Consider the following 64,898-nt stretch of genomic DNA (forward strand, 5'->3'; position numbering starts at 1 on the left):
AGCATTTCCAGTGCCCTCTCAGTTCCATCAAACACATTTCATGATCTTCTTTGGATTAAAGTCCGGCTTGACTCTTGGCTTTGGTGTATCTCCTGCAGCCATACACTCCTTTCTTTACTAGTGCCTAACTATTTCTCATCTCCCGTGACGATTCGGTACAAAAGGCACTATTTATGACCGGTTTGCATTGCATTGCACGATGGCGGGCGAGATTCTGAGCAGCAATTTGAAAGCGAACTTCTTTGTTTTTTTCGTTGAGCACGTGAGGCAGCCAGACTCCCATTTTTTCGGTAAATCCCATGGAATTCCGAATGCCTGCCGCTGTGGGGCGTGTCATCGACGTCAAAGTCGCCTTTTTTGAACTTTGCAAACCATTTCGCCTATGACACCTTCTTCATACAAATCACAAATGTGCCGAGCTGCTTCGGCTTGGATGAAAAGCAAAGAAGAGCTGGTGTCGAAATTGTTGATTTGTGCCTCCTGGGTATTCCATTTCTAAGCCTCAAAACTAACCAACCCAACATTTATGGAAGATAAGTCAAGCAGAATGAATTTTTTCCAAGTGTTCTTTGGCCCACCGCGGCTTTTGCTTCCCTAGGGACCCCAATAAATGAAGTAAATAAATAATATATTAAATAAAATTATGGAGCAAAATAAATTAAAAAATAAAAGTAAATTTAAATTTACATGAAAAAAATAAAAAAAAAATAAATAAAATAAATTTGTATTTAAATTTAAATTAAGTTTAAAAAGAAATTAATGTTAAGATTTCTGCAAAATCATGATTTTTGTGGAAAATTACGGTCTAAAATGCTTTTAAAATTGAAAGAATGTAGGCTCTTTTAAACATTTTTGTGAGCATCTTGGTTTTAGTTCTAAATATTTGTATTAAAAAACAATATTTAAGAAAAAAATGTAATATATTTTTAAAAAATTTTGGAAAACCGAATGTTTTTGATCATTTTTGAAGCAACCCTCTTCAGATTTGTTTCTCGTTTTTCGCCATTAATAGCCAAGACTATCCTTAGTAATCTCTGCAAGTTTCATAATGGGATTCCCACAACTTTTCGAGTTATATAATAAGTGAATCAATGAAAAGTACCGTTATATGCGAGAGCATACAACTGCATGCATCTTGCTACTACTCTAGAGAAATAATCGTGCGATAGCTCTCTGGTATCGAAAATTCTGCTTGTTTCTGGCATCGGCGAAAATTATCGAGTAGGGAACAGATACCGATAAAAATAAAGGATTACATTTAAGTAAACATCGGCTAAGTTGACGAAGCAATGCATACCATGAGCAGAACGCACATATGCAGACCTCTAACGCACACAGATCCGACGATAAGAGAGCTTCTTGCTGAAGAAAAATTTAGTAAGAAGAGACTTGAACAAAAAACATAAACTGACCTTTCTTAATGCAATAATAAGAAATATATATATGTGCTTATCTAAATTATCATGGTGAATATTTTAAAAATGAATTACATTTTCCTAAATTATCCTGAACACAAATTGCTTTACAGCATCCCTTGACTTTCCAAGTATCTGTAAAACAGATTATATATATATAATTGGCGCGTACACCCTTTTTTCGGGTATTTAGCCGAGCTCCTCCTCCTACAGTTTCAAGCCGACTCCGGACGGCAGATATTTGTATGACGAGCTTTTTCATGGCAGAAATACACTCGGAGGTTTGCCATTGCCTGCCGAGGGGCGACCGCTATTAGAAAAATGTTTTTCGTAATTTTGGTGTTTCACCGGGATTCGAACCAACGTTCTCTCTGTGAATTCCGAATGGTAGTCACGCACCAACCCATTCGGCTGCGGCGGCCGTAAAACAAATTACTTACCATCATATAGACAAGTGTAATATTTTTTCGAAGAAATAAAAAAATAGATACATATATATTTAAGTCTCAAATAAAAAATTTAAATTATAAAAATCGGAATTTTTTTTTTTTTTGCTTTTATTGCAATAAAATTCAGATGGCAACACCAGATAAAAATATTTTATTTTTACAGCTGGTTTACACACTATGCACTATAATCTAAAACCGTTCCATTATTTTTGCGTCATATTCAAAATTTATTTAAAATAGATTGGTAAAAATATGAACACCCTTTTCTCTTGTAACTTATACAAAAGTTTTCATTTTCTGCAAGACTTTATTCTCTGCAAGACTGGTATAGACTAGTTGATGTAGAACTTCTACATACGCCTGCATTCCTTCGTGAGTTCAAGTTTACTTTTACTCTGGTCATCGGAAAATAATAACTACCTCTCCGCCCCCACCTTGCTGCATGCCTATGTGATCCTCTTATTCATTTCCTGGCACGTTTAAAGTAGGCATTTTTACTACACTCGATAAGTTTCTATTGCTATTGATATGTTGCTTTTTAACAGCATTTCATTATTTGTTTCCTTACTCCGGTCGTAAAGTTACCCATCGTTTAAAGAGGACCAAGCGGAGTAAGGATAGGATGTTTCCTGTGGTATCACAAAGGTCCTCTATTTGGCTTAGGTGCACCGTAAAACAGCCACTTTACCTAACCTACCTAACCACAGTTCGGTACATCTCCGATTAACTACTTACTAATTCAAATTAATTCCGCGCTTTTTAGCTGCCCACCGGTCATATGTTAATCACCTCTGTTAATTACATTTATTGCTGCCAAATTGTGTGAAGGAGGAGTATTCGTTTTTGCCTAGCTTTGTGGCACCTCATTTCTGATGGCAGCTCAGTATGAAACAACTACACATTCATATTGTACCTTACACTAACGAGTGCTATACACCTCTTTAACAAGCATTTGCCTATTTACTGTTGACATTCTCCCTAAAAGTATGCCAGGCTTTAGTTGGCTTGTTCAGTGCAAAAGTTCGTTGTACGGTATTAAGTGATTTTAGGCATTTGTGAGCGCAATGATCACAGTTGACATACATAGTTTTCTTTTTGCGGATGAGGAGATTTAAAATGCCTAATGCGTCGTCATTTGGAACCGTCGCCCATCCTACTTTCCATTACTTCAGAGTGGGGTTTCATCTTTTTCAATACAAAGGATTCTCTCCGCGAAACCAATGATGTCTCCCACGTTTCTTCGCTACCTACCATCTTGTCGATTTCATTTTCAGTGGTTATGTGTCCGACTCCAGCGACATACTCCAGCGTTCAACGTTCTCATTTCGACATACATATTTGGTTATAAATAAATGAAAGAATTAAGGTAGCCGGATAATTTGTACGTCGTTTTTACAACTTAAAGCCAATATCAAATTTCTATTTTATACAGTGCACATATCGCTATAGGCAATTACATGTTGTTGCGTGATTACATTTTTAAAATTTTTCAAGCAACAAGATGCAATTTATTGGGCCCCCTGGATGACTTTATATACTATAATAAGCGGGGAAAAACCGAAATTCCGATAAATTAAAAAAAAATGCGTATATCATTTGCAATGTTGCCACACATATAAAAATGCTTTGATGAAATTATGTAGAATAATTTTTAACTAAATATTACCATGCCTTTGAGGAAATATAAACAACAATGGTTTTGTAATAGCTGGCTGTATCCTCTTTCTTTTTCTTTCGAAATTAATATGAAAGGGCTAGTATAAGTATAAGTATAAGTATAAGTATAAGTATAAGTATAAGTATAAGTATAAGTATAAGTATAAGTATAAGTATAAGTATAAGTATAAGTATAAGTATAAGTATAAGTATAAGTATAAGTATAAGTATAAGTATAAGTATAAGTATAAGTATAAGTATAAGTATAAGTATAAGTATAAGTATAAGTATAAGTATAAGTATAAGTATAAGTATAAGTATAAGTATAAGTATAAGTATAAGTATAAGTATAAGTATAAGTATAAGTATAAGTATAAGTATAAGTATAAGTATAAGTATAAGTATAAGTATAAGTATAAGTATAAGTATAAGTATAAGTATAAGTATAAGTATAAGTATAAGTATAAAAATTAAATTGATAAGAAAATGAAAAGTTGAGAAGAATATAAGTATAAGTATATGTATAAGTATAAGTATAAGTATAAGTATAAGTATAAGTATATATAAGAAAATGAAAAGTTGAAAAGAATATAAGTATAAGTATAAGTATAAGTATAAGTATAAGTATAAGTATAAGTATAAGTATAAGTATAAGTATAAGTATAAGTATAAGTATAAGTATAAGTATAAGTATAAGTATAAGTATAAGTATAAGTATAAGTATAAGTATAAGTATAAGTATAAGTATAAGTATAAGTATAAGTATAAGTATAAGTATAAGTATAAGTATAAGTATAAGTATAAGTATAAGTATAAGTATAAGTATAAGTATAAGTATAAGTATAAGTATAAGTATAAGTATAAGTATAAGTATAAGTATAAGTATAAGTATAAGTATAAGTATAAGTATAAGTATAAGTATAAGTATAAGTATAAGTATAAGTATAAGTATAAGTATAAGTATAAGTATAAGTATAAGTATAAGTATAAGTATAAGTATAAGTATAAGTATAAGTATAAGTATAAGTATAAGTATAAGTATAAGTATAAGTATAAGTATAAGTATAAGTATAAGTATAAGTATAAGTATAAGTATAAGTATAAGTATAAGTATAAGTATAAGTATAAGTATAAGTATAAGTATAAGTATAAGTATAAGTATAAGTATAAGTATAAGTATAAGTATAAGTATAAGTATAAGTATAAGTATAAGTATAAGTATAAGTATAAGTATAAGTATAAGTATAAGTATAAGTATAAGTATAAGTATAAGTATAAGTATAAGTATAAGTATAAGTATAAGTATAAGTATAAAAATTAAATTGATAAGAAAATGAAAAGTTGAGAATGCAGCATTTCTATATGAAATCTATAGTTTCACACGCATATCAAAATTTTCCTCAAAAAACTTAAATGTCGCTCGGTTTCATGGAAGCATTAATAGAAAATTTTTCCACTAACAGTAATAAAGAATTTCAGTTTATAATTTTTTTTTCTCGTTTTTTTATTCATTTATTTATAAATAAAAACAATTTAAACGTTGACTTAGTTTAGGCGTTTAGCTATAAATTAGATAATTAAAATATTAGATGAAATGGAAGTTCGTGGAATGTTTACTTGCCATCCTAAATATGTACGAATGTATATTTGTACAACAATTGAATTAAATATGGATTTAAATAACAGAATATAATAAATATCAAGATAATACGAATTAAATGCACGTAGCATTAAACGAAATGAAAATGAAGCAAAACTGAATTAAGAAATAAAAAAAAACTCAACCTCTTCATTTTATTTAAGCAACTGAGAAAAGAGTTCTACAGCAAAATTGAAGCGGCAATGGCCAACGACAATGAAATTGCAGCAATCAGTTCGAAGTAAACGAGAAGCGACAACGACAATGGATGCAAAAAACCATATAAACCAAAACAACAACACCATTTAGCACTGAAGTGGCGGCAGAAGGTTGCTTATGTTTCAAAAAAGAGAAGCAAGTTAAGTGACCCAAACACGAACTGTATTAGAATTCAATTGGAAGTGCGTACTTTTAGAAAAGTGCGTACGTACTAGAAAAATACCTGAGTTTGGGCAACAACAATACAAGTTTGTTCAAAGATATATTTTTTTATAATATTTATGCTATTGTAATATACTTACGTATATGTAAGTATTTCTTTTATTTTTTTTATACTCAAAAGATCTATAAGCGGCAAAAGCAAAACTACACTAAATATTGATATTTTTTGACTATTTATTTCAAAGAAGAAAATTGTACGCGCTTTTTAAAAAGAGCTCTCAACCTAGCTTGGAAAATAAAGTGTTCATTTCCAAAGTAGTTCTTAAACCGATTTTGACTTATACTAACAACTCTGTGGAACAGCAAGCAATTCAAATATTGAAATAATCCAACTTTATCAATCGAATGCTCTGAGGCTCTTAGTAAGAGCTCCTTGGAATGTGAAAAATTATGAATTACCTAAGTATTCCAAGGAAGAGTTTCTAAATATTAGCAAACAAGTATATCAATAGGCCTAATAGCCACTCTAATACTTATGCAATAAGTCTACTTGTCAAACTACTTGAAGATTGAAACAATGTCAGTTAGTAGATTTAACAGGTAAAGAATTATGAAGCTCCTAATATCCCATATCTAGTCCCAGTAAGCCCACTTATCCTTGTAGAGAGCCGTACAAGCTAACTTATGTACCCAATATAACATCGATTGTAATGGCAAAGCGGTGGTTCCAACGATTTTATTCTGGTAATGAGCATGAACAACGAAGAAGAAATATGTTCCAAGCCTACTAGCATCATCGAAAGCATCGATAAAATACTAAAACACCAGATAAGTTTGAACGCCATGTGAGCTCACATTCCATAACTTAGTAGCCGAAGATTAGTCATAGAAAAAAAATTATCTACATCTTTTAGTTCTAACTTCATTAATTTCATCAAGGAAATAGAACGAAAAAATGCTGCAAATTTTTAACTTCACATAATATTTTCCTACATGCCTCCTTTCCAAAAACTTCAATAAAGATGTACCACAAAAAGTATTATTGCAAGTGGATTCCTCCGAAAGCAGTTAGCGTCATTGAAGCGTTTATTTCACGTCATTGCCAACCGTCGGCCTCCTGTCTCCCGCCTTTGCATGTGCACACATTTGTTTAATTTATTCGCCATAATTATTTACATTCCACTTTTGAAAGTTATACATATGCTTACATACATATCTACTTACATATGTATATGCCACGTATGTATGTATGTATGCCACATATGCATGCGGCAGCTACCAGTTTTCACATAGCAAAAGCAGAAGTAAAGTGCAAGTGCAAGTATACTCCATTAAGGCTGCCACAAAAGCGACGCAATAAGCTAACTCCTACCACACGCTTCAATTACAATTACGTACGTAAATGGGTAAATGGGAAGGAGTGCAGGTAAAAGTGATGCGCTGACCAATGTTGGCAGCCAACACCTACGTAGAGAAATGCATGCATACATAGTTACATATATATATGCCCTTGGTGAAAAGTCTAACAAATTAGCAAAGTATTTAGTGGTACAAATCGTACTAGTTCGAGAGTGGACTGAATTGTACTAGTTGCAAAGCGTCCAATTAGGAGTGTATGCAAGCGAAATATTTTTCTATGAATTTAACGTGTAAAATCACATTGGTGGCAAAAAATTGAAACAGTTAAGAGTATTTAGTTTTACGAAACCCGAGAGAACTTTTTCACTCCTCGTGAAGCAACTTTTCCAGCATACGTAGAAAAATGTACGCATACAGGTCTACATATGTACAACTGCATACTCTTTGCTGAAAAGTTTAACAAACTGATAAAAGTTCTCCGAAATGTAGTGGTATTTAGCGGTACAAATCATACTAGTTCGAGAGTGGTCTGAATTGTACTAGTTGCAAATGGACTAAATCGAGGTGTATGCATCGAAAATGTTTTTCTATGAGTTCAACGTATAAGATCACATTGATGGCAAGGGGATTAAACGGTTAAAAGTTTTTTTTACGAAACTCTTAGTCGAGAATTTTTTCCCTACTTTTGAAGCAATTTTTCTAGCACACTCCTACATATAGGCAGTGATAACTTGCAATAGTTATAGTTGGAGTTATAATAGGAGTGAAAGTTTCCAATAGTTTGATTTGGAAATTGGTGCACCTTTTTTTAATTTTGTGTGTACACAGAGTGAGGTAAGATATTTTCAAATGGTTTAATTAAACATTTTTATTAATTTTTTCAACTAACTTTATTAGCGAAAAACAAGAAAAAACAGCTATCCACTCCTTAATTAATTTATCAAGCTTAAAAAAAATCTCCCTTACTTATTTCAGATAAAAATTGTGATGCTTAATGACCCACCATGAAGGAATATGCTGGAAAAATTATTTCACTTAAAAAACCAATTCGCATCTATTAAAGATTGCAGCACTTGAGCCACAACAACAACATTTGCATTTATCTTGTTTGCATAAAAGTCCTTCTTAACGCCAAAATTTCTATGAGGATGTAAACAATCAAAGCAACAGCAAAGGAAAGGCCATCTCGTCCCCAAAACAGTCAGTTCTACGTAACCGGAACGACTCGGATTCAAATCCGGCCAAGGAATGTCACTTCAGCAGCATTCGCCGTATATGTATGAGGAATATGCTGTTGCAATAACAACAACTAAGGCCACTTGGACAATCCAGACCCACAAATGCAGAATCAGCTGTTCCAGTACCATCATTATTATCTTCACCATCCTTTCCTTTATCTCCCATTGGAGCATAGAACCTCATAGTGCCTTAAGAGATTCAAGGGATTCGCTTTGTAAAAACCTGTGTATCAACATTTTTGGCATTCAATAAATCTAAAAAATATTGAACATTTTCGCAAACATGTTTCAGTGGTGCTAATTATTAAAAAATTTACGACGACAAAATACTTGGAATTTTGTACTTCTTCGTCAGTAAGAAAAAAAATAGAACGATTAATGTTCGTGTAGATTTGCTATTTCAAAATATTTCTTCTTTTTTTTTGGAATGTATATTGAAGTTCGTTATATGTACTCAATACAAAAAAAATTTTTAAAAAATTCTACGGCCAATAATTTTGTTAAAAAAAAATTATTTGTTACCGTCTAATATTCATGCAGTCAGGGTGATCTTGCCACTTAAATAATGATTCAAACAAAATGAAAACTAAGTGAATAAAATGATCGTCAATGATCCAATAAGCTGGGTTTTGGACCATTATGAACCCATTCATTATCTGGTTCAACACTAATGCATGGATTTACTAGTTTGTGGTGCTGAGGCTTACTAGGCCGTTAACTGGTTGTAACGTATATATAAGCCAACAGCTGACATTTCGTAGGATGCTAAAAATGCAAGTTGCTAGTATTGAAAAGAGATAGAAGACGAACCACTACAGCTGGAAGGAAAACTCTTAGTTAGGTACCTCAGAACTAGTAGGTCTCGCTGTGGGGTAGTACTCAAACAAATATTACATGATTACATTGGAGTGTGTTATTTGTGGCTGTCGTTTGCGTTTCGTTTCATTTCGTTCACTTGTCGCTTCAGCGCTTCGTTGACTGCTGCAATTTTTTAAATTTTTCTTACGTGTGTATGCGCACTAGGGTGCATCACTCACCATAAGATTTTATGAATTTTATATGTTAAAACTTCCGCTAAAATATTTGTTTTTACGTGAACTGGACCGATTTGAGGTTATCTACAAAAATCGAAGTTTTCATAAAAAAAATTTTAATATTTTCTTCCAAGAATTCACCTCAGCTGATAGTTTATAGTCAAGTTTAAAAGTTGTGCATAAAAATGTTCAAAAAATTTCATCCACGGCATCAAAAAAACAGAGGTGTGCTGATATTTTCGAAAAATAAATTGGAGAATGAATATAATAATGAGAGAGATTATAAAATGAAAAAGTTTATAAAATACCTTTATTTGATATATTATAAGTATAAATCGGTTTTGATTTGGCCGGGAAATTCAAATTTTCGAAAAAAAAAATTTATTATCAAGGGACAAATTTGGAACTTTGATATAATAATTTTCGAAAAAATTCCAAGGCTATTAAAATGAAGTTTCTAAAGTTTCGAGTTTTCGAAAAAAATTTTATTCTCGAAAAAAAAAATTGGGAATGAATGTATTATTTTGCAAGAAATCGAATCAAATCGGTTATAGTTTAACTAAATAATTCAAAAAAAAAGAATTTAAACAGGAATGTAATATTTTTCCAATAAATTAAAAGGCGGATGATAATACAATTAAAATGATGTATTATAAGTCTAATTCGATTTTGATTTCACTGAGTAATTCAAGTTTAGGAAAAAAAATTATTTTCGGAAAAAAAATCGGGTCATGAATGTTATATAATATTTATCCAATAAATTTAAAGGCGGATCATATAAAAATAAAACGACTTGTTATAAGTCCAAATCGGTTATGGTTTAGCCGAGTAATTCAAGTTTTCGAAAACTAAATTTATTTTCGAAAAAAAATGGGACATGAATGCAATAATTTTAGACGAAATTTAAACGCTGATAATATACAAATGAAATGATATATTATAAGTTTAAATCGTTTATGCTTTTTTTAAGTTTTCGAAAAAAAAAATTATTTTCGAACATACAAAATTGGGTCATGAACGCAATAATTTTCGAGGAAATTAAAAGGCTGATAATATACAAATAAAATGATATATTATAAGTTTAAATCGTTTATGCTTTTTATAAGTTTTCGAAAAAAAAATTATTTTCGAACATACAAAATTGGGACATGAATATAATAATTTTGTAAAAAATTAAAAGGCTGACAATATACAAATAAAATCAGTTATCGTTCTGCTGAGTAATTCAAGTTTTCGAGAAAAAAATTATTTTCGAAGAAACAAAATTGGGAGATGAATGCAATAATTTTGAAAAAAATGAAAAGTCTAAATCGGTTATAGTTTGGCTGAGTAATTCAAAATTTTCCTAAGTCTATCTTACAAAAAGTGTCAAAAATAGCATGGAAAATCCTATTGATAAAATTGTTCAGCATTTTTATGCAGACCTTTTAAGAGTGAGGCTTTCAATCATCACTACTTCATTACCTCCTTTTTTTGAATTTTTTTTTGTGCAAAAGATATTTTCAAAAATTAATTTTATTTGAACAAAAAAATTCGATTTTTGGAGATACTTTCAAAGTTGGCCCAGGCATAGAATTTGTTGCTCAATACTTGGAATAAAATCTCAAAATATAATAGATTTCATAACTCTTTTGGAAAAACTTTAACTTTTCAGTTTTGGGTGAGTCACCCTAACATGCACACACACATGCATACATAAAGTGTAGCATTTGCTTGTCATGACAATTGCGTTGGCATGAAAATTAAAAACTTTGGCAAACATGCAAAGCACAAATGTGCCAAATGTGAAAAGGTATGATAATAAAAAGTAGAAACAAGTGAAATAAAGTAAAATGGAATGCAAAGCAAACAAAAAAAAAAGAACGTCGGAAAAAATGTCTGCACTCTGTCGAAACGGCAATGAGTAATGTGGGTGATATACTGATGTACGCTGACTTTGTTTGGTAAGTAATGCAAAGAAATGTATATATAAATATGTATATATGTACACGTTTTGTATTTCGCTCCATGATTGAGGTAGAAGCTCGCCCTGCTCCCACGCCAAAACGCTGCCAACTCCCAGCGCGTAGCTAGCTGGTACACTCACTGGAACTTCACACTGATTTTACAAAGCTTTGGTTTTACTTTTGTCTATGGTGACTTTGACTTAACGTGGTTGCGGTGGCGGCAATGGTCCAACGCCTGGACATGGCATCCGTTTGGCCAGGTGCCGACACAGTGGCACATCGCGCACTGCATCGCCAATGTAGAGTGAGAGGAGGTACCATTGTTTCATGCCGGTTGATTGAACTCTGTAGTTTCTGCAAAGGAAGCAAGCAAGAAAAAAGAAATAATTAAAAAAAGAGAATTAAATGCTAGCACCAAAACAAATGCATGCACACACCACCCACACACACACACAAACAAGAAGTACAATAACAAAGGAATATGACAATAGTCGAGCAATGAGCATAAAAGCAAATAAATGTTGAAACAAAAGGAAATTAAGCTTTGCATAGCTTTTTAAGTACACAAGCCAAATAAGGTATGTAAATATATATGTGTGTGTAGTTGCCTACTCGTACAGTGACGAGCATAACTGAGTGGATGGTGATTTTTAAAAGAGCTAAATTTTTTTTCTCATTTTTTAATGTATTTTCTTTTTAATATTTTTTATTCTTTATTCAAAACCCATATAAATCGAACTCTCAAATTTTATCATATAAAAAATTCATGAAAATTCAACAAATTTTTATCAAAATCTTCAACTTTTTTATCAGAATTTTTGGAAAATGTTTAATTATGCAGTAACGTAGCTCATGCGGAGAGACTCCAGTGTAACTTTTCCTTGAATGTAGCGCTGTAGCGCAGAGAAGGTTGAGACATCTCACTCAGTTGCGGAAAGAAGGAAGACATAAGCGCGCAGCCGAATCCAGCTCTATCTTAAATTTGATAAGCGAACTGGAGTTTTTTTCTTTTTTTTTTTTCTTTGGCGGTGAGGTTTGGTTTAAAATGCGGTGAGTCCACAAGCATGCCTCCTTGTCTCTATGATTTTTCCCTCAACCCCGGCACTGCTTCCGCATGACTTCAAGGTCGAGGTCCAAGACGACGTCCTAAGAAAGACAAATTCACTCTTCACTACTCTCCATGCGACGAAGGTCGCCTGTATTGAAAAACATAAGCTTAATGCTCTTCAGCATAAATTTCCATTTCACGCCTCCTTTTCCGCTTACTATCCTAAACGAAATTTGCGACGGCATTACATTATTCTTCGCCTATCATTATTTCCTCGATTATTTCTGCAGGTGTAAAGCTGTTCTCTCTGTGTTCAACTTCTCGCATTTGAAGAAGATCTGCTCGGCATCAGCATATTCGGTGTCTTCATAAATACAATTTGGTCGCTTCAGCTTTCCCCTTCCACCACAAATACATACATGCGCAGGACCCGTGCCCGGATAAAAACTGTGTGAGGTAATAGTTAACTTCCCCATACTTTCTTTCTACCCACTTTTTTAAATCGGATATTAGTCCCGCTATTCATATACCAAACTGTTCCATCCAGAGTTCCACCTTAATTGCCAAAGTGTGAGCGTTTGAGTTCTAAAGTCGGAGAAACATGTCGTGGTAAGTAGAGAGCACAAAAGAGCATAAGATCGAAGTGGAAATCTGAAAACTTTGGTAAAATTAGTGCAAGTTTTAAGCACCTAAAAAGAGTGCGGATTTATAAAAATTGTTTGAGTGATGGCTCTCACGGATTTTTTCATATAATAAGAGCAATTGAGAGGAATTTTCTATTCAAAAAATTTTCTTCTCTTGGATAATGGCTGCAAATATAGCCGGTTCGACTGAACCAATTTTGATCAAATAAAAATTAAATGATGCAAAAGTGATATGAAGTGAAGTATGATTTACGACCATTTGGAAAACAAAATTTTTGTTTTTTTTTTTGCGGACCATTAAAGCAAACAAAGGGACAAAAAACGGTTGTTCATCTTTGAACGTCCGCCATTTTGTCATATTTTATTTTTGTTTATAAATCGTAGTTCACAGGATAACGGCGTTCACACTGAACAAGAACCTTTTTGTCTTTTTGATTTCAGACACCTGTGAGAATCCGTGCCCCGGAATTCGTGTCGTCAGCAACATACCTTTTTTTGGAAGACCATTTTTTGAAGGCCGACAAGTTTTTGAAAGAACCTCGCATGGTCAAAAAAAATTTTGTTTTTAAGAATAAATCAAAAAATACAAATACTAGAAACAAAAATGAAAAATATTTTTTCGTTTTCGTTTTACACGCTTTTAAAGAAACACTCCAAAAACACCATTTCAAATAAGGCGAGGGTCATAACCAGTTAGAAATTTAGGTAAATTTTATTTCAAGTATTTTATGTTACTAAGTACCCAAAAATGTTCTACAAATTCTAATTAAAAAGTTCAAAACTTAAATAAAAGTTTGTTGAATTTTTTTACATTTTAAATAAAGCATAAAAATTTGATTTATATTTGGTTTACGAGTGAAAATTATTAGAAAAGAAATGTAACTATTGTAAAAAAAAATACCAGTCTAACGGTTAGACGCGATAGAAGTGAAACCTTCCGTAAAACAAACTGTGAGAGAATGAGACGAAAGCAGCATTAGGGGCGGGATAATTATAGGTTCATTATAATATTGCTATAAAGTTCATATTTTATTTTCTTCATTTTATTATTATTCATCCTCAATGTTTTCAATTTCAACAAATGATACGAGTGGCTTATGATAGCTAAAATATGATACAAATGCTTTGGTTTCGATGTTGTCAACATATCTTTGAAATACCGCGTCAATTGTTGTTTTTGATCGTGTTGTCGATTCAGTGCGATTGTTACACATTTTTAAATTGAATGTTGGATTGAGAAAGTCAATTAAAGGAACCGCTGTGTCCAATGCAATTTACGTTAAAATTGCCACTTAAAATCATTGGAACTTTATCGTAATCTTTTCTAAGTATCCGCGATACTTCTGGTGTATACTTTATTAAATTTTCGTGAATGAATTCCGTGATGCTATTTATTGATTTTTTTTTCTGTCGATACTCACGACACCTTTCTGTATTATTTTTCGGCATAATTGCGGTAAATATTTAAAACTGAAAATATTTACGAATATAAAAATACACACGCGGTTGCTATTATGAGCGCCCCCAGCAAAACCTACGTGACCGAAACTCTAACACAATTACACATATGCACTCGTATTTGTTTGAAAATCGACTTTTTTTTTTGGTTCTCCGTCACCTTTGGAAAATGTGTAAACAGTAAGCAAACTTTATTCATATATTTTTCCTCATTTTTGCATCAGTAAAATTAAACAAACGCCGTAGCCGAATGGGTTGGTGCGTGACTACTATTCAGAATTCACAGAGAGAACGTCAGTTCGAATCTCGGTGAAAACACCAAAATTAAGGAAAACTATTTTTCTAATAGCGCTCACCCCTCAGCAGGCAATGGCAAAACACCGAGTGTATTTCTGCCATGAAAAAAGCTCCTCATAAACATATCATAAAATAAAATAAAATAACTGTATAAAAAAATTTTTTTCTTGTGATTCGAACCAAGAATTTTGGATCGGAAGCTCACATTGCTAGCCGCTCGGCTATCGCGCCATGCTGTCGGCGCTGGCCTAAAAGTTATTTAGTTCGTCGCTACGTTTATATGTAATATTCGTAGCCAAGGGTGTCGCTTTTTTCGTTTCACTTTTTCTCAAATCACTCCCAACGATTCTAAAGAAGTTTTCACTTCAAAAATCTACTTCGAAAGTCCTTGTAAATATTAGAATTATATAAAAATATGAAGCTAATCGTGCACTCAGTTATGCTCACCACTGTACACAATTATGTAAAAAAAAACCTGGATACTCTACTTCCAAACGGTAAATATACACTCTGCAAACAAAGTGAAATGGCAATGAAAATTGCGCTGCGCTGATTCTGAAAGCACAAAAAAACCTGAGTAGATTAAAAAATAATAACTTCTGAGTAGCAGCTAAAGCAACAATAATAAAAATAATAAAAGAGTAACAAATACTCGCGTATCATATAATAGTTAAGTGACTGTGGGGAAAACATTATTGTTTTTTGTTATGGAATGAATGCGAAAAAATAGCAGTGACTCATAAAATGCCGCATAATACAAAGGCAGTGGCTTCGCAACCTAACGGCATAAAACCCAAAGCTACTGAAGTGGCTCTAGTATTTCAGCTACTTATGAGGATATTGGAAAAGAAGGAGTAGATGTAGAGTAACGGAAGCAGCAGATTAAGTAGTGCATTTCAATATACAGTATTCGCTTCTTAATCAATTAAATGCCAACTATTGCCAGGCTAAATAATTACCGAAAGTCGGCGTGCACATAAAATCAGGGTGTGTCCTGACAGCTAAGCAGCGTTAAAAGTTTTAAAAAGCGGACGCAAAGTCTTAAAAGCTTCATAAATAATCTAGTAATGTAAGTCGAGGCTGAACTGCTTTTCAAAGTGGAGTGAACTTGAAATTATGAACTCAAGGCAATGAACTGGCTAATACATAAAAGCTGCGGAGTACATAAAATCAGTATATTTAGTGACAGCCAAGCTGCTCTAAAGGCCGGAGAAACCATTCACACCTCTTCAATGATAGCCCAGAAATTTAAGCCAAGACTGACCTCTGTTGCGAAGTGGAATGAACTTGAACATATGTGGGTGTGTGGGCACTGCGGGACCTGCTCACGAAAACTATTGGTGCAATACTGACATGTGGAAAATAATCAAGAAGACCTGTGTGGTAGCAAAATTCATATTCAGAGAGTGGAAATGTGAGTTATGAGCCCTGATGGTACTAATTGCGTGGCAAACTCATTGGGAATAACAAATGATCCCCATAAGTTTCATCGATGATCCACTAGGTACATTCTATTTGGATAATTAGAAGAGCACAGAACATTTTTTCTGCCGCTCTGCGTCTTTCAGTAAACTTTGATTGGACATTTTGGGTTCGGATTTATTGAGAATAGTATCCTTAGGGAAATATTTTTTGTAAATTTTTTAAATTGATTTTTATTATAAATATTAAAAATACATTGTTTTTGACTCAACTAACTGCTCATAATCTTGTCTTTCTCAATCTTTTAAACCATCCCTCTTAAAACCAGTACTCGTACAATGGACAATATTGTTTGAGTGCTTAGAAATTTTTTGCGGTCCACAATACAATTCAACTCCCTTTTATGGCTAAAACTTTTAACTCCAACGACGAACTCAACTGATAGTTTGAAACAAATTCGGCTGAGGTCCGAAACTTGGCATGTCGGCTTTTAGATGTCAGCTTTTAAATGAGGTGAAGCATTTAAATAGTGGGGCTTGCGCTGCAAAGCGTTTCATTTTCAATCCACACATTCATATAATTGATTATTTCTACACTCAATGTACAATCTATTCCTGTGGCATTCAAAGCAAATCCTTCTTGTATTGACAGCTTCTGCAGAATTCGCGCAACTTTCACTATCATAGCTTCAAAGGACTATGATGCGCTTTTACACTTACGCAATGGATAGAAGGTCCTAGGAAACGACGGGAAAATATATGTATAATAGATAGAAGTTACACGGTGCAAAATCTCACAAAAAAGGCGGATGTCCTATCACAAAAAGAAAACAAAAAATAAAGGATGACCTGAGTTCATGACTGTTTTTTTAATTGGTATATTCTAACAGTGAAAACATTTTACCAATGAAATCCTACAGCTGTCAACACACATATTAAGTGAAGTTTGCCATTTCAGCGTGCATCTTTTGACGCCTGTTAGAATATGTGGAACTCAGCCCTTGAAAGGCGCAACAGTGCAGAAGTGCTTATATGTACTATTAAATTGCTCTACACAACATTTGTTCGTTCTAAAGTGGAATACACATCCTTCAATTGTAAACCTTATCATGCCTGTCGCGCAGCTCTAATTGAGCGTACCCAAAAATTTTTCATTGGCTTTGCTCATCGTGCCAGTACTTTTCATGACCCCATATACCCATTCTAGATGCCTACTCAACTTGAAATCTCTGCATTTATAGCGATATATTTTATGTTAATCTTTCATTAAACTTCTCAATCTTCTTCTTCTTGATTTGCGCGATAAGTTTAAAATGATTTTGGCTGATTTTTTGGCGCCAGCTAGACACACACAGTAAAGCCAAAGCCTTCTTCTTCCTCTGCTACCACAAGCAGGTACTGCATCGAATACTTTCAGAGCCGGCGTGTTTGTATCCCTTCGGACGACATAACCCAGCCAACGTAGCCACAGGATCTTTACTCGCTGCGCTATGTCTATGTAATCGTAAAGTTCATACAGCTCATCGTTCCATCGCCTACGATACTCGCCGTTGCCAACGTGCAAAGGTCCAAAAATCTTTCGCAGAATCTTTCTCTCAAACACTCCAAGGGACGCCTCATCGGATGTTGTCATCGTCCAAACTTCTGCGCCATACGTTAGGACGTGCATGATGAGAGCCTTGAAGTGTGTTAGTTTTGTTCGTCGAGAGAGGACTTTACAGGTACTTTACTGGACTACTCAATTGCCTACTTAGTCCGAAGTAGCACCTGTTGGCAAGAGAGACTCTCCGTTGGATTTCCAGGCTGACATTGTTATCGGTGTTAATGCTGGTTCCTAAATAAACGAAGTCTTTTACAACCTCGAAATTATAACTGTCCACAGTGGCGTGGGTGCCCATACACGAGTGCACCGATTGTTTGTTTGATGATAGAAGGTACTTCGTTTTGTCCTGGTTCCCTACCAGACCCATTCGCTTTGGTTATTTATTCCATGGTGTCAATACCATTGGCGTACTCCAACAATTGTACGCTCTTATAAAAAATTGTACCCGAACGATTAAGATCTACGGCTCGTACGATGCTCTCCAACATCAGGTTCAAGAAGTCACACGACAACGAGTCAAACCTCGTTTGGTATCAAACGGCTTGGAGTGGTCTTTGCCAATTCTGACGGTGCTGCTGATATTAAGCAAAGTCATTTTGCATAGCTGTACTAGTTTTGCGGGGATACCAAATTCAGAAATCGCGGCACATGGGCAACTCCATTTTGTACCGTAGAATGCAGCTTTAAAATTGACACACACCGATTTCCCTTTTATGGGCTTTTTCCAAGACTTTGCGTGCTAAAAATATTCGGTGGATGGTAGATTTTCCAAGTCTAAAGACACACTGATAAGCTCCTTCGTAGTTATGCCTATGAATAATTTGATTTGTTTGTTGTTTTGTTATATTTATTTTAGACAAATAAAAATAATGCAAGTGGCAAAAAAAATATAAAAAATATTGTCGTTATTTCGGCTCAGTTGTAAATAAGCAGTTCAAGATTTGGGACAAAAAATCATCTTCTCAAGCGAAGTTCAGCAGCATGCAAAATTGCCACTACTAGAGCGAACACACTCCACAAGTGCTCGTCCAAGCATCAATACATCCACAATAATTGACTATTTGTTGCAACTTGTGGCATGTACCTTTTCTTTCAAAATAAGGAAGAATGCACCATTATCGTCAAATATTCTCGGTATAGAGCGATGTTAATCAACTTTCTGTGTTCAGTGCTCGACAGCATTTCTATTTGCGTATCTGGTTCCAATGAAACGATGCTGCATGCCAGGTAAGGAATGCAATGCTCTTAGTTTTTAAAGAGAAAGTTAACAACTCCACCTAACCTTACAAATGGATTACTCACGGCGCGTATTCATCTATTGGTTATCGCAATCATACGACTGGGCATCACTGTATGATTTTCTTTGGGGCTCCATTCAATTCAAACTAAGGGCTATTTGTGCTAACAAAGCCATACACTCTGGGCAAACTCAATACCAACATTCGAGATGCTATTTGCGGAATAAAGCCGCACATATTGGACCAAGTTATCAAAAAATGTCACAGATATCGACTTGTATCTTATTGGAGCGGCATTGATGAACTTTTTCTAAGTCATGCGATAACTCATAGATTTTATTTATAAGTGCTTAGCTAGTAAGCATAATATTGTATTCCTTAGTTAAGTAAATAAATTAAATTGAATTTAAATTGAAAAAATAAAACGTTTTAATCAGCCGCTTAAACTACTGCTAGCATTACCGATACAGCCATTTGTGCTATCCCAAAGCTAATGGTATTCAAAATTATGCCAGAGCCAATTTCATATGTGACATAGATAAATTTTCTATTTAAATTTCGTTTCTTATCATTCTTCTATGGCCACCCTATAGTAAAGCAAAATATAATTTAAGGTTAAACTTAAGCGGTTATGTCTGTGGTAAAGATAAAAATATTTAGAAATGTAGCTTAGTTTTTTTTTTTTTTTTTGTTTTTGCAACTTAGTCTCCTGATGATCCCACAAATGCTCAAAAATATTCAGTTGCGCCGAGAAACAGAAAATTCTATATGATATCATAAAAAGTTAAAGAGTTTGCCAAAAGACACATTTTTATATTTAAATTTCCTCTTTTTTGAAATTTACATTAAAAGTGCAGCCACTTTCGACAGACGAAATTTATACTAATTATGATATTTTAAAAAAAATTGTATTTTTACTTATTTTGACTTCCTGCTTCATTAACAGGCGACTGCAACTGATTCACTCCGTCAAGGTCAAAAGGGTTACAATGGCGCGCAAATTGTTTTCCCCACAAAAAGTCCACATAGTGGACAAAACACATAAGCAGCAAAAATTACGTAAAAATGCAAAGTGAAATCATTAAACGCAGTGCACTGACGCAATCTCGCCACAAAAGTGTGCACAACTGCCATAAATTTGCGAAAAATAGCAACTGCACGCACATAAGCACATACACTTTTAGAAACACATACTTGGGCACATTCAGAGCTACATACAAATACACAGACACCGAGTAATGCTGCAGTTACTATGTAAATCTAGTTTTAATTCCATTCTATGAGCGAACTGCTTCAACAGATTTTTTGTCTGTTGTTTTAATTTCGTTGGTCAAATGGAATTTATTCGCTCAAACTTTTGCAATCACAAATTTGTTACAAAGAAATTATGCAAAAAGAGTTTGTATGTATGTGTGTGCGATTGTAAAGCAAGACAAATTGCAGAAGTTGAAGAGAAGTTATGCCAAATAAAATTTGTGAGTGACCAATTGTGTTGTCTAGTGGCGGGATATGCTTAAAGAGCTTGCTTTTGTGCATTTTCAGAATAATTTTTTCGCATTCAACTTATTTTTGTTTCTACCATTTCATTTTCATTTTTTATTTTTGCAAAGTTATTAAAACTCCCCGTACTCTCCGCTCAGTTCATATTCTTCTGTGCTTAAGTATATATAACTTTGCATGTACTGCCCTTAGTCACTGCTGTTCCGCTATTGTTTGGCTATTTCATTACGCCATTCGTTTGTTTATCGACTGGAAAAATCTCGAGGGAAAACTTACTAATTTATTCTGTACGCACGCACTGCACTGCACCACTACCGCACGTGTTGACAAAGGTCAGTGGCGTTGCTATTATTGTCTACAATGGTAGCATACTTTTAGGGTACCGAAGCAACAATAAGCGCACGGTGTACACAGAAGCGTTGGGACGACGACACGGCGTATGAGTAACGCACATTTCGTAAGCATTACGTCTGCCAAATTTTACGATCGCTGGCGTCATTAGTGCAACAGACAGCAAACGAGAACAAAAGAATAAAAAAAGAAATAGAAAAAAGCAAATGTAGGGATCTGATACGTATGAACAATAAAAAGAAAATCGACTTTCTTCACGAAATGTTTTCTTTTGCTAATTTTTACGTTTCGTACAAGCAATCACTTTTTTTTTTGTTTTTTGCTGCTGCAACAACTTATAACATTATGAAAAGTCATTCAGCTTTTCTTCGCCAGTTTTATTTGCGAATTTTCAATGACTTGAACTTGCTATTTTTAGCATTATTTGCTCTTTCACTCGCAAATGAATTGAATGAGTTGTAATGAAATACAGTAAAACTTCATTTTTACAGCGCGCACTTTTAGAAAAGTCAATTACCAGAAAGTTGAGATTTCGCGAAGCGCAGAGTTGCCAGGTGTAAAGTAAGCGTTATTGTACTGAGAAAGTGAGGTTCTTTGGAAGATAATATAAGAAAAAGGCGCCGCCGCAACAAAATGGGTTGGTGTGGGACTAACATTCGCTTCTGGAGGATAGTTCCATATGTAGAAGTCCACGCAAGTGGGGAAAGTTACTGATCGCCATTCACTTGGGTGTAGCCAGGACGATTCTTCTACATATGATTCAAGCAGCTCACAACGGGCGGGATTAGCTCAAGTATCCTCTGGGCAGCTTCTGAGCACCCGTTCGAGAGCGAGCCAACGTGAGTAACCGAAGCATCCCAACATAGATAGTTGTGCGCTGGGACCCGTCCACGTAAAAATCCTCCCGTATGAAAACAGCAACAAAGCCTCGGATGAGAACTTCCAGTACTGATGACGACCCCTACAAACGAATTAAGGAATATGATTTCAGGGCATGCACCTGGAATGCCCGGTCCCTTAATAAAGAAGGTTCCTCTGCCCGGCTGGTTGATGTCCTCGTAAGAGTAACGGCTGACATCACTGCCATTCAAGAGATGTGATGGATGGGGCAAGGCAAGAAAAACATAGGACCTTACGATGTCTGCTGTAGCTGCCATGTGAAGGAGCGCAAATTCGGAGTTGGTTTTGTTGTGGGAATGAAACTTCGTCGCCAAGTGCTGTAGTTCACTCCGGTGGATGAATATCTCGTCTTGAGCAAGCAACCCCAAGTGATAAATAATTTTTTTCTAGCAGTATAAAGTGATTTCTCGATACCTGTACTTGCAAGTAAACCCGAGATAATATTTTCCTGATGCGAGCATTTATTTTACTCGTTACTTTTTCGGTTTTGGTAGTTGATATCGAAACTTTTTGGCATAATTTACTATATGCAAGAGTTAAAATTGTTTCTCATCACAAATTCTTTCCATCATGTCCATTTAAGCCATGTAAATTTTACTTTGCCTTTATTATTTCGTATTAACTTTTCTTGTTACTTCTGCGTGCTGAGGTTTCGCAATGCCTCCAATATCTTACACTAAGAAAAACTGAACAGCTGATGGCCGCTGTATTAAAGGGTTAGGCGTAGTCAGAATTTTCTAAAAATTCAATTCCTTTTTTGCACTTTCTTAAAGTATAATACCTCAAAAATAATGTATGAAAATTTGAAGTCAATCTGATAAATACCTTTCGAGTTATTCAACAATTAACAAAGGGCGCTCGGGCGCTCCGAAATCGATAGCAAAACTTGAAATGCGTTTTTCTCAAAACTATGTTTTTTGAACTGGTAATCACTGTAACTTGGAAACCGCTTGGTCGATGTCAATAAAATGTATACTGCTTTTGAAAAACATAAAAAACTCGTACCTCACCGAAGGATTTTTTTTTCAAAAATTTCGCTTTTTTTTAAACAATTAAATGTCGGTTTTTTCTCGAAAATCTGAAAAATATTTGCTGAGGCCGCCATATTGTTAATTTTGAAAAAAAGCTACGATCAGGCACAAGATTATCTATTAATAAAACTAATTTTTCCTGTTCGATAGATTTTGGATGAATCTCAAAGGACGTGTGATGATCCCCGCAAGGGACTTCTGGAGAAATGGACTCCACTCAAACAGCGATAACTTTTACAATTATCAATTTTTTTTTTCAAATTTTGCAAAAGTAAAGTCGGAACATGATGTTTTAATGCTGTGCTAGCAAAAAAAAATTATTGAAAATCATAATTTTTCCGAGCCTTTGGCTACCTCTAACCCCTAACAAATTTCAATGATGGTATGAGGACTCATATTTCATCAGGATGCGTGAGAATACAAGGTGGCGCAAAATTAATCATCCAAGTTTGTTTTTGAACAACTTTTTTACTAAAAGAAAAAAAATGATTTTGAGTGAAGAAATTTTATGCGCTCTTTTACTGGTTTGTTTGTATATTGCACAAGTGGGAAATATGACTGACGTACGCCGCCATGTACAAAAATTATAAATCTTCCGATAGGGTGTATAATCATTTTCAAATTCAATGAATGAATGAATGAGTTTTAAATTGAATGATCTGATTATATACAGTTCCAGCCCACGAAAAAACTATACACAACACTATGCCACAATATTTTGAATAGTTTTGAAGGTGTTTTCTTGTTTTTGTTTCTGTATTCTCATTAATTTTTTGTAAATATGTGGTTAATTCCGCAACAGGTGCCATCTAAATTAAAGGGTCAAAGTTTATTAAAGACTTTAAAAAATTCGAAAATTGTTCATTCTTATTTCAAACTTTGTATCCAAAAAACGGGTATGCAGTTTTATAGTCCATTAAATTTTAGTTGGCTCAAATAATAGGCTCATATTTGAAGTGGCTCAAAATTCTCGATAATTTTTGATAATTTTTTTTTGCTGGCGGTCTTGTCCATATAACGAATACTCGACCTTTTTGGTTTTGGTTATACAGGGTTTGATTGAAAAGTAATGAGCCTTCCTGCGCGGAGCGTCTGCCAAGTGATCAACCGAATCGGCTGGTGGGGGAAAATGATCGTTGGAACTTCCCCTTCCACTAGAAACCGGTCCCAGTTCGCTGGCAACAGCGGTGCAGTCAACATCGCTCCGCGCGTGAAAGCTGTTTTAAAGGTGTGTTAGGATTTTGCAGTGGTGAAAATGCAGCGATCGTTGGAGCAACGTTACTCGTCCGGCATCGTCCGTAAGGAGTTTGTACCTCCAGGAAGCACTGTAAACGCGGCATTTTACAAAGAAGTGCTCCTTCGGCTGAAAAACCGCTTCGCCCGAGTTCGGCACGACCTCGTCAACAATTGGATCCTTCATCAGGACAATGCGCCGGCGTACACCGCTTTCCTCTGCACCTCTGCATTGGCCAAGATGAGGGTTCCGGTGCTTCCCCACTCTCCCTACAGACCAGACCTGCCCCCTCCGGACTTCTTCTTGTTCCCGCGCTTGAAAAAAAGCTGAAGGGGAGGCGTTTCGACTCCATCGAAGCGATCCAAAAAACTGTAACAGCCGAATTGAACGCGATTCCGGCGGATGAGTTTAAAAAATGTTTCCTGCAGTGGAAGGACCGCTACCAGCCATGTATTGACGCTCAAGGGTCCTATTTTGAAGAATATTAGTTGTATAAGCCAAAAGATTTAATAAAATTGCTTAAAGAAAATAAGGCTCATTACTTTTCAATCGAACCTTGTATGACAAAAACACCCAACGGCGTTAGCAAACGCGATTGCCAAAACCCAACGCGATTTTTCAGGCTACCTATGGCAATTTTTCTAACAATTCTGATTGAAAAGTTCGAAATTTCGAGGATAATGAGATGGTTAAAGTAATTAGTCACCGTTTGATCAGCATCCTCCTTCTTCTTACCCATCTGTTTTTTCCACTGTATGGCATCACAATGGACGAATTTGATGCTTTATCCAAGTGGACCCTCGGTTGGGGAGAGGTTTAACCTAACTTAGCCTAATCCAGTAATTTCGATAAAAATGTGTTGCAATTTTTTTAGATTTGCACAAAGTTTAAAGTCTGATTTATACGGCTTAGAGCGGGTAACTCACAGTCCATTCCCATGCTGAGCGCTGAGTGCGCAAGAGAGGATCGTCTTTAAATTTATCGAGCAGACACGAATATTGCTTCAAAGGTTTTTATAAAAAATTTTTTTAGCCTCAAGTTTAACGCTGAGTCTCCAATAATTTTTTTTTGTATATATATTCATATACACAGGAAAATTTAAAAAAAATTTTCAAAATATTGTAAAAGATTGAAATTATCATCAGCACTCATTAATGACTACTTTTCCAAACTCAACTCAAGTAGGCAAGCTTTTTAATAGAATACTCGTATCTTTTCATTTTCATTTAATTTTATTGGTAACTCTTAACAAAACTTATCTCCACTAATGTTTCGCATTCAAGCACTTTGCTGCCACAGCCACTCCAATTTGGCGCAAGAAAAATCTTCCCATTTGTAGTTCAATCAAGTTTGCGTAAATTGAAATAACCGATTTCGGTTAGTGACGCAATGACATGCACTTTGCCAATTTATAGCATTTTTCATTTTAGATCCTTTTCGTATTTTTTTTTTTCGTCCCATTGTGCTTTGTGTTTTTGCTAGTTTCCGCCAACTACCGCATGTGCTGTTGTCGTCGTAAGCAAAAGAAAGGAAAAGGTAGCGAAAGCGATTACGTTTTGCGAACAAGACATTAAATTATGCACAGATGAGTTAGCAATTCGCAAATAAAAACTGATTTCGTGTCTGATTGGAAAACATGCATACGACTCAGATGGCGATGAGCTAACAGAATCATTTAGACTAAATGACAAGTGCAGAAAACTTAATTTGCTGAGTTAAGGAACATGCGAAGAAGGTAAGATAGGGGACAAATATTAAAAAAAAAAAAAAAATTAGAAGACGCGAAGGAAGTTTCAATTAAGACTTAAGTAGATGTACTAAAAATCGCCTGTATGGTAATCAAGTGAATGGGTGGTGAATTGAGAAATTTATCAGCATTTTTCGGAAAAAGCCCTCCTAGAAGCGGTAAAAGCAGCAAAACACTTTGGGAATTATTTTGGTTAAAACTTCAACTGAATCTAAGTAATCCATAATGAGCAAAAATTATTCACAACTCAAAAATTAATCTTAATACCGCCCGACAGCCAAAATGTTGTTTAATGCCATCTACAAGGCCTCTTTTTTCGAGAAGACTTAGCAAGTAACGAATAGATGAAGCAAATGAACATATGTGGCAACGCAGGAAGAGAACTGCCTTAAATTACATAACCAAACGCGCTAGCGGCGGGTCTTACTCGATGACATTATTGTTGCTTTCGCATGTAAATCTTTCTTTAAGTTAATCAAGCAAAGAGATAGCGAGCGGGGAAATGGCAAATAGAAGAGGCTTCTTCTTCTTAATTGGCGCGATAACCGCTTACGCGATTTTGGCCGAGATTAACAAAGCACGCCAGTCGTTTCTTTCTCGTGCTAACCGGCGCAAATTGGACACACCAAGTGCAGCCAAGTCCTTCTCCACCTGATGTTTCCAACGCAGAGGAGGCCTTCCTCTTCCTCTACTACCACCAGCTGGTACCGCATCAAATACTTTCAAAGCCGGAGTGTTTGTATCCATTCGGACGACATGACCCAGCCAACGTAGACGCTGGATCTTTATTCGCTGCGCTATGTCTAAGCCATCGTAAAGCTCATACAGCTCATCGTTCCATCGCTGGCGATATTCGTCATTGCTAACGCTCAAACGTCCAAAAAATCTTACGCAGAATCTTTCTCTCAAACACTCCAAGCGTCGCTTCATCGGATGTTGTCATTGTCAACCTTCTGCGCCATACCATAGGTCGTTTATGATGAGAGCTTTGAAGAGTGTTAGTTTTGTTCGTCGAGAGAGGACTTTACTGCTCAATTGCCTACTTAGTCCAAAGTAGCACTTGTTGGCAAGAGAGATTCTACGTTGGATTTCAAGGCTGACATTGTTATCGGTGTTAATGCTGGTTCCTAAATACATGAAGTCTTTTACAACCTCAAAATTATAACTGTCAACAGTGACGTGGGTGCCGATATGCGAGTGCGCCGACTGTTTGTTTGAAGACAGGAGGTACTTCGTTTTGTCCTCGTTCACCACCAAACCCATTCGCTTTGCCTCTTTATCCAGTTTGGAGAAGGCAGAACTAACAGCGCGGTTGTTAAGGCCGATGATGTCAATATCATCGGCATACGCCAGCAATTGTACGCTCTTATAAAAAATTGTGCCTGAGCGATTAAGTTCTGCGGCTCGTACGATGCTCTCCAACATCAGGTTAAAGAAGTCACACGACAGCGAGTCACCCTGTCTGAAACCTCGTTTGGCATCAAACGGCTCGGAGAGGTCCTTCCCAATTCTGACGGCGCTGCTGGTGTTGAGCAACGTCATCTTACATAGCCGTATTAGTTTTGCGGGGATACCAAATTCAGACATAGCGGCATACAGGTAACTCCTTTACTTTAGGCTTACAGTAGCTTCAACAGAATTGAGGTAACTTCAACAGAATTGAGGTAAGAAACTTGCGCCTATGTGAACTGTGCCTAGAAGTGACGAAATTTCATAACATCACATATGTGTACATATATACATGAATGTTCCGCTTTCTACTGGATAAAGTGCATGTACTTCGGCAGGACCGCTCACAGACTTGCCGATCTCATGAAGCTCAACCTAAGTCTTATGAAAGCGGCGGTATGCCTGATTGAGCCTCAGAAAACAAAGAAGCATAAAGGGAGTGATTTGGTTAGTAATTTGAATTATGAGCTCATCTGATTGCTTGATAACAGGGAATCATCTGGGAACTCGAGTCTATGAAAACAAACCGTTGATTCTGCTTGTGGGTATAATAAGCAATTTATTTCGGTAGTAACAACATAAAATATTTCTAATACAAGGAGGTTAAATTTCAAGGGCCGATGTTGAATGTGAACCACACCTAAACGTCAAGTTTCTTTCTGCATTTCATTTGACACTTTTCAATTCTAGACTAAGTCAGTTTCAACCATTGAAAGATACACAATTGAGCAACGCGTTAAAGTTATTCAGGCTTATTATGAAAACGGGCGTTCAAATCAAAATGCATATCGCGTACTTCACCTTCAGTGATGAGGCATATTTTCACCTCAGTGGATTCGTCAATAAGCAGAATTGCCGCATTTGGGCGAATGATAATCCAAGAGTGATTGCCGAAAAACCAATGCATCCACAAAGAGTGACTGTTTGGTGGGGTATATGGGCCAGCGGCATCATTGGGCCGTATTTTTTCCAAAATGAGGCCGGTCAGGCAGTTACTGTGAATAGTGTTCGCTATCGTGAGGTGATAACGAACTCTTTATGCCCCGAATCGGAAGATATAAATGTGGACGATATGTGGTTTCAACAGGACGGTGCCTCTTGTCACACAGCTATAGAAACAATGGATCTTTTGCGCGAAAAATTTGATAGCCGAATAGTCTTACATCGCGGCGACATCAGTTGGCCGCCAAGATCATGTGATTTCACACCGTTGGACTTCTTTCTTTGGAGTTATTTGAAAGAAAAGGTGTACGTCGATAAGCCAGCAACAATTCACGAGCTAAAGGATTGGATAATTCGGCACATTAACGGCATAGAACCTCTATTATGCCTCAGCGTCATCGAAAATTTGGACCATCGGATGGAGGTGTGCCGCCGAAGCCGCGACGGCTATTTGGCCGATATTTTCTTTTATACGTAATTGAGCTGTACCAATATTATCATAATAAAGAGAAATGGCAATAAGTTCTTCAAACAATTGTATTTTATTCAAAATCAATACCGGCCCTTCAAACTTAACCACCATTAACAATACATTTCTGAGAAAAAACAATTATAAATAAATGCCAGCTTCGCAGAAAAAACATGTCCATAAAGAGCATAGAGCAAAGTCCTTTTCTTAAAAAAAGCCTTTAAGAAGCAGGCTATTACTTCCTGTAGAGTTAAAAATACAGGAAATAAATAAGATTCGACCGTCTAAGTATGATCCAGTGAGAAATTTAAATACCATAAAAATTATAACAGCTCTGAAATTGGATTGAAAATTTTATGATATGGTTTGGCTGAATTCGCATGTGTAGTTACGGACGATCAAATGGATGCTGAAATTGATTCCAAACAAACCCAATTATACTTTATTGGAATTATAAAGCAGGCACTTTATACAAAAAGGTCTCATCAAATACAATATTTACAATTAAAGAGGCACATAAGGCGAATAAGGGAACAGACATCGAAGTCGCTGCTCCCATACTCGTATAAAGTGTGTCTCAAATGAAATGCCGCCAACTTCTGGAATTGCTGCCCACTGGGCGCTATTGAACTATTAAGAAAATAATATTACTGAAGTATATGTAATGTGTAAATGCAGCCAGTCCATGAGCTGGATGAGAAAAAATGTGAATGTTAGTTTTTAATTTCTATACAATGGAAAACTTGAATGACATCAAATCTGAAGTTCGAAAATTCGAAAGATAATAAACTCGGCTCTATGTACTATATGAGAAAAAAACTTTTTGTTAGTTTTTAATTTCTGAATAATGGAAAACTTGAATGACATCAAAGCTGAAGTTCGAAAATTTGAAGAAAGAAGTGTAATTCCGACATATGTGTTAGATGAGAAATAATTTTTTTGTCGATTTTTAATTTGTTTTCATATATCTGAACAATAGAAAACTTGAATGACATAAAATCGGAAGTTCGAAAATTCGAAGAAAATGTGCAATGAATTTTCGGTGGTATTTTAATTTTTTTAATTCCTTGGCAATGGAAAATTTTAATGATACCAAATCTGAAGTTCGAAAATTCGAAAAAATTACATTCGGCCCTATGCCCTAGAAGAGAAATAATTTTTTGTCGATTCATATAGAAAAATATTCCCTCCTCCATGTGATTACAAATTTTATATAATCATATAGTGAATGCGTGTTTACGAAATGCACTTTTAACCACGAGAAAAAGTTTTGCTAATCAGTCCATTTCACTTTACCTACATTCTTGAAGTGCATTTTAATAACCAGACTGAAGCAACTTCTGTCATAATGATCAAAGTGACTCACAACAAATATTTTATTATGTACTAGGTACAAAAATTAGTTTCACCTACGCGGGTTTATTGGGAAAGTGATACCAGATCGTTGATAGATAACATGACTTTCTCGGTAACCCTGTATGCAATCTGCCTTTAGCTAATATTTGGAGATGACATAAGATAACTAGTTTAGTGTTTCTTCACGGCAAGCCAAAATCATCAAAAAATATTTTCTACTGTCTCAGCTTCCCGAAATTTTGCCATTTTCGCTTTAGTTAAAATTTGAGTGCACGTAAATAAAGTTCCACATTCTTACCTGAGAGATTTAAACATTTACCCACCTCAATATTTCATTCCATGCTGGATGCTCTTGCGCACCAAAACGACCCGGGCGTGAGGCGTGCACACGGCAAGGCTCCTCCAGTATGCAAGCGCGTGGACCAAACTCCCGCAAGATCTCTTTTTGTGCTAATTCGGCATCATAAGCGGCTGATGCGGCAATTTCGCGTTTGGTGCGTGCACGATAGGTATCTGAAAGGGAGAAAAATGATGAAAATAAGTAAAGTAAAGGAACATAGATATAAAAGTTTTAGAAAAGTGAGCCAAACTTAAAACAAAAGTAAGGTAATACTATAATATAATAGCACTGAGCACTTTCTCTGTGAGTGTCCTGCCTTTGCTAGAGCACGGCTACGAGTTTTGGGTTCCGAAGTCATGAGAATGGAATTTCCAGGGTGCAAGTCCCTGCTCGGGCGCCATGAAAAATCTTAAGCGTTGTCGCTGTATATTTTCCGCAGCATTCCTCGGCGTCCAATGAACCTTTTTAGGGCGAAAATAAAACAATTAGAAGACAAGTCTGTTACTAGTTCTAAATGTACTGCCTTTGAAGTGAAACAAACGAACACTGCGATATATGTTTTTACTGGGGGTCTACCACGTATTTTCAATGTAGTATATACGGGACCACAAAAATCTACTCCACATATTAGAAAGGGTCGTAGTGCACGAAGCCTATCGGCAGGCAAATTTCCCATTATTTGGGTTTGCAGCTTCGGCTTATAATGAAAGCAGTGTGTGCAGTTTCGAACGGTACGACTACAAGCTTCTCGAGCATTGACCAGCCAAATGCGGTCTCGGAGAAGCGCTACCAATGCCTTTGCTCCAGCATGGTGATTTCGAAAATGTAGGTACCGTAAGTATGTGGTAACGAAGTGCGAGTTCTTGCTTAAGAGCAGTGGGAACTTGGCATCATATGGGAGAGGCGCAATTAATAGGCGGCCTCCTACTCGGAGTAAATTAAACGACAGCGACAATTCCGAGTAGTTGTGCAAAAACGGATTAAGTTTTTGCAAACTTGAGGGTAGGGTGGTACCTTTGGTGAGTTTCATAATTTCTTCACCATATTCAACATGTTGAACCACCTAAATGACTTTGAGGAAACTTAATTTAATATCCTCAGCCGTCAGCATTTGTGTGAATGTCGCAGATGGGTTTCTAATGCGTTTTATCCATCTTAATATGTAAGCGACAATACGAAGCAGTTTTTGATGAGAAGATACTCTTTTGGTGAGTTCCATAATTGGATGCGATTCATTTGCTTGAACAACTAAAACTGTTGCGTTCCGTTTCTTCTCTAATGCTTCGTCTCCTGGAGAGAGCTGGAAGTGGGTGTTTGTTGGCCATAACGCAGGGTCTTCTAGGAGGAACTGTGGACCGCTAAACCAGATAGAATTATTCAATTCGTCCACGTTACAACCCCGAGACACTTGATCCGCGGGATTTTGCTTAGTTGGCACATGTCGCCAAGTAGCTTTATCCGTCAACTCTTGGATTTCGGACACTCTGTTTGCAACAAAGGTCTGTAGTACAGATGGATGCGTTTTGATCCAATGCAAAACAATTTCGGAGTCTGTCCAGAAGTTTATATTTTCAATTGGCCGACTCAACATTGGCGCTATTCGTGACCATAATTTGGCCAGCAAGTGGGCTGCCGAGAGCTCTAGACGTGGAAGAGATTTAGTCTTCAGCGGAGCCACTCTAGACTTTGCAGTAAGCAGCGTACATTTCGTTCCACCAGCCGAATGGCTACGTATGTATATACAGCAGCCATACGCTCGTATTGAGGCGTCGGCAAAGCCATGAATTTGGCAGCTTGCACTCGACTCGGTATGTACAAACCGAGGAATGCTTATTGATGGTAGCTGCAGTAGATTGGCTTTGAAATTTTCCCAGCTGGTGTCGAGGTGCAATGGAATCGACTCATCCCAATCTAGTTTTTGCAGCCAAAGCTCTTGCAATAAGATTTTTGCTTTGGTAACTAGTGGGGCAAGTAAACCAAGAGGATCGAAAAGACGAGCCGAAACTGATAATATGTTTCGCTTAGTGGCTCGTAAACTGGTAAAGTTGTCATTTAAGACAAACCGAAACAAATCTTCCTTCGGCAACCAATGGATTCCAAGTGTTTCTGTGGAGTCTGTGTGATTGAAGTTTAAGGCCTTCTCAGAACTCTCACAATCGAAAAATGATGGGTGATTTGAAAACCACTTAGATAAATTGAATCCTGCCGAGTTTAATATTTTAACTACCTCACTTCTAATAAGATCTAGAGATTCAAAATTATCGGATCCTGTAAGCAGGTCGTCTACATAAAAATCTCTTTTTATTGCCTTTGACCCGAGTGGATACATATGTGTATTGGCATCGCTGAGCATTTGTAAACACCGTGTAGCGAGAAATGGAGCAGGCGCAGTGCTGTATGTTACGGTGTTAAGTCGAAAGATATGAAGTGGCTCAGATGGAATTCGTTCTCTAAAACTGGAGGGTATTATAGATTTGCCAAGGAATTTGGAAAATCCTCACAGGACTAACTACATTTATCTCTGTCTCTATGCTTTCCTATCTTTTTCTTTGATACTTTTCTCCTCCCCTCCTTGACTATCTACCCTCTTTCCAGAACTCTAAATACAATGGGCTTTTTAGCCTGAGTGTTTTAGGAGCCACAAAATCTCTTGATGCTCCTTGGCTCGACCTTTTCAAATTTCAATTTCAATTTTAAGATAATACTAAAAATTTGTTCGTCCTTAAGTAAATAAATCATTTTGTTCCGCTTCTTGACTGAATTTAACTCCAGACAAAAAAGTCAAGTGGTTTATTATTTTTATTTTTTTTCCACTTATCTTCATTAATTAATTGAATGAATTAGATGTCACGATTTTGCAAACAAAAAAATATTTTTGTGCTTTATTATATATGTATTTAGATTCCTCTGAAATATTTATTGCAGTGGCATATATTTAGCAAATTGCTTACACTTAAAAAGTGGTATTTTTAACAGTTTCAATAAAATTATTTTCTTATGCGCAATTGAGTACCTAAGTAGCCCTTGCCGGTGCCAACACACGCACTGGCGAGTGTACACGCAATGCGGCCAACAATTGGAAAACTAGCGCAAACTACATTCTGCGCATACGAAATCGCTCACAACTCTACTCCAAGCAGTCACTGTTCAGTAAATCAGTCATTTAGTAAGTCAGTCACTCATTTGACCAGTCATGCACTGCAGAGCGCAGCCTTGACTCCATTAAATGTACCGAAAACTGAATCAAACAACTCAAGCAATGTTTGCATGCGTAATAACTACTACAAAAACAACAACAACAAATGAGCAATTGAATTCAATATGAAATTACACAAACAACTGCGCGACATGCTGCTCGTCATGTATGCCAATTTATATATTTTGGAGACATTTTGCCATGGTACGAGTGCGAGTAAATTTTAAAACTTTATAATGGAAGCCTGATTGTGGCTAATGGCTACGTTTGGGGGTTATTCGATGTCAACAGATAGAGTTGTTGTAATTAGAGTTATTGTTTTGTGCGCATTTTAAAATTTGTGAGAGTACAATTTTTTTTCTAAAAGAAAAAGCTCAAATGCTATCTGTATTTATTTTACATAGTTTTCGCTACGTTTAGCTGTGGCATGAAGCCTTGGGTATGTGTGAAAGCGTGATTATACATGCATGATAAGCAACAGAAAGCTTAAGAAATAAAATAATTGCAATAGTTTAAGTATTAAATTGATGAATTAAAATGGAAGGTTATCAATTTGAGATGCCAGTTTGGCTAAACTCTGAGGCTCGTATTGATTTACTTGGCACTTAAATTCAGCAGTAGTACTTCCAAGTAGACTTCTATAAATGTACGAGTATGCATGCGCAAAATTGTCTGGATTTTCTCCAGTAGCAACATTGAACCTTAAAATCCATAAAAAAATGCATTGATCCATAGAATACATAAAATCTACTGAGGAGGAAGAGACTTTTAGTGATTCCAATTTCCAAATTCCATGTTATTTGTGGTAGAATCTTCAGAGATAAGAATGGAGCACTTTACTGTTAATATTTATTACCTACGTCAACATTTTACTTATCTGTGACTTTTTATTAAAATGCTCAAACTTAGCGCAAAATAATTTCTCTCAATTTCAAAGAGGTTTGTTCCCACCATTTTGAAGAATGTTGGACTCTTCAAGAGGCAACGAAAAAGTCATAGTCGTGATTGATATATTTCCGGTTTTCAAACTTTCCAAAGCAGACTGGGGCCTTCTTTCTTAAACTACATCATAAGGGCTTTCCAGCAAACAAAACTCAAAAGTATGCTATGGCTATGAGACATGGTGAATAATAAAACTTCGGATAAAAGAACACATTTTAAAACGGTAAAATGGCAGGAAGTTAATGATAGAAGGACGACTAGGGATTTAGAAAGCCCCAACTGGATTTTAGAATACTCAGTTGGTTTTCAGAATGGGTCAACTGAATTTTTAATGATTTAAATATTGTTTAAAGACAACATTATGAATACTCACAATATAAAATGTATTAAAATTAAAAAAGGGGTTGATAATTGAAAGGTTACTCAGAGAAAATCCTTTTCGGATCAAAGGTTAATCCGTTACAAAATCAACCCTAAAAGAACCAGCTGATCTCTGTTCAATCTGGTTTTCAATAATAAGCTAAACAGGCGAACATTTTCCTACTCATCCACTGATCAACTGGACCAACCGGTGGAACACTTAAAGCGGTCCTATCAGACCATCCTTGAAAGAGGTTTGTTCAGTATCTTTTAGCAAGAAAAACTTCCCTCCCTGGTGAAGCGAAACTCTGACCGACTTGAAAGCAAAGGTTTGGAGGGTTTTCAAAGAATGGAACCAAACTAAAACTTTCCAATTTACCGTGTAATTTTGAATGAATTCCATAAAGCCGTTAAATTTGCGTAATGCAACTTCTGGAAGTAGTACTGCGAATCCATTGATTCCGTGAAGGATTCTGCCAAACTATGCATGAGAGTAGAGAGACCACTTCTGCAGAACTGCACTGAATCTGCAGAAAAACCTTTGACTGTCCTGGTAAATAATCATTTTCAGGAAAATTCAATTGCCCAGCATGACATTGTCGACACCAGTCGAGAGGTAGGGTTACTCGATGTTTCCATGAAATGTATGCTGTCGGTTGGCAGAATGATGTGGGCAATCAACGGAAAGTTAAGCAGCGGAAAGAGCGGCTAAAGTGCACAAATCTTGCATGGAGGAACGCCGCAGGGTGGTGTCCTTTCGCCCCTACTTTGGTTAGTTTGTTGTATTCAGCCGCTGATGCTATTTATGCCACTTAGCTGATGCTATTTACTAGAAAATATAAACCTCCACACTTTAGACTTCCCAGTCTAAATAACCACGTTCTCCCGCTTTTACCGGAAGTTAGGTATCTTGGGGTGATACTTGACTCTAAACTCCATTGGAAGCTACACATTGAGACTTGGCTATAGGAGGCCAGGAGAGTGCAAAGAACTGCTTGCATTGGCATTACCGAAGCATGTAGAACTTGTCCCAGTGCTGCCCTGAATGACGTTTTCCACTTACTTCCCATCGACTTTTCCGTCGTTTCCATCGCTGCTCAAAGTGCAATCAGGTTAAAGAAGGTTGGCCACGGGAGGTAAACTCTCAATGAACACGGTATTTCTCTGAATTTTGTATAGATCTCTCTATCCGCCAACTGTAGTTTAAAGATCCTGCCAGGACAGTATTTCCATGTGTGCAAGATTGCAATGAAGGGAAAATCTGCACCGAAACTGGCGTTTCTTCACTAACGGTTCCGAGATGGAATCGGGAGGCGGAGCAAGAGTCTTTCTAAATCCTCCATATTTCGCCATTTAATAAATATTGCCGAATACTGCTAGTGTTTTTCCGGCAGAAGTCTTTGTGATCCTGCAGGCATGCAAAATGCTTGGAGAATGTGGAACCGAGGAAGATAATAACATTTTGCTGATAGTCAAGCCACGATCAAGGTTCTGATGACTCCATGGTGCTGGTCCAAACTAGCCACCTCCTGTAAGGAGAAGATCAAATATCTCGGGTGTGCGGCTAACATTTCTCTGATCTGAGTTGCAGGACATAGGTCCTGGTCATCTGCATCACCCTGACTGTTGTTAAAGGGGAATTGCACATGATTTAGCTTCAGCTTGGCGCTTTAATTCTTCATGTGCTATTTCGAAAACACTTGGGCCCCAGTATAAAATACGGGGGACTTCACGCCTTTACATTTCCAAACTCATTGCTGTGTTTGCCGGTCATTAGATGATCGGCATAGACGCAAAAAAACTAGGTTTACTCTTTAACTTCCATTGCAGAAGCTGTGGGGACCTTTCAGAGAAGGAAGCTGTTGAGCTGTTGTAAATGGCCGCGTTTGGTATCTCAGCGATTCAGGTCACTGAGCGCTTCTTTCTTATACGGCTTGGAGCAGTGCGCCAACCTAAATTCCATCAATATTCTCCATTACGTCAACAGCTCTCGCTGGTTGTAGATATGTGCCTGTTGGAGGTATTAGAATTGTATCAAAATGGTGCTACTTGGGGAGTGCTAGAGTGGTACTTCAACCATTTCAGATTCCTACCTAAAGAAGGGGTTACATCCTGTATGAGTGTTATATAAAATAATGTAGATAATGAACACAGTTTACGCTTTCTATAATCTAACTTGAAATGTAATAAAAAGTCTCTTTCACTCCATTATGGGGCGATTAAAAGCTTGCAAGTTACACCAGGAGGAGGAATACAAACCATTAAACAAATTTTAAATTTTCTATTTATAATATAATTTGGTGTGAAACACTTTCTTAACACATTAAAATTAGTTTTTTGAATTCTTTTATTGTTTCCATATTTTCAGAGTTTTAAAAAGCTCTACTCTCTATATTTAAAACTTCTTTGCTAACATGCAATCCCAACTACCATGGAAAATTCTTGGTGCCAAACTTTCTTTCTGATATTTTCCGATGGACGGCTTCAATGGTGAGCGCTAGTTGAAAGATTACAAATAATTTACAATAAAATTGTCTTCTATGAACAAAACCAAAAGTTGGCATTTGTGTTTTTTATAAATTTATTTTTGGCCATAAAGTCTATGGGTCAAATTTAAAAATTAAAAAAATTTGTATCATACAAATTTTCAACTTTTTAATCAGAGTTGTTAAAAAACGTCTGCGTATGTAGTTAAATTAAATTTTGGGGCAATAAAGTGAAAGTTTAAAGTTGCTCAAGAATTGCGTTCATTTTGGCAATTTTTTTGTGGAATTTCAATGAATTTTATGCACAATTGAAACATCAGTTTTTATGATATTTGTTGTAAAAGGAGCCATATTTCTATAAAAAAATTATTAGAATTAAATACGAAAGTAAAAACGATACATGCATCTTAGCTGTTGGATCAACTGAAAACGAATCCATCCAGAAACTGTAGAAGTCCATTGACGAAGTAGTCACATGGACTGAAAATTGGAACATAAAGCTAAACGAAACCAAATCAGTTCACGTGGATTTTACTAATAAAAAAATTATCTACAAACCAGTTCATATTTTGTCAGCAATAGTGCCAAATGCTAATAGTGCAAAGTATCTAGGCATGACTTTAGATGTAAAGCTCAAGTGGAAAGAGCACGTGAAAATCAAAGCTGCTGAGCTGAATCTAAAGACGCAAAAACTCTAATGGCTAATTGGCAGAAACTCTGAGCTATCAACTCAAAATAAACTCCTCATTTATAACCAAGTGCTAAAGCCGGTGTGGACCTATGGTCTTCAATTATGGGGATGTACTGCAAAGACCAACATCGACATTATACAGCGCCTCCAAAATAGAGTAATCAGGGGAATCGTTAAAGCTCCCTGGTACGTGCGTAATGAAGATCCGCACAAGGATTTAAATTTAAAAACCGTCTCAGACACAGCCAATCTCTGTGTAGTTAAGCATGCTGAAAAATTAAAAAAACACATTAACGCAGAAGCTTCCGTACTAAGCGATGAAGCAACTGTAAAAAGAAGATTAAAAAGAAAGAAACCTCAAGATTTAGTTGTCAATATTGTTTAAGCTACTTCAAATTGTGAAATGAAAATTACTTATTATTAGTTTTGTACTAGGTGTAATCTTTATGGAATGTAAATAAAAACTTTATAACATTACAATAAAAAAAAAAATTAAATAAACGAAAAATGAGAATTTTTTCTGAAATTTCGGGGAATTTTGTGCACTTTAATTTATATGAAAGTTTTTGCTAAAAAAGCTATATTTTTATGAAAAAAAAATTATAAAAGTTACAAAAAATAAGAAATGAGATTTTATCTGAATTTCGAATTTTTTATTCAGAATTTTTTCTTAAATTTCAATGCATTTTGTACACAGTCTCAAACTTTTAGTTAAATGGTATTAATTGTAGAATAGGCTGTATTCTTATAAAAAAAATATGGCAATTAAAAAAACAATATGAAATATTTCGATTCTATTTATTTTCTCATTAATATGCACCAGGCGTGTGGTACACGTTTTTCGAGAAAAAAAAATTTCCTCGAAAAAAAATCAGAACTTTCCCGACTATTGTTTACTTCAAAAGCACTGGCAGCCAAAGTTATAAAAAAAGCTCTAAATATAATAATGGACCAAAAGCTTAAAGCTCAACTGAGAGATATTTAAACCTTTTAGCATTAGATTTTAGTTCACTTTATCTCTTAACAATAAGTACTTCTTTGTGTCGCATTTTATTCACTGCCACACATTTAACTTTCACTGAGCCCAGTTACATTCCGTTTTTTTTTTTATTAATTAACAAAAAAAAATTTGCTCTCGCTGAGTGAGTAATAGTATTAAAATTTCTGCCACAAAAATGAGGATGTCTTTATTCCGATATTTATTTTTGTTTCTTTTGTTTGTTCATATCAAAGCACATCGACACTGTTACACAACCACTTCCATCTCCTCAATCAACTTACTTGGATTCAGCGAGTAGGCCAGTTTTTTAGCGAATTGCGACAAACGCACGGACAACACAATAACTGGAAAGCCCACCAATTGCACGGGTAGCTGGAAAAGTGGGTCAGGATTTTGTGCCACAGCATCTTCCACAAACTCCAGCAATAACACAAACAACACATACAACGTTGGTATGAGCGATAATGATATAATTTGACTGAGCTTCATTTTCACTTGGTAAATCAATTAACTTTTGTACTTAAAACAAAAACCAAAATTACTTAATTAAATCGATACACTTCCGCAGCAGAAAAAAATTTGCAAATATACAAAACCACCAAGCGGCACTGGGCTTATATACCACTGACACTAAGCGAAAGACGAAGAGCGAAGACGACGTTGACTTCCGTGTCTGTCTGTCTGATTGTTTGTTTGAGCAAACGACAAATAATGAATGTCGAAGTTGGTATAAATTTGCTAAAGCGCGCGACAATTACAAAAAGACGCGGCGTCGGAATGTGTGCGTCAAAAGATTTGTAGTGGAAAAGCTTTGGAGCTACCAGCGAGGCGCGCGACTTATCTTGGACTAGTCAACTGACTGACTGACTTTGATACGACTAGCCTATGTGCACACTAACATGCAGACTAGCAGGCAGGCGGGAATGCAGGCAATGTGCAAGCCAAAGCTGCGACAAAATGAAATATGGCACATACAAACGTGCACGAAAATTAAAACGAAAGACTTAAGCGAAAAACCCAAAATGTGTAAATAAATGAATAGCTAAAAAATAAATACACTATACAGCAGCAGTGCAAGGGAGTGAAGCGAAAACCGAAAACCGTAGCATGGAAAAAATTGTGCAAGCTGACAAAATTCCTACAACAACAAATACGGTAGTTGTGGCTGATAGTTATTCAAAAGCGGCTCAATGCTTCGGCTGTTGGCTGTCGTCTATCAGCTGGCACAACCAAAACCCGCTTTACCATGTCAGTCAAGAGGCTTGTGCGACTTTAGGCCAAAATTTCCCAAAAACGTTAAACAAGAAATACAACACAAAACAACACTAAAGCGTTTAAGCCCGAAGGACGTTGTTGGATGGTGCAATTGAGTAAACCAAAGCATAACCAGCGAGAAAGAGAGAGAGAAAGAGAGCGCGAAAGCGAAAAGCGCAATTAAATGTCTGCAGCCAATTGACCAACATTTTTTGCAGGCCAACTGGCGGCAGGTTTTTTCGCTTCTTCATTTCTGGTTGTTATGTATTACCAATAAACGCTAACGGCTGGTTTTATGTTGTTATTGTTTTCTTTTTTACTTTTTTATTTTTCTATTTTTCACTTGCCCACTTATTGCTGTAAGCGCGGCTTGCCACTCATAGTCCAATGCAAAGGCAAGCAGAAGCAAAGAAAGGCGCAAAAAGCCGATCAACAAATCAAGCAAGCGCCCATCGCGGAAGCTACGTTTTGTAATGCAAAGTCAGAGAAACAAAAACAAAAATAAAGCAAAAGCAAAAAATAAAAACTAAAAGGTAAAAGAAGCAGCTAAAATAAACCAAAGCCAATATCATTAACCGCTACGTTTGATTAAGCAGCACATCGCGGCCACCCATGAGCACCTCAGCTGCACGGTCATCAAGTGAAAGTGATTTTGGTGCTTATTTTAATTTGCCTTTGGGCTGTTTACACACGAACTATTGCCGAATATTTGTTGGTCAGTTGTTTAGTATATTTTTATTTTTTTTATTTACTTTTTTGGCTTTTGTTACTTGGGCGACGTTACCACTGTCTTGCTTTGTGCGCATTTCTTGTATTTGTGCCCAGACCTACCTTACTACAAATGCCGCTGGCTCATATTGATATTCAAATGCGATGAGACGTGATATGCAAATCATGAAATATACGAATATACAGTGACTCAAGCAATTGTTCACGCAGATGATGGGTGAAGGGATGTACTAAGTGAATAGATAAATTTACAAGGATGTAGTGAGGAAGTTGTTTTAGTGAATATTTTTAATGAGTGCCAGAAAACTTAGAAAGCCAGTTCATAAACTAATTTTTAAGGATATGGAAAAAAGTAATAAAAATTGTACTTTAAATTTTTGGAAAGAAGAAATACTTTGGGAAGAAAGACATTTTTAGAAAAAATCTGCCAGTGTAAGTTGGAGTAAAACCGCGAGCGAAAAATTTACAAAATTCAAACTAAAATCAAAATTAAGCTTAAGAAAAATTATGAGACAAGATTTAAGAAGGGGTGTAAGATATTTAAATTTTCCTTTTGCATTCTTTTTTTAATTTTTTACTTTTAAGAAGTGCATAATATTTTAAGAAAATGTTGTCAAATTTTCATGATTATCCGAGACAAATTTATAACTTATAAATGGGTTTTTCCTAGTTTCGGACTGTGTCGTTGCTTAGGAACAACGTCTTCTTACTGCTTGGAGCGCCATCTATAGTTCACATTTTTCTGCCAGAAGGATAGCACAGATCGTTGAGGACTTCGCTAAATTTGGTGTGTCTCCGCTATTACCGCGGTTGCCTGCTGGCATCTTACTGGCGCCAATGATACAAAGTGTATGTTTTTTTTGTTTTCTGCTTGTTTTAGCAGCCACAATGCAAATAATGCACTGACTATTGTGCGGAAGTAAGTATAGAAAAGATACGTTTTTGGGTTTGAGGAATGAGATTTTTTTTTTTTTAACAGGGAAAGTGGGTAAGTTTGGAAAAGTGCGAGGACCGTGCTTTGCGTGGGATTCGAACCCACAACCTCTGGGAGAGCAGGCTAGCACACTTACGCTAGACTACCGAGGCCGCTGGGTTTCTATATCAGCTCAACTTTAAACTGATTTGCAGAAATTTTGTTATTTTAAACTCCGCGTAAGCCATACATTTGCTTCACCATTCATTTCAAGTTTTCCTCTGTACTTTTTCTTATATATATTTCAGCAGGTATTCCTATTTCGGTTCGAATCTCGATGAAACACCAAAATTAAGAAAAGCATTTTTGTGAACAGGCGGTATCAAAGGAAGAAAGCTTTTTTAGCTTACTTTATATATGGGTCAATTCGTAATCTGATATTTTACAACCAATTTACCAATTGCTACCTCGTGACACATTTGCTAAGTCAGCAAAAGCTTTCGTCCATTGAAACTATTGGGAAAAATGACACATGTAAAGGGTGATCAGATGGGATGTATGTACTTCCTCAAATGGGGGTTTTTTGACAGATCAGGCGTGATTCCAAAAAGAATACTTAATTTTGTCAGTACTCGTTGACATTTCATCGTTGAAGATTTACGTCTCAACAACCTTTACAAATCGTACAATTTTATTTATTACAAAAATCGACAGTCTGTGAAAGATGTTCATCGCGCGCTCCGGCCAACTTATGGTGTTCAGCGATGAGGTCCATTTTTGGCTTAATGGCTACGTCAAGAAGCAAAATTGCCATCTTTGGGTTTAAGAGTAATCTGGAGCCATTCAAAAACAGTTATTACATTCACTGAAAACAACTTTTCGACGTGAGGAATCATTGGTCCATAGTTCTTCAAAGGCGAGGCTGGCGCCAATGTAACACTGAATGGCAAATGTTATGAATGTCATGATAAAATACTTTTTGATGCCGCATGACAGAAATTCAGACGCGTAATATCCACAACATTTGTTTTCAACAAAACGCAGCTAAGCGCTACTTGCCATATAGCTCATACAGCCCGTAAAACAATGATTTACCGTGTCATCGTTTCGGTTAGCCGTTTATCTCTCGTCTCAGACCAGTGTATTGGCCACCAAGATCATGTGATACCACACCATGGGACTCATATTTGTGGGGGTATGTAAAGTCTACATGCTTTGTGGATATACCACCTTCGATTGAGGCATCGAAAGCCAGCCTTACTAAAATTATTCACGAGACACCGACCGAAGTCCTCCAGCGAGTCATGCAAAATTAGTGTTTACGAATGGCCGAATTACGGCCCAATTGCAGACAACATTTGAAAGGATTTATTTAAAAAATAAATGTCATCAATGATTCTACACAAAAATTATAAAAACTAAATTTCAATTTAGAATCCGATATTATTAAATTGATCACCTTTATATCAGCCGCATTTCTGACCTGGTAGTAGGAGTAGTGGCTACAGAAACATATTTCTATGAATACCTTGGATTGTGGAAATACCAAAAAGGCTTTTATTGGAGATTTATGCGTCAATAAATCTATTTTTATTTGAATGATTTACCTTTGCCATACTCAAATACTGCTGATCTTCAAATACCATCTGTGTCAGAAGAAAAGAACCGGCTTGAAGCGCGTGATGACAAAAAAGCAGGATAAAGTGATGGTCCAACCTTTTAAGCGGGACCTTTCTTTGCGAATACGCCAAGCACGATCAGTTCTTGTTAAAAAGGGAATAGATGTAAGAATGAGCCGAACATATCCTACCGTCGCACATCATCAAAACCCCTGCTCTCAGAAAAACACATTGAGAAACAACAAAACCAGAAAATGGTCTCCGCAGTCCCCACACGCCAACCCCATTGAAAATGTGTGGGGAACTATGAAAACGCATCTTGTCGGAAAGCCAGTTCATGATTTAAAGCAACTCGTGCGTCAAGTTCTCAAAATCTAGCCCTGTTTGTCGACCAGCTACCCAGAAAAGCTGCTTCAAAGAGTGAAGAAGATACCAGGCTATACTCGACAACGATGTAGACTACACGGCTTATTGCGACTCGTAGTTTGGGACATACTTTCATTTCATGTAAAAAAATGGCAAATATATATCTTTTATACTTCATGAATAATCGCGGTTCCTTTTTTCTGACATGGACTGGAGTTGGACTCAAATTCCTAAGATGTTCCTTAACTCAAAAATTCGTATTAAGTTGTGTATTATTTAAATGATCCTAGATCTTGAATCTGCGAATTTATAGTCTTCCTTTATTGGTACTCTTTTTTTAATTATAATAATTTATTGATAAAGTCAATATTTCTGGCCGAAAAGTTCATACATTTCGTTTCGAACGACTATTTTATAAAGTATAGGGATTAAACTGCCACAAATGCATCAATGCATAAGTTTAAGGATGTATTTTTTATAAAAGGATATAGTTTTTGTAACATTTAGTAACACTCCCGCAAGAATAAAAGTAAATTCAATGGGGCCTTGAACAGATTTTTGCACAAATAAGGGAGAAACTTTGCACTGATGAAATAACAGCTGTGCGCAAAAATTGATTAAAAGTTCAACAATCAAAATGGAATAAATTTGTTATAATGAATTTTATTAAAGAAATTGTAAAATTTACTACATTTTCCCTTTAAAATTTATTACGGCACTTTTTAGACTATTGCGGGGCCCTCAGAACCACACCCACAGATGCACTAAATATTATGCTTAACATTTTACCAATAGAGCAATACGGTAAGCAAACAGCTGCCAAAGCAACTCTCAGACTAAGAGAAATCGGCCTACTCAGAACGAACCAAAGAGGATACTCCTCAATTAGAACAATTCCCCTGCATTCCCAGCACAACGGATTTCTGTAAGACCAAGGACATCAATTTTAATAAATCCTTTGTCACAGTATTTCCTTCCAAACAGGAATGGGATAATGGGCTTATCGTTAAGAAAAACGTCTTAAATATCTACACAGATGGCTCAAAACTGGACAACAAAGTAGGTGGAGGGGTCTACTCCGATAAACTCGGGGTATGCCAATCATTTCGCTTACCTGATCATTGCAGTGTATTTCAGGCGGAAATCACTGCCATAAAAGAGGGACTTACAGAAATAAAAACGAGAGTATTATCCACAAATGAAGTGTTCATTTACTCGGACAGTCAAGCAGCAATAAAAGCGCTTGAATCAAAAACGCACTCGTCAAAAACAGTTCTAGAATGTTTTAAGCTACTAGATGACGTATCTAAGTGCTACAAGGTGCACCTTATCTGGGTACCAGGCCACAGGAATATTGCAGGAAACTGTAAGGCGGATGAACTTGCACGAACCGGTACAACGCTCGATCTCGAACCGGATAAGGCGCTGATACCCATGCCCATAGCCACTTGTAAATTACTTATAGACAGGGAAACCATCAAAAAGGTAAATACAATCTGGCAAAACCTCACAACATGCGAACTAAGCAGACAGACATGGCCGAACTGGAACAGCGGTCGATCGAAGATCTTGCTAAGATTCAACAGAGAATCTATAAGAAAAATGATAGGTATATTAACTGGTCATTGTATAATAGGCAGCCACGCTAGAAGGTTAGGATTCCCGTACTTCGATTTCTGTAGAAGCTGTCTTAATACAGAAGAAGAGGAAACAGTCAGACACCTTTTATGTGAGTGTGAAAGCCTAGCTATGAGAAGGCTGCGCACTCTTGATACAGCATTTCTAACCGATGTAGCGGATATAGCCCATCTAAAACTAACGAAGCTCTGCTCGTTTATTAAAGCAACCGGATGGTTTGAAAAGGAACACGTAGAGTAAGGATAAGCTCCAGTGGTATCACAATGGACCTGCGGAAGGTCTAAGTGTGTATCTATGACAACCACCCTACCTACCTACCTAGACTACTCATTACGTAGGCATGGATATATTTATGTACACACTAATCATTTGTATTTTATTAATTTAAATGCCACCAAATGCTTACTTTACTTTCTAAAATTATTTAATCGATTACCCAAGAAGCCATAAATAATTTGTAATATATTCAGAAATTTTTGGAAAAACGCGCGTGCCGAGCCTACAGCGGTGTGTGACTGTCTGGATACGTCAAAGGCTTGCGATTATGAAATAAATCAACACCTGTTAATTTGCCTAATTTTTCTGCTTACAACTTAACTATTTAATTTACATATTGCCTTTTGCAAAGAAATAGTGAAATTTACAACAAAGCTTATTTAAGGAATTGTAAAAAATGTGCGACAAGTATTTTGCAAACTGTGCGGCAGTGCGTATGAGGAATACCCAATATTCGAGTGAATTGATAGTACAGTTGCTGTGCAACAAATTAGAAACTGAAAGGTAAAAAAATGGAATGAAAATTCATGCTTATAACGGGTACCTTAAAACCCAGCTGAAAAGAGAAACAGATTTATTGGCACATGCCGCGCTTGAGGTCACATTCTCAAATCTATGAAAACTACGACTGAATCTATTTGAGGCAATTTGAGAATAGTAAAAAATATATTTATGGGAACTTGTACCAAAAACAGTGCGACATCCCATACATGCTTCTCGCTCTACATGCTGTTCGTAAACTTTAAGAAGGCGTTCGACACTATCAAACGAGACGCAATATGGCTGGCACTGAGTAGAAAGGCAGTTTCCATCAAGATAATCCGCCTCTTCAAAGCCCCCTACGAGAACTCCGAACTGACAGTGCTTCACAAAGGCGATATCAGCGATCCGTTCACTACCAACGCAGGCGTAAGGCAAGATTGTCCCCTGTCACCCCTTCTCTTCGCCATCGTCCTCTCTCACAAACTCTCTAGCATGCAAGCGAAGGCGGATAAACTAGTCGCGCTGGCAAATCGCAAATCTCCAGGCGTACTAAACTACGAATATTCGTCTCATGCGTGATGTTCGTATTGTTGCACCGAAGCGAAACATGGTTGGTCTCTTACACCATCACACAAAGGATACAATCTTTTGTCAAAAAATGCCTCCGCATCATCTGCAGAATATTCTGGCCAAACACCATCAGTAACGACGCACTGTGGAGATTAATGAACGAGGAACCCATCCTTAGGCAACTGAAACGCAGAACTGCCACGAGAATGGCACTGGACTGGAACCCGCAAGGGAGCGGAGGTCGAGGTCGACCAAAAAACACTTGGACAACGTCGATACTGTGCGAACTAGTAGACGCCCATATCACATGGGACGTTGCAAAAACAACAGAACAGAACCATGTACGATGGAAGATACTTGACGAGACCCTATACTCCCGGGAGAAGCTATTTTAAAAATGTTGATAAAAATAATCGGCATTCTTACACTCTTTGTTGATTGTTTAATGGCAATGATAAAGCTCCTCATAAAAATATCTGCCGTTCGGAGTCGGCTTGAAACTGTAGGTCGCTCCATTTTTGGAACAACAGCCAGACGCACACCACAAATAGGTGGAAATAAAACACAATTTTTTAAGGTGCGCCCGATACTTTGCATGTTAAAGTTTGTTCAAGTAATATTTATCTAACGTTCATAATTCGTTGGTCAAGTACTGTAAGTTGTAAGGTATTGTTTACGCATTATTTTCGACGCCACTCTATTTATAAAAATGTGAATATTTTTTTATTTCTTTGATTTTTTTTTTAATACTTTATTTATTTTTATTATTAATATTTTTTGGAACAAAAAATTTACATAACCAGCCAAATAGTAAACTTTTACCAACAAGCTGCAACTGATTTCATACGGAGTGAAGCCTCTTTTACGGTATAATATTGCCGCACTCGTCGTGCTGTTGAGTATAGCTTTTTTTATTTCATTATTTACATTTTGTTCGTCTTACTCACACCAACCCATTTAAGCTGAGGAAAACAAAAAATATTTATGTGTAGATATGTATGCAAATATTAATGTCTATCATGACCACCATAACCCAAATAAGCCGAGTACTTAAAATATGTGAGTACGTGCATATGTTGTAATAAATACAAACACTTGTTTGCTCATATTAGCTTGCAATAATTGGCCTTTTGAGCAAACCGGCATTAAACGATATGGGTAAGGAAAAAATACGTTAAGCAAGCGCACAAAAAAGCAGCAATAATAATAATAATAAACGTGAATAAAATGAAAAAAGTAGCAAGTTCAACACATAGGTGATAAGAGTAAGCAGCAACTACTCCAACAACTGCAACTATACATACATGAATAGTTGCCGGTTCCTCGCACTTTGGTATGCGCTAATCGATGCTGCTGCATCTGCCATAGGTAACTGCGCTGCTTTGCGCAATGCGTTCGACATTAAGCGTTAGCTTTGGCGAACTCTCTCGCTCTCTTCCTCCTCTCTCTCGCTGTTATTAAATCTTCACTATTCAGTGAGTTATTAATAAGTGCATGCTTTTATATACATACTTGGATAATTTACTCACAGGAGAGTCGATTTTATGGTTTCTTCACTTGTGTGCAGCTGAGCGCTACAATCATTATAGTGATGTTTACAGTTTGTCAAGAAAAAGGTTTTACAAAAGGAAAAGTATGGTTTTTATATTTACTATCGTGAATAAATTGTTAGTTTACTTACATTTAATTATTTCATCTTCATACGTATCCGAAAATCGATTGCAGCGCGTTCCATTCGAAAAAACTCGTGACCGGTTTGAAAAGTTTTAATGATGATGATAATGATGATTATGAAAGCACCACTCATTATCAATTTTTTATATATTTATTAATTTATTTATTTATTTATTTATTTATACACAATTTTTTTTATTTAATTTTAATTTATATTATTTCTTATAACAGAGACCACACTAAACAAAAGTTTCCAGCTTTGAACAAGATTTATAAAAGTTTCACAAATTTTCAATAAACTTTTAATCATAATTAAAGAAAAAATGGGGGTACGCTTGTTTCCGTTATTTGCAAAAACTGCTCACTACCGTCAAGGGAAAAAATTACGAAAAACCGAGAGAATTATTATACAATATAATTATTTCATTTCAAACTCGAACTTAATTATACTAAAGCAGCCCATAAAACTGTGATTCGAAACCTTCGAAAATACGGTAAAATTTCAGTGAACCGAAATGAGTTTGTTAGAGAATGAAATTTATTTTCAGAACAAAATAATGAAAATATTACATAAAGTTTGAAACTTGGATTTGTGTGGAGATTTCAATGAGAGGAAAGAGTTTTTTTTAGAGAATAAAATTTATTATTCAATGAAAGTGTGAAATTTCATTGAAATGGAATGATTTTATTAGAGCATGAAATTTATTTTTATAAAAAAATAATAAAAGTGTTGCCCAAAAATTCCAACTTGGATTTGTGTGGAAATTTCAATGAAATTAGATGATTTTTTTTTTTAAGAATGAAATTTATTTTTATAAAAAAAGAATAAAAATGTTGTGCAAAGTTTTAAACTTGCATTTACGTGGTTGTTGTTAAAGAATGAAATTTATTTTTACAAAAAAAAATTAAATTAATTTGAAAAAATATCCAGTCAAAACTTATCAATCTTATTTTATCATATCCCAGTACCCATGTCCATAAACGCTTGGCAGCTGCGCCATGCATTACATATTTCTAATTCGACAATTCGGAACGTTCACCAAAGCTTTATATTTCGTAGTTAGTTGTGCAGTTTTTAACTGTGGCCGACTTTGTATTGCCTATTCGAATGTTTTTCAAGTAGAAACCACAAATATCTATTGTATCTATTTGTATTTTTATGGTTAATGAAATTAAAATCCTCCGCTCCTCTACTTATATATAAATATTAAATGTGATCCCCACAAATCACAGTAAGTTTGTCAAATTTAATAATTGGAATTATATTGCATTTTTCCTATTAATTTAATGACCTTTGCGGCACTTTCAACCATAAATCGAGAAGACCAGAATTTTGGCATCAGTGCGAATAATCAAATCACCCTATGATTGAAGATAAACGATTTTTTACGCACAACTCGCGATGTGTGATCATATTTTGAGAGAAGATTTGTTACTGTTTTATGAGAAAAAAAAGTTGCGCGGCCTCGGGAAATTTGTTGGTTTTCAGCACTTTTTCCACTGCTAGTCTCTTATTTCTTCTGCAGAGATTTGGCATGGCCAACCACTAGGATTTTTTTTTTTTCAATTTGAAGTAATTTCATTTTCTTTTTTCGTTACTTAAAATAATATAAACTATTTGCATTTCTATAGCGAATATTGCACCGCATTTTAGACCTTTTCCCTTCTCGTGATTGTTGTATGCTAGTAAAGTTCCATTCGCCCAGTACTTATTATAAATAAAATAAGTAAAATAAATTCATGGTCAACTGACTGACAAAATTTAAAACATGAATAACAGCAGATTTAGTATAGTAATGGCAGCTTAAAAATTTATCAGTTTTGGCATTCTAAGGTATTACAAACCTTAAAAAAGAGAAGCTTTGAGGCACTTTTTGGTACGGCGAAATGAGAGTAGGGAATTTTTCGCATAATTTAGAATATTTCCGTATATTTTTTTCAGTCATGTATGTATCTAATTTGAAATACCATAATTATTATAATTGCTTAAACAAAATTTAATTATAATAAATCAACAATTTATTTTTAATAAAACGTAAAAGCAAAATATTCCTCTTCAATACAAAATTTGTGGCTAACAATATGTATATAAGTGTTTTATAGTATCATTTCAAATTTTAACACGCATTTGATGTTTGTGTCGAAATTTGGCATTTTATTACTTGCCGCCTTCGGAATCATAATTTGTGCAGCAACTGGAAGTGTGCGCTTTGTATGAAAAAACGACGACCACCCATTGTGATTTGGACTAAACACGAAAATGTTAACAAACTACGCAAATGCGTTGCTTGAATTTTTTATCAAACCTCGTACTTTTTGGCATAACATCATTGAACTTAGCGAATTAGATGGTAAAACTGAGTTATGGATACAGAGTCCAATATTTGAAATTGAAAGCTAAGCACTAGCAAAAGCCACCTAAGTCGACTTATGAAAAAGTTAAATTATATATAAGTGCTACCATATTTAATACTCCCAATGAAACACACTTTTCTAAAGAATTTTATGAATTTATTTCCAGAACATCGAATTTTTGTTGTTTTACTTTCTTCTAACGCACAATTCTTCGTAAATACTGCGCCAAAATTTCAAGGAAAGTGGAGCAAAATTTGCTGTGATACTCGACTTTCACCGAAGTAGGCCAGTTGGGAAAACTTAAACAGCTTTTATGAATTTATTTCCAGAACATCGTCGTAAATACTGGGCCAAAATTTCAAGGAAGTCGGAGAAAAACTTACGGAGATGTATAGTTTTACTGCAATCTTGCCGAAATTTTGCCATAAAGCTAAATCGACAAGAATGAGTGCAATGAAAGACAAGGTTTTGTTGAACCTCAAAATCAAATCTGACTCATATGGAAAATTCACTTTTTTCCAATGATAAGCTATGACTACGTCTTCTAAAAGCAATCAGATTTACAGCTTACTACGAGTATAAGTCTAAGCGGTCTATCCACATTAAAGTATACTAGTGTGAGTATATTGTCGAGAGTATCTGAGTATTCTTTTATTAAAAGCTTGCCAAGAATGTTTAGCCGGTCGCATCTAGCAAGCTAGTATCTTCTAGTTCTAACTATACATTCTTTGAACATAAACGATTCAAACTATTATTAAGTACCTGTATAGATATCTTTTATGTCTAAACAATGTTTCACTATCAATATGAACGCGTCTACAAAATTTTTGCTCTTAGTTTTATAAATAGATATAGCGTTAAATGAGTATTTTTGTATGTTCTATAAAGATAGGAAGTTAAATGAAATAAAAAAAAACATTTACATAAATTATAATTTTTAAATAAACCCTGCAAAACATTTTTTGTTTATGTATAAATTCAACTCAGCGGTAACTCCAATATGTGCAGCTATGTAAATAACAGCAACTGTTAAGTGACAACCGGTTGAGCAAATGAAGTAATTAATTAAATACTCGTATAACATTAATAATCCACACGATAGCATAGATGGCATCTGGTAAACTGCTCTCATAGTAGTGTGTACTTATATTTATATGATCATCGGAACAAAAGCCAACAACGTTTGCAAAGCATCTGTTAATATGTAGCGCTGTTGTGAACATAAACAGAGATGAATCTAAACAAAGATACTGGAGAGCCAGCAGTCATAACAGCAGTGACCGGCAAATAACAGCGATACAGGTCATTGCTCATGTACATACATGCATATTATGTAAGAGCTGGCCGGTATTAGGCGCTGTTTATAGAAAATTTTCCACGTTACAGTAGTGGACATCAAAATCATGACAGGGAGTAAGCTTGCATTTAAAAAGCTACAGAGTCTAATAAGTATTCGATTACTTATAGACCTGTATGTGATATACCGACAGATGGCGTAGGCCAATGTCGAAAATTCATTTTATAGTTGATAATGGAAAAATTTTTGTATCTTTATTTTTTTGAATTGTTGTGAAATTTTTTTTTTTATATCTTCTCTTTGAATAAATGAATACTACTACTACTATTAGATTACTTGCTCTATATAGTTTTCCGTACAGAAACAAAAAATGTGTTCCATTTTAAATAAAATTGGGGGAGAAACTCGGCCAAAAAACCATCTAAGGATGTCCTATAATGCCAATTATATATAAGCAAAATACATACTTACTTTGATCAAATTGGTTGTGTAATTGCTATATAGTAGAAGTTAAAGTTGGCATACAGAGACAAGATCAAATTTTTGATCCGGAAAGAAGAAAAATGTACCCTCCGCGAAATAAAAAAGTAGGATTTAGCATTCGTGAATAAGAGTAGAGTTCACAGAGAAGGAATTCACAATGAAGGTGGTCGTAGGAGATGGCTGTAAGATAAGCGTATGTCTATTAATTAAAACTTGATGAAGACACAAGGAGCGGCTTAACCAGCTTGCATAGGATTTGGGCCAAAGTGAATAGGATACTATGCAGATGAATAGACTAGGCAGCTCTAACATCTTCGCTATCTTGTGAAAATAGGAAAACCAGAAGAACTTTATATGCCTGCCATATTAATTATATGGATATCCGCTAAAAAAAAACACACTACCAGAGTCTATAAATCTGCAACTAAAAATACGCTTCTTAAAATGCTGTGAATGGTTAGTTCAGATATATAACATGGAAATATGGACCGTAAAATTGTCTCACAAGAACAAACTGGAACCATTTGATATGTGGCTTCTCCGGAGATTGCTTAAAATACTCTAGAGAAATGTGATCATTCTAATGACGAAGTCCTGCGAAGAGTTTACGGTAACAGCCAACTACTCTGGCGTATCAATCGTAAAAAAACAACGTATCTGGGTCATATTTATGTAGTGAAATCCGAAACATGAACTGCCACAACTCATATAGCAATGCAAGAGCGAAGAATGAAGAGGTATAGTGCGTAAGCAATTTTCCTGATTGAAGAACGTACGGCAATGGACCGGTATCAACGTGTGAGTCCCAACTCGGAAGCAACTAGAGATCGCGAATTATTTTCAAATATAATTCAAAATTTGTTTTAAAAAAAAAGAGTCAGTGATGTATTGTTTTTTGGTTGCATAATCGCTTACATTCGAGTACGATTGGCAAATAAAGAGGAAGAAGGTCTAGGAATGGGAGTGTCTAGTATTTTAAATCGTTACTTATTGCTATTAACCAAAAAAATATTAAAAAAGTGGTGCATTTCCTGGTAGGTAGGAAGAGTAGATGGAATCTTAAAGGATGAAAACCCCATCTACAGCCATTTGTTGTTGTAGTGCAGGACAGAAACGCGATCTAGAGAACCTCAAGCGCCTAGCCGCCAGAAAAAATATTCAACAGTGGCTTTCTCTGCCAGATCCCCACAGCTTCTGCAATCAAGGTTGTACGGTTCTGTCGACCCTTTCTTGGCAAGCTCATCGGCAATTTCATTTCCCTGAATGTGCCTCTGCCTTGGAGCCCAGATGACTATCGGAAAAGATATAAATGTCTCCCTCCCCAATGTGCCTGCCTTGCTTGGAGGAGGCGGCTAGTACTAAGCACTTTCTCTGTGAATGTCTTGCCTTTGCTAGAGCAAGGCTACGAGTTTTGGGTTCCGATGTCGTGAGAATGAGTAATATTCGTTCTCTAAAACTGGAGGATATTTACAGATTTGCCAAAGAAGCTAGGAAATTCTCACAAGACTAACTACCTTTATCTCTGTCGCTATTCTTTCCTATCTCTTTCTTTGCTACTTTTCTCCTTCCCTCCTTGACTATCTACCCTCTTTCCAGAGCTCTAAATACAATGGGCTTTTCAGCCTGAGTGTTTTAGAATCCACCAAATCTCTTGGTGCTCCTTGGCTCGACCTATTAAAATTTCATTTCAATTAGAATATCTCCCTCCCAAGAGCGATCCCTAAGCATTTTGCATGCCTGCAGGATCGCGAAGACCTTTGTTTGAAAAACTCTACTAGTTTTCAGTAGTTTGAGTGAGACTGAAGTATTGGCTGTTCCAGAGAAAAGCCCCGCTCCAACTCCGGATTCCGTCTGGGATCCATCTATGCAAACAGAGGCACCTCTGTACGTTCAGACTCTCCTCTCTTAGGCCTGCTTAGAAAGATAGACCTAACACAACCGTATTGCATGTCCAAGCAATTTATATAATTTATTCGGTAGAGTTATGCACCGTTGATGTCCAGGATTCTATGTTGTAGCAAGCAGAAGATAAACAAATATTACTAAAGATTAAGTATCTTGAAAAATAACCACAATAAGCACCAGCAATACCAAGCGGAGTTCGAAGATCCTAGGTTCGAATCTCCGTGAAACACCAAAGCAAAGAAAACGTTTTTTGTAATACCAATCGCCTCTCGGCAGGCAATGGCAAACCTCCGAGTGTATTTGTGCCATGAAAAAGCTCCTCATAAAAATATCTGCCGCTCTGAGTCGGCTTAAAACTGTAGCTCCCTCCATTTGTGAAAAAACATCAAGAAACACTCCACAAATAGGAGGAGGAGCTCGGCCAGACATCTAACAGAAGTGTACGTACCAATAAACTTTTTTAAGTATATATTTGCGTTTTGAGCAACCTCCCATTGACCTACACCGCTAAGGCGTAGTAACTATTTAATGAAATTTTTTTATAATACTTTTTCAGCCTTAGTCAACAGAAAAAGTATTTCTACTTTCTCACATCTCTATGCGCATGTTTGGGTAAGCTTGAAACGCATCTTCTTCTTGTGATGTTTACATTTCTTTTATTTGTTATCCGCGTCATTGCAACATTTATCCGCATTAACTTGCGCATGAAAGCCACTCACCTCTTGCACAGAGACCGCAACGTGACCATAAAGCCTGAATAATTAACCACTATGAGTATATCTAAATAAATAATTAGGCGAGGCGAACTGGCATAAAAGTGGAAAATGTTGAAAGAGAACGAAAGAAAATATTCGTATATAAAGGGTTTTTCAGTAAGAGCGCTTCAACTTTTGAACTTTTTTGAATAAAACACAAACGGTTTGACTTTTTTAACTAATTTTTTTCTTATTATCGAGTTTGAACATATACATTTAAGTATGAAATTCGATTTCTTTTGCATGACCACCGCGTGCACGTTTTACGAAGTCCAATCGTTGAACCCAATTTTCGACCACTCTTTTGCATAAATCGGCCGAAATTCCAGCAATTTCGCGTTCAATATTGGGTCTGAGCTCACAAATCGTCGCCGGCTTGTTACTGTAGACCAATGACTTCACATAACCCCAAAACGGGACGGCTTGTTAAATGGACCGTAAAATGGCCGTAAGCTCTTAAAGTAGCAGCAACAGAACGATTATTTTCATAAAAAATTTGCACGATTTGCAATCGTTGCTGAGGTGTGTAGCGTTCCATGATGAAATGTATACTAATGAAGTTTTCAAATGACAAGCGAAAAATAAAAAATATTGCGTCGTTCACCCTCCCTATCGGAAAAAAGTTGAAGCGCACCTATTGAACAACCCTATACAATGCATTTGCAGTTTTAGGCTTTTTAACGCCGCTTAAAATTTATGAGTTTTCAAGTGACAAAGAAATTAATCGATGCGTTACCGGGTGTTAATCGCCGAGGAAGAGGAAGGCTTTCTCTGCGTTGAAAAAACGAAAGAAAAAAGTACTTGAATTCACTGGAGCTCATTTAGTGCAAGGAAGAAACAAGAGAGATGTTGTTCGGGGGGTCAACAGGAGGAGATGCGTTGTGTTGAAAATGTGCTGTATGCTTCGTTATATTACAGCAAGTATTGTTTAGCATTCACATTCAAAATTTCAATTAACATATTTTTGATAAATCGAATGAAAAACTTTTCCGCCCAAATCGTTTTTTACTAATTTCTTTTTTCACGCTGCATTGATGACATATGAAATTATTGTATACAAATTTTACATGTCATGTCCGCATTCCTCTGCAGCGGCTTACACGTTTTACAAAAAATTATTAACAAAAAGTTGGCAACATACAAAATACAATAGAAAAGAGGAGCACGCAAATATATGTACGTGTATATGTGTAAGTACAAGCATATTCCTGTGTCAAATGCAGCCAAGTGCATGTCGGGCAACGAGCACTACAAAAACTATCTAACTAAATACACCTAATAAAACAACAACCAACAATGAGTGTTGGTAAAGAGACATGCCAAACGCTGGGTAACGAATATTAACGAACATGAACCAGAAAACCGAACAAAAACGCAACGCATGCAATGCACAATAACAAAGCTACAGGTGTACATACGAGCACATGCATGCATGTAAGCACTCCTGTTAATTTACAGTAACGTCGAACAGAATTGCTTTTGATGAGCATTTTCGTGAAGCAAAAAATCAGAGCATATTGCGCTAGATGTCTTTAGCAGGTCATTTCTCACGATGGCAATTTAAAAGATGGCTTTACACTTCAAAAAAAGTGTTTTGACAATTTTGTATTTAGTGAAGCCAGCTTTGTGTAGCAGCATTGCCGAATGGCATAGTAGCCAATTTGGTGCTTAACGTAGTGGATTTTGTGATTTACGAAAATTAAAATGCTAAAATAAATGGTTTAGGGTCTGGTGCTTTTTAGTGCTTGTTTTTTTTTGTGAACTTGAATGCAATATACTTTCATTACTCATAGATAATTAAAGTAGAAAGTAATTTGAAATTTTGAAAGACGCAGCAGCGCTGAAAATAAAATTTTCAAAAAAAAATCAACCAAAATTGATAAAAAGCTCAAGTTGCAACCCAACTTTTGTTTCTCGCTGAATTGCTGTTTCGGGCTGAAAGTGCTTGTGCGCAGGTAAGAGGTGTAGAGGCAACCTTTCTTTCCAGCTCAAAGAAGTCAGAACACTCAGTCAGGAAGACAATTGTAATTACTACACCCGGGTAGATTACAGTGGAAGGAAAAGAAAGACAGAATAGATGCAGTATGGATGGTAAGACGAAGAAATTGGTTAGAGGTCACTCTTCCGCGAACCTGTTGGGGTCATTAATGAATCTTAAGAGATCCGGAAAAAGAAGGTTCTGAAAAACGCCGGGCAACAACAGAGAATATGCTCAGCAGTGTCCTGATTTTGAAGACAAGACAGGCGTATTGGATAGTCAATGATTTCCATGATAGTCATATGGCGGCCACAGACATTGTACCCTGTGATAACACCCACCGTTTAGGTCCTTTTTACTAAATTTTAGGAGAACGGTCGCTAATTTCCTATTGGATTCTTTCCCAACGCCCTTAGCTACTCTGCAGGAGCCCAACTCAAACCAACGTCTTCTATTGGTAGATCTCAGAAGCGTTTACGATAAAAGAGTCTTGTTGAAACACAAAAATTCTTATGAAATAAAGTCTTCTTTAATTTAAATACATTTAGTGCTTTTATGCCTACTTTCCCGAATCAATTTTAAAATTTATCAGGCTGTGAAAGTTTTAAGTTGTACAATTTCAATCTGATAAATTTCAAATCGATTAATAAAACCGGGTATTATGTAGGTCGGCTGCCGTAGCGGAATGGGTTGATGCGTTAGTTCGAATCTCGGGTGTGCGTGGGTTCGTGAGATAGAAAAAGTTTTTTTCTAATAACGGTCGCCCCTTGACAGGCAATGGTAAACCTCTGATCGTATTTCTGCCATTTAAAGCTCCTCATTAAAAAATATCTGCCGTTCGGAGTCGGCTTGAAACGGTAGGTCCCTCCATTTGTGGAACAACAACAAGATACAGGCTACAAACAGGAGCAGTAGCTCGGCCAAATACCTAACAGGAATATACGCGCCAATATTTATTTATTTTATTTTTATTAGTAAGGTACAATGATATCTTCGAAATTTTGGGGCTTTTGGGGTGAAGAAAAACGTTTAATATAATATATTCAGTGGTGGCGCTGAATAATCGTAGCCAAAGTTGAAATTCGGCGGAGACTATCAAAAATAAGAGTTTCAAAATATTAGTCAATTATTAATAAATCAACTAATCCATTAATCCATTGACTAGGTCCTGAAGATTTGCCGGAACCAATGCTTTTTGCTGGTTTCAAGAGGGTGCTCGATGTATGGCTGCCACACGAATTGAAACTAAACAATTACAGACTGGATATTATAGCAGGTTACACCACTACGTATTCAGAATCGACCACTATGTCATTAATATAGAAGTACCTATGTATGGTGCAACGAAACTAACTCCCTATTCAAATGTCTACTCATCTAACACCTGTCTCCCTCTGGAGCCAACTTGTCGCAACAGAATGTGTATTGGGCCTACCGTTAGATGAGTTAGACGATGAGGATCGGCGAACACACCTCATTGGCAGGACCTAGTGAACTAATACAACAATAACAACAACAATAAATAGTTTTGTAGATCGAATCGACGCCAGTCATTCATTGCTGAAACGTAACGAAGTCGACTCATTTTCCACTTTTGAAACAGATGGTAACAGCTAACGAATATTGTTGGTGAAAAATAAGTTATACAAGAAAATAGTTGCCGAATTTGATGGTGGGCAAAATCGTCTGAGCTGTTCCAAGCAACCAGCAAGCCCGTGTTAATCATCAAGAAGGGTCTTCTGTGGAATTTGAAGAGATTTATCTACTATGAGCTGCATCAATAGGGTCATATTACTACTACCACATTCGGGTCAAATATTAATTTCTGCCCTTTACTGTCATTCACTGACTATATTGAAGCGCTCGATTACCACATGTGGTCAGAATTGGCGACTGGGAAGGATGATGGGCCCCGGCAAGTCAATGCAAGGCTGCATATCACATTAACAACACGCGGTACCTCCAAGAGATGGGATGGGAGGTTTTTTCCTAACTAACTAACGGAGAATAACTCTTGCCATTCAGTAGACTCACTCTTGGGCTCAGTAGGCAACTGAGAAGTAAAGTTCTCTCTCGAAGAACTAAGCAGGCACAAAACGCTCATCATCCCGTCCTAATATATGGCGCAGAAGCATGGACGATGTCAACAGCGAATGAAACAAATTTGGGAGCCTTCGATAGAAAAATTCTAGGTAAGATTTTTGACCCTCTCCGTGTTAGTGAAGAGTAACTCAAACGGTGGAATAGCGAGTTGTATCAGCTATATGGACATAGTTAAGGGGGGATTCTACTGTAAAAATCAAATTTTCATGGATTTTGTTTTCATACTTGTATTAATTTAATTAGTAAAAAAAAGTTTAGGGTTACATAAACACAGGTCTTGAGTGTACAAAAAAATTTTTTAAATTTATTTTCATTTCAAAATGGCAGCTGTACAGCCGCTCCCCCGAAACGCCTTTTGAAATCTGCCCACACTGTCGCGCATTTAAAAAAAATCTGAAATGAAAAAAACCAATTTTTTTTTATTATATATCATTATTTTTAGTTGTTAAGCCTATTACTTGCAAACAAAAAATTTTTTTGTAAAATTTTTGAAGTTTTTTAAAAAATCGACATTTTTTTGTTGTCATTTTGTTATTAAAAAAGGGGTTATAAATAATAAATTTTTTCCCACCATAGCTTTAAAAACTAGTAAATATTGTTAAAAATATACTATCAAAGTTTGAGCTTGATATGTTAATTTTTCACGGAGCTGTGATGTGGGCAATTTTGAAAACGTGGTTTCGAGAAAAACACGCTTAAACAATTTTTCATACTTACAGCTTAATCAGCTATTCCTGCCCCATATAACATTTCGTCTGCTCTTAATATTTCATTATCCTCTTCAAGAAGAGCCTCTGTACGAGCTTTTCGGGCTTCGTGGGTGGATTCAGAGCGACGTTTAACCTTTTTCTTCTCACGACGATTGTGGACGAAAATCGCATATTCATAGCATATGACCGTAAACCGCTCGAGCGCTCAGTTTATACCTGCTTTTCTAAAACTTTTATAACTTGGAAACTATTCAAGATTTCTTTTTAAGATTTTCATGGAACATTCTGGAGTTGTTTCTGAGTATGTTTCAACAAAAAGTAAAAAATCGATTTTTTTTAAGTTTTACAGTAGAGGCCCCCCTTAAGCGTGTAAAAATACAGCGGCTACGCTGGCTTGATCATGTCTCTCATATGAAAGAAGACGCTTCGCAAAAGACAAATTTACGACACGGTATCCCAGAAGGGAAGACGAAAAGGAAGGGAACACGACCAAGTGCTGCAGACCTGTCTTCACTCGAAATCTCCAGCTGGCACCAACGAGCGCAAGACAGAAACAGCTGGCGCACCATTTTGGATTCGGCCAAGACCGACACGCGGTTGTAGCGCCACATAAGTAAGTAAGTAAGTAACTCCCTTAGTTGCCCTCAACTATTTCACCTATTGTATAGTTAGTTGAAAATTTTGAGATTATCTGAGATTATTGATACACAGCTACTATCTCAATCACAATCCACATTCCACAATCCACATGTAAGCCACATTCCCAAATTTAAACTCTCGCATTTAAAACTCTCAAATGTGGAAGAACAAAGAATTACATTTTTGTTGCGTAAGTTTTTCTACCCACTACTGTAGTTATGTATGTATTCGTTTTTATGTATGTATGCATGCAAAGCTAATACCTTATCCGGAGTGAGTTTATTGTAATCAGTTTAAGTATATAGAGTTGGAAGGGAAGAGCGCTAGTTAACTGAATATACATAAATCACGATGCGATGGCGACACGCAAGTTGTTCACACATACATAAAGCCAAATACTAGTATGTATGTGTGTACGAGTATGTGGGACTACTGAAATGTAGCGCACTAAGGTAGTGTGGCAACTGTGGCACGCAACTGCTAATGGAGGGTGTAAAAAACAACAACAAAAATTACTACGAATAAATAAAATATGGCAAAATTCCAATTGCACAGTATTTTTTCCATCTTTAAAAAGTTAGCGAACCAGTAATGGTTTTTATGCAGCCAAATGAGAATATTTTACTGTCTGAAAAAACTTAATTTTTACTTTTATACAATCTATAGTATAATAAAATTGTTATGTCTATGCATTGAAAATATTATACGAATATAATAGTTGTGGATGGCAGAGGGTGCACCAGGCATGCGGGTTTGAACACAATAATCTGCACAGCGGATGTACTAAACTTGATGGGATTTCCACTGGTAAATAGAGGAATTTCCTGAGCAGGTTATAAATTACTTCTAATTATACAAATTTTTATATTCAGTGGGTTCGATACGCCTCATATTCAAAATATACCTCACTAATACTTCTTCTTCTTCTTCTTCTTCTTCTTCTTCTTCTTCTTCTTCTTCTTCTTCTTAATTGGAGCGATAACTGCTCACACGATTTTGGCCGAGTTCAAAAAAGCGCGCCGGTCGTTTATTTCTCATGCTAACCGGCGCCAGTTGGAAACACCAAGTAAAGCCAAGTCCTTTCCCACCTGCTCTTTCTAATACAAAGGAGACCTTCCTCTTCCTCTGCTACCACCAGCTGGTATCGCATCGAATACTACCAGAGCCGGAGCGTTTGTATGCATTCGGACGACATGACCCAGCCAACATAACCACTGGATCTTTATTCGCTGCACTATGTCTATATAGTCGTAAAGCTCATACAGCTCATCCTTCGAACGCCTGCGATACTCGCCGCTGCCAACGTGCAAAGGTCCAAAAATCTTACGTGGAATCTTTCTCTCAAACACTCCAAAGGGCGCTTCTTCGGATGTTGTCATCGTCCACACTTCTGCGCCACACAATAGGATGTGTATGATGAGAGCCTTATAGAGTGTTAGTTTTGTTCGTCGAGAGAGGATTTTGCTATTCAATTGCCTATTTAGTCCAAAGTAGCACCTGTTAGAGTAGCACAGATTCTTCGTTGGACTTCAAAGTTGACACTTTTATCGGTGTTAATGCTGGCTCCTAAATAAACGAAGTCTTTTACAACCTGGAAATCGTAACCGTCAATAATGACTTGGGTGCCGATATGCGAGTGCGCCGACTGATTCTTTGGCGATAGGAGATACTTCGTTTTGTCTTCGTTCCCCACCAGACCCATTCGCTTTGCTTCTTTATTCGATGGTGTCAATATCATCGGCATACGCCAACAATTTATCTATATATATAAAAATTAAGCCGAAAAAAGTGTGCATTTGTCCGGGGTAATCTCAGCAACGCGTTTAAGGAAAACAACGTGCTATTTGCCGCACGTATTTTTTGTACCGCACATAGCATTCATTAGAATTGAATACATTTTGGTCGTCTGTGTCTGGGCCGATTATTATGAAATTTGGTACATATATATATTTTTCCACGGTAAAGGTTAGTATAATATGCTTATTGATTCCACTCGCCGCCAGGTGGCGCTGCCGAAGTCCAAAACGAGGACCTGGGTAACCCTAGGATGTGTTTTTACATTGTGTGTATCAAATCAAAGCTACTGATGAGTGCTTTAATACAGAGTATTTTTTAGATCTCTGAGTGACCAGGGTCTCGAGATATAGCCGAAAAGGTGGACCAAGGAACCCTTGGATGTGTTTGTACAATATGGGTATCAGATGACAGCTGTTGACGAAAGCTTTTAAGTGAAGTAATTTTTACTGCCCGTTTCCGGGATAAAGAAAGGAGATGGAAGAGGAAAAGGAATAGCTACAGGAAGAGGAAGAGGAGGAGGAAGAGAAAGAGGAAGACCACTTATTATTAAAAATTAAAAAAAAATTCTAAAAAAATTTTAAAATGTTACATATACGCTTATTATATAAACGTTAATCTGAAGTCAGTTATAATGAAAAATTCATTGTATCATTGCCGGCGTGATTGGTGATCGTTTCCTAAATTTTTTGCAGAAAGGTTATGCTAATATGAGATATTACCTATATCATTCATATATTTACGTATTACCTGTGTACTCACAAATATACGGTTGAAGCAAATATATGTCAGTTTTTTTACTTCGCCTGGAAAAGTTTATATAAATTTAAGAAGAATAAATAGAACTTATTTTATATCAGACTTCACGCAAAAAAGTCATTTGCACCTGAACACATAGCTGGGTTAAAGCGGAGGGGAATAGAACAGTTATCTTCTCCTTCTCCGCTTTTTCGTACACGACGAAGTGTATGTATCATACGATTGATGTTGTTGTTTATGTGTAAAGGGGGGCGCATCTATGCAAATGCAGAACGGAACAACGACGCGCTCAAACTTTCTTTCTGATCTGATTTTCAAGCAAACAACAAGTGAGTATTTTTTCTCCAGAGAAAACCACGTTTAATTAATTAATCTAGATTTTTTTAAAGACGACCAACGGAACGGGCGGGTTTTCGCTAGTGCTCTTATAAAATATTGTGCCTGAGCGATTAAGTTCTGCGGCTCGTACGATCCTCTCCAACATCAGGTTAAAGAAGACACCCGACGGAACACCCAAACGGCTCGGAGAAGTATTTTCCAATTTTGACGGCTCTGCTGGTATCGAGCAACGTCATCTTGGATATCCGCATTAGTTTTGTCTTGAACATTTTAAGCAGATTTGGTATTTAGTAGTACCATTTTTTTAAATTTCCAAATTCTAAAATTCTTTGATTTTCTCCTGCGCTCTCAATGATGCAAAAGGCAGTTAACAAAATATTAAGTTTCGTTATTTTCGAAGATTAATTTAATTTTTGCATAAAAAGTCATTTAAAAGCAAAAATATTCGCACCTAAACAACTTTAAATTCAGGAAGTAATTTTGAGCTTTTTTCCAACAGCTGGGAAATAATATAATTAAAAAATGTGTTTCAAATGTTTTTTTATGTATTTAGCTTTTTAAATATTTATTTTAATTAAAAAATATTTGATCTATTTTTATTTTTTTAGAGTTAAGTCTCAGCAGTCTTGCGTGCAAAGATGCAAATATAAGGTAAAATCTAAGGGAAAGCTAGAATTAAATAAGCTAAAAATGTGTGGTACTAACTTGTTTTTGTTTTCTTATCTTTCTATTCACTAATCGTTTTTTTTTTTCTTTATTTTGACTAGCATGAAATTATTTAATAAAAATTTGTTTTTTATATTTTTTTTTTAATTTTTAGTTATATTTCCTATAAACCATTTATTTCTATGATAGTTTATTTTATTTATCAAATATTTATTTAGTAGCAGTGCGCCTGCCAAGTATTATAAAAAAAAAATTTTTAATTTTCTAATTGTTTAGGTGTGACCAAAAGGTGTGAATATTTTATGTTGTTTATTCTATATACTAACAATGCAGTTATATAACAAAACAGCCACTTGGCGTAAAGAACAAAATGTGTTTACTTTCTTTATTGCTTTTATGAGCAGACTCCGAATTTTTGCAAGTTTCCGTAGTTTCTGTTTGTCCACATTCAATATAAGCAGCTCTTTTCTTCACGTAACTGTTTAAACATTTTTGCAATTTTTCCGGCTAACGAAGCAGGCTATTATATGTTTTTATCTTCCACTGTATTAAACTTTTTCGAACTGGCGAAAATGGAGCTTCACTATGGTTTGGCTCGGATACGGAAATGTTAAAATTCAGTTAAAAATAAACAAGAGGATCGAGAAATGAATGAACTGTAATTGCATTGTGATTAATTTGTTAATAGTTGACAAATCATAAAAACGCTTTGGCTTGGAGTTAGCAAAAATATGGCTGGCTATGCTTTTCCTCTTAATTTTTTTTTTTTTAAC

The 64,898-nt window shown here is 36.1% G+C and overlaps 1 protein-coding gene across 1 annotated transcript; it reads right to left on the bottom strand.

Annotated features, from left to right (window-relative positions):
* Window positions 1–11,317: 11,317 nt before the first annotated feature.
* On the bottom strand, window positions 11,318–39,309 carry LOC129241422 (uncharacterized). Its single transcript, XM_054877717.1, has 3 exons — window positions 39,102–39,309; window positions 30,129–30,318; window positions 11,318–11,471 (listed from the first exon to the last, which is right to left on the bottom strand). The coding sequence occupies exons 1-3, from the start codon at window positions 39,307–39,309 to the stop codon at window positions 11,318–11,320; spliced, it is 552 nt and encodes a 183-aa protein (XP_054733692.1).
* Between the last annotated feature and the right edge of the window lie 25,589 nt (window positions 39,310–64,898).

Source organism: Anastrepha obliqua, chromosome 3 (genome assembly GCF_027943255.1).
Source record: "Anastrepha obliqua isolate idAnaObli1 chromosome 3, idAnaObli1_1.0, whole genome shotgun sequence".
NCBI lineage: Eukaryota > Metazoa > Arthropoda > Insecta > Diptera > Tephritidae > Anastrepha > Anastrepha obliqua.

Coding starts and splice junctions, on each gene's coding strand:
- LOC129241422 (XM_054877717.1), bottom strand. CDS start 39,309: ATGAAGCTCAGTCAAATTATATCATTATCGCTCATACCAACGTTGTAT. Junction 30,319..39,101: donor GGCCTACTCGCTGAATCCAA/GTAAGTTGATTG, acceptor TCTCCCTTTCAG/ATACCTATCGTGCACGCACC. Junction 11,472..30,128: donor GCATGGAATGAAATATTGAG/GTGGGTAAATGT, acceptor CTTCCTTTGCAG/AAACTACAGAGTTCAATCAA.